The sequence below is a fragment of the Thermobia domestica genome, chromosome 11 (genome assembly GCF_964235325.1).
Source record: "Thermobia domestica chromosome 11, izTheDome1.hap1.1, whole genome shotgun sequence".
NCBI classification, from domain to species: domain Eukaryota; kingdom Metazoa; phylum Arthropoda; class Insecta; order Zygentoma; family Lepismatidae; genus Thermobia; species Thermobia domestica.
In genome coordinates this window covers 225,994,711-226,066,799 of record NC_137464.1, presented here as the reverse complement: position 1 = coordinate 226,066,799, position 72,089 = coordinate 225,994,711, and the positions used below count along the sequence as shown (strand labels likewise).

The 72,089-nt window shown below is 36.2% G+C and overlaps 2 non-coding genes across 2 annotated transcripts; both read right to left on the bottom strand.

The window, feature by feature from the left end:
• Positions 1–38,540: 38,540 nt before the first annotated feature.
• Positions 38,541–38,622, bottom strand: TRNAS-AGA (transfer RNA serine (anticodon AGA)). The gene has a single exon. It is a non-coding gene; the product is annotated as a tRNA-Ser (tRNA).
• A 6,391-nt stretch (positions 38,623–45,013) lies between these two features.
• On the bottom strand, positions 45,014–45,095 carry TRNAS-AGA (transfer RNA serine (anticodon AGA)). The gene has a single exon. It is a non-coding gene; the product is annotated as a tRNA-Ser (tRNA).
• Between the last annotated feature and the right edge of the window lie 26,994 nt (positions 45,096–72,089).

Sequence of the window (72,089 nt, the reverse complement as noted above, 5' to 3'; positions counted from 1 at the left end):
GAGCTATCAATAAACAGGCGCCAATCATCTGGATTGTATTCTGGAAGACCCATGTGTTCTAGGAGACCTCTAACATCGTGACAGAATACGAGATTTGTGTCTTCAGTGAAAAATGGTAAAAACTCCTTTTCCCTTGTTCGGTAGAATGTGATTTTAGTTCCTTGTTCTAGTACGTTTTTCTCCTTCAATCTGGAAGCAAGTAATTCAGACGATTCTTTTGAAAGATTAAGGTCCCTAACTAGATCATTTAGCTCATCTTGATTAAACTGTTGAGGAATTGTTGACATTCCCTCATAATCACTGTCACTTCCATCATCCATGTCACAAGAATGTTCACTACGTTCGTTTTCAGTCTCACAAAGCTCTGGCAAGTGGTGAAACGTTGGGATTGGTATTTCATCGGAATGAACAACTGGACGTCTTGCTGAAGGCAGATCAGGATATGTCCACTTGTTCCGGTTATTTCTATTCATACCCGTAACATTTACCAGGCAGAAATAACAGTCATCAACATGGTTTGTGGGTTCCCTCCAAACCATTGGAACACCAAACTTAAGACTTTTTCTTTTTCCAGTTGTCCACTGTCGCAAGTGTTCAGTACACATTTTACACACAATATGTGGAGCCCACGTTTTATCTTGGTCCCCTAGGCGTACACCAAAATATGCATGATATGCTTTTTTTACAAAGTCACTGATATGTTTTCTATTGTCTTTAAATGTGTACTCACCACATATGTAGCAAAACACATCAGGATGGTTAACACAACTTCTTCGACTTGAACTCATTTTATGTTCAGGACACTAACACGGATGTTAAATATAAAGCCTTAGTATACGCGATACAAGTTATGATTTCAGAACAAAACTCACATGTTCCAACATGTCACTCCACCTGCAAGACAACAACTACGATCCACTAGCCAAGTAGAATACCAATGCAATCTAGTGGACGTTCCTGGAACTACTATATGACTAGTTTCCGTTTAGTACCGACAGATAGCAGCACTAATGAGAAAAGAGCGCCGTTCTTCCAAATAGAAATCTCTATAGAGCACAGTAGGATTTATTTGAGTTGCAGAGTTTATAAGATCATATTCAAACTTGTTATTACGAGAATATTTGTATTTCTTTTGCTTATTTTGTATACTATTGCAAGAAGCATGCAGAAATAGTGGTTACATCATTTATAATTTACATATTTATTTTGGATTGTAATATTTCTTCCACATACATTGTAACGTAAATAACACTACTGGTACAGTAGCCTGTATCTACCAAAGTAGAGCTGATAGAAAAAAACTGCTTACATTATTGGATTCAGCGCCCCACACATAGTTAAAATCAGCTCTAAAATTTTAGGCACCAAGAAATAATTATTGATCGATTGAAAGATATACACTGAATGTCTACGTAAACAGAGAAGATTAATAAATGTACGAAACGAATTAATTTGACGTTTTTAAAACAATTTGAGGTGTTTTCTAAGTTAAATACCATAAAATAGTGATAATCATATTCTTTTGTGCGGCAAATTAACATATATGTGTTCAAGAAATATCAATCAATATAATATGAATTGCTAAGAGCCTAACCCCGCCTACTTTCGTATCCCAGATGATTCCCAATGCTAAATTATTAAGTTATATTTTGTATGGAATAACTATTGTATTAAATAATATGGAGTTTCTTGAATATAGAAGGCTAATATTACAGCTTATGTTCAAACTACGAGATGGATGTCATGTACCAATACGTCGCTGTTTTAAAGAAATGAATGAGAAATATTATTAATAATTGAAGTCTATACGTCGAATGCTTTGTAATAAATAATCAAGGTACTTGGTGTAGGAAGTAAAATGGTTATGAGATAACGGATGTATCCTATAATCCGGATCGTTTAAAAGCAGACAGCTGTAATATGGCTCTTGTATCCTGGTAATTGAAATAAGCATTAAACTTTTGGAACTGAGATTTGGAATCTGTATTATTATTGTTTGATTGTTAAATGCTGTGAATCTACTTCCACGCATGATATCCGAACCTGCTTGACTGATGCTACTTGTAATGGAAGTCCGAAATGAAACTTATATAAAAGTTAAGGTTTTCTTAGGGCAACGAATGGTTGTTCCTATAGGAAGTACTAGTGAGTGTTTTTTTTTTTTTTTTTTTTTTTTTAAGAAAATCAATTTTTACAGCTACATATCTCGTTCTCCGTTAGGGAAACACGTGATTGCGAATTTCAGATACTCCATTAGAACCTAATATAAGTTTAGTTTTAAAACCACAAACAGCCACTTTGGGTATGATGCCTATTCAACAAGAAAAGTCTATTTTCCTAAGAATTCATTTTCTTGTTTTAGTTTTCCAAACTATGCTATGCGTCGGAAGTCTTATAGAACGGCTTTGTCGGGGTTATAGGCTGCTAAACCATAAAAAAAATAACTTTAAAGGTCCATAACTCAAAACTATGAGACCTACCGTAGTCCGATCAAGACTTCACTTAGGAACTAATATGTGAACTATCCAAAAATACATGTTCTAAAATCCTAAACTACTCATGCAACAATTTTTATAGAGGAGGTTTGGCTACGGGGATATAAGTTCAAGTGCTTACCACATAAGTTCAAGTACTTAGACTTACAGGGATATAAGTCTAAGAAAATTGTAGCGGAAATACCACAGGATTCTGAAACAGATATTTGAATAGGGCACATACTAGTTCCTAAGTGAAGTTTTAACCCGACTGCGGTAGATCCTATAGTTTTGGAGCTATGGATCTTTAAACTTCATTTTTTTTTAAATGTTTTCTGCAGCCTATAACTCCAAAAGGAAGCATTTGTGCACCCAGGTTGGTCTATAGTTTTCGCCTTATCTTGCTGTCAGGAATCACCTCCCAAATATATATATACAGTATAATCGAAAACGGAAGTGGTTGAACTTACTAGTACTTCTGGCTTCAATAGTGATTTTCGTACAGTAAAATCTAAGATATATCGAGAAGCAGAGTTTTGCAGTCAATTTAGCATCCCAATAATAGGTTCTATCTCCTCTCTTAACCCTCTATTCAAACCGGAAGTGGTTGAAGTTAACGATTTCCGATTTCAACGTTTAGCACCATAGAACAAACAAGAGCAAGGCATAGCGAGTAATGGCTTTTTGATATGGATTCAGAGTCCAAAGAACAAGTAGTTATAGATGTACTAGTTCAAGTTTGAGTATTGAATTTCCGTAATTTCGAAGACTCCGGTAGTTTCACACTGTGAAACGAAACCAACTTGTTTATTCTTATATCCAGGAGGTAAAAATGAGGGGGAACGCCGTGCCTCCACCTCGAAAAAATATGTACGGCCTCCCCTCAGTTCCTAAAAAACAATATAATGGACAAAGGTAGGCACCCACTTCTACTCCTGATTATATCTATCAATATCCTTGAAATAGGAAGCATGTGTATAGTGTTCTTATCTTGCTCCTCCTTAAATTTTATATGTACGCAGATGGATAGGCACAAAAATAGATTGTGAATTTACCTCCGAAAACATGTTGCTAGCTGAAGATGCATAAATTGTAGATAATTTTGTTCCACGAAATCGATAAAAGAGACAAAATTTTCCCAGACAAAAAAATGGACAAAACTGTTTTTGTTTGCAAATGCGTCTCTAATTTATGTATTAAATAGGCTACTCACATTTAGGGCTATTTAAATGCGATATTTCTTTGTTTTATTTGACTCACTATACAATAATTAGGTGTACTTATTTTCAGTTTAATTTCTTTGTCTTCAACAGAAAGACAATACGAGATATAGTTTGAGGTGGAATCTAAACCATATACATAATTCCACTGGGAATCGAAGCCAGTTCTTTTGTATCGAAAACGTGAACGTTTACGATTTGCTTACTTTGATGATTTTAACGAACCTTTCTGCCCCAAGGTTATATAAGACGTGAACATGCAGTTTTGCATGGTATCCGAACTACAAACGCCAATTGGGAATTGAACTCGCATAACCTTTTTCAAGATTAATGTCCTGTGACAACCACGTGTCTCTTACGTCATTACTGGAGTCAGCACTAAAACTATATATATATATATATATATATATAAAATAAACGAAGTCAGTCATTAGTTTAGGGTCACCGGGAAATGTTCTGTTGGTTAAAGGAAAACGGTGATAGATGTACAGAGATTGGTTCATTTGTATTGAGCCGAATTTGAATGTGCTACTTATCTAGAAAATGCCATGTTTCCACCACTGGTTGTGTTCGATCTGCATCCATTTCAGGAACCTTTGTTAGAGCTAGACCATGAGTATTACATTCCACTCCTCTTTATAGGCTTTCCACAGGAAGATGATGGTACGGACTTGACGATGGGCAGAATAGTCCATTGAACTGGCATCTGAACTCTTGAGGCAGGGCTGTCAGAGAAGGAAATTGCCCAAATTTCAGTTTTCTGTTTCATACGGCGATATAATTATTGTCTTTGTGCAGTTCAACCTGGTTGACGTCTTGTCCGTATAGGCCCTAATGCTGGGCTTTCATGCCGGTACATTTCAGTCAGGGCATGAGTCTGGTAGTATGTAGCATTGATTTTGACGTTTTGCTCTATCTTTCGGAGACATAATTTTCTTCTGTACTATAAATCGGCCACAATCATGAACCCTTTTGGGAAACTCTTTCGGCACTGAAAGTTGAACGCCTCCGGCACTTGGCGTCAACAAGTCTATATGTAATGGCACGAACTTTATCACAGTCTGTGAGATAAATCTACACCTCATCAAGGATAACGACAAAGTTCCACCGATCATTCGTGAGATAAAGTTCATAAAGCCTTCTGCAGTTCCTTTTTCGCTCAGCAACATGACACGGTTTCAGGGTGCGCACACTGCCCTTACGAATGACTGTGAGACGTAAATCCCTCTGAATGTTGCACTTGTCACCTGTAATGTGTGGCATTTGCTGATCATCCCACGCTGCGTGAGGGGATTTTCAGAATTTGCCATAACCGAACCACACGCAACAGCGGCAAGGTCCTCTTCACGGAAGACTAGTTTCTAGCTGCTCCCAGCGGTATGCTGTGCCCAGGAGTCTATGACGTATATTTTTGCATAATGCGATTCATAGTGGTACGACCCATGATGCACGACATTACAATGAACCTTCGAGAATCTATTCAGTTTCGGCGGCATCAGACTGTGCCCGACGATATTGCTCTACTGTGTGGTTAACTACATACTGTTGCTTGCCTCATGGCAATTGGTTGCCCATGCGCAGTCACAGTTGCGCATTGACTTCGGCTCAATATAAATGAATCAACCTCTATAGACGAATGATGAGAAAGAATTGATGAAATGAAGATACTAAGAGAAAACAGAAGAACCATGCAAGAGCCTATAGGCAATTATGTGTGTGTGTTTTGCGTTTTTATGCAATACCAAGAGTGTCAAGGATGGGCCCTACTACTATTACGAATCACGACCAGAGCTTGAATCTTGCAAGACAAATTTGATCTTACATACTGAAAAAAGAAAAACGAATTTCAGATTTAAGGAGAAAACGAGGATAATATGCTTTCTGTTGAGAATATTGTGACAAGACGGTGGTGTCAATCGTAATTCTGGGTGAAACACTCTTACTTCCTGTGGCGACGTACGTCAGTAAGTGAGAGCACCAATTACTTCTGTGAAAACAGTAAGTACCGCTCTTACGTACTGACGTACCTCGCCACAAGAAGTAAGGGTGTTTCATCCAGTATTACAATTGACACCACCGTCTTCTCACAATATTCCCATCAGAAAGCATATTATCCTCGTTTTCTCATTAAATCTGAACTTCGTTTTCTTTTTCCAGTGCACTTCATTTGTTCTCCCTCTCTTATAAAAACATTCTAGTTTTATCTTTTTTCCGGAAAATATAGGTGGAAGGTTTTACAACTACTTATTATCTTTTAAGGTGCAGAATAATAACCATTCAATGTCATATAGACGTCGTTTCTTGTAGTATTGGACTTTCCCTCAAAGCTTGGATCCCTGTCCCCCCAACAAAAAATTCTGAGTGCACGCCTGGACTGACTAATGTATACTTTACGGAAACTGAACATAAAAGAACAATTTCTCTTTGTGTTTAAAAGGCGTTTGAGTCATAATTATTCAGAAATACTCAGGTAAATACTTGTACTACTACTACTAATAATAATAATAATAACATGGAATATACAATTGGTAGTGTAAAAAGCAGAGAATCACAAAAAGAGAAGAATTTAGGAAGTGAAATATACTTTTAATCAAATAACAGGCAAGGCAAGAAAGGCTTTATTTTATGTGGCTTGCGGCAAGCTTTCTTTTTCTTTCTTGTAATATATTGTTAGAAAAGCATATATATATAAACTTAGGATGAAGGATGAAGCTCAACTGGACATGTTTCACGCCAATTGTTGAAACCAGTAGACTTCTTCACAGCTTGCACATGCTGTCTATTTTGTTCACGGTCCATGTCCTCTCAAAAGAAGAACCTGTCATCAACAGAATAAGTCTTTTAGCTTCTACTCAGTCACAATATTCTACCATAAAATTTTGTTATATTTCTTTTGTTTGCTTTTTTTTCATGTTTCCTCTTTTTCCTTTTTCGTCTTGGATTGCTATATTTAAAAATCTAAAAATGATATTAGAATATTTCATCAGGACAATATATATTTTTAAGTACTTCAGAAATATGAACTAGGAATGTCTAGAGATTTATCAACTGGATGCCCATATAATGTTTATTGCCTGTCTTCCTGTTTGACTCATTCCTATTTCGCAGAACACCTTTAGGGCATCTTATATACCTTTTACCACTGGTTTCTAAGTCTCCATAAGATAACACATACATTTTACATCATTCATATCTAACGAAGTACGGTACTCAACAACTAAAAATTCCCCATACAAATATAGAAAAGCAATAGAAATTGGATGATTGTTTCAATAACGGATAACCAACTAATCAGAACCGTGTTTTTAGCTCCTATGGCTAGGATCGAGCGCTTAACCCTTTCCGGATCCTTGGTACATTTTGTACCATACGCATTTTTCATGGTACATTGCGTTATTTCTCTTCTATTTGAGCTTTTTCGTCCGTTTTTTTTCAAGTCCAGAGACATTGTAGAACACATTACATATGGTTTCAGACCGTCCTGCGTCCAGACATAGGAGGTGATGACGTCATAATCTTAAAATGTATTTTTTTCCCTTTTAAAGCCTATGTTCATTATTTTTTGGCGGGCTTATTTTTGAACGTAGAAGATTGAAATTTTGCACAAACATTCAGTCCACCGAGTAGTATTTACCAGAAGTTTTTTTCCGAATTCTGCGTAAAAACAGGGGGGTCCAGAGGGGCAAAAGTTGAAAAAAGGGATTTTTAGACCCAAAAATCCCTTTCTTCGGGATTTTCCCCCTTTACATACATGATAGAGACACGTGAGTCATACCGTCTGAAAGGCAGTTCTGTTCTGAAGAGAATAATGGGCGAAACATGACCCTAGGGTAATTAGGGATGTCTCAGGAAATTTTTTCCCTGAGATCATGGTGTTTTGCGGTAGTTTTGGGCATGGTGGGAATTGCTGCTAAAATTTCTCCCGCCCTTACTATTCAAGATAGAAACTTGAAATTTGGTACACACATTTAGTTTACCAAGTACTATTCATGAGATTTTTTTGGAGGTCTCTACGTTCACACAGGGGGGGGGCAGGGGGGCCCAAAGAGGGACAAAAAATTTCCCCATCAAAATTTTCCCTTTGACATCAATTTTCCCTCTCCTGGTATATTGTATGGGCATGGAAGTGATACCATTTGAAAGCCTGCTCTATTCTAAAGAGAATGAGGTATGAACCATGATCCTAGGATAAATAGTGACGATGCAGTAGCTGCTTGACTGAAAGTCTAAAAAATAGCCCAAAATGCCAGGATCGGGAGAGGGTTAAAATATATGCGGCCAGGACAGACACGTAATCCTTCTTTGTACTCACGTGCTAATATGGTAAATGTTCATGTTTTCGTATCTTGTAGAAGAAGAGGAGTTAAATAAAGCCCAGTAATATGCCACTGGTAGAACCTGAATATTTTTAAAAAAAATAACGCTATTATCACTGTTATTTATTAAATTCGCATATTTGCATAAAATTATTAGTACTTGGATGTCTGCGCAAAAATGGTATTTTTAATAATATTGTTCTAGCTTTAAAAAACAAAACAGAGCTATGTAAGGGAAAAAGACGTATCTGTTAAGGTTCCACAGACCAAAATGGCTGTACATGCAATATTTAATATTAACATTTAATAAGTCGAAGTATTTTTAAAAATATTGTGAAAGTTTGTGGTTTTTATTTTTATTTCTTACAAAATCCAGACTTCGAATTATTTCAGAACTTATGGCAACCTTGCTTCTTTTATCGTAACAAAAAAAAAAAAAAAAAAAAGAGTAGAAATTTACATTTAAAAAAAAGCATAGCGTATAATTTATTATAACAAGGCGCTTCTGAATGACATGCAGTTAACGAGATTCAAACGTAAAATCTTATATAGCCTATAATATATGAGTTTACCCTTTCATTCTTCAATAACAATAAACACACAACACGGGAGTCAACTGACTAGAAAAATGCACGTTGCAACAATTTTATTTTTTGCTGTTTGTAATATAATGGAAAGCATGCCTTGGATTTCTTTCCATCTACCTGCATCTTGTAATATCATTCCACAGAAACGTGACTAAAAGAACATAGTTATTATACTCGAAGTAGAAATGAGTGTCTCTGGTTCATTTTTTTTTATTCTTATTATCATTATGAATGGCATGTTTCGACAAGTTCCATAATCTTGAATATGCAGTGAAACTCGTATCACAACAAATGAACTCCGGACGCAATCTGGATAGATCTGTGCAGAAATGCGAACTATTAAAGCAATCATTCAAAAAAGACTACGTTGTGAATTAAAATTTCTCTAAAATCGTTTAGAATATGGGAAAAGAGAAATGCAGTTTTATTGCTGAAATAACCAAGTAACTAACCCTATGGCTTATTGAACTCAGAGGTTCAATGCCGCGTTCACAAAAGCTCTCTATTAACTTCTGTCTTTAACCAACTGAATCCAGTTTCTACTTTGTGTTCCTATTTCTGCGAGGTCCATCTTAATATTCTCTTCCCATCTGCGCCTAGGTCTTCCTAATGGTCGTTTTACGATTGGATTTCCAGTTAAAACTTTGAAAGCGTTCCTACTTTCTTCCCCTCTGAGTACATGACCTGCCTACCTGAGCCTCCAAGACTTGATGATCCTAATAATGTTCGGTAAACCGTATAAATTATGCAGTTCCACCATTCCCCATTCTCGTTTCTCTTGCATCTGAATATCCGTCTCAGGGTCTTGTTCTCAAATATTTTCAGTCTACGTTCTGCCCTCAGAGTAAGCGACCATGTTTTGCAACCATACAACACAACAGGCATGATTATCGTTTTGTTTATCGGTGAAATACTGATCAGAATTATTTCAATATAGATTTCCAAAAATCGAAGTTATTATAGATACATTTTAACGTTTGTTTAAACTGGAATTGCAAGAAAATTATATTTTTACGAACGAATGTGAACACTCCGCATTTCAACAAGTTTTTAAAATTTTTATTTTTTCTTGATGTTTGGATATTTTGCGATCCGGATGACTGGAGTTTGGATAATTGGAGTTTTACTGTATAAGCTATGTTTTTACAAAAGAAGTTAAAAGATGGGAAACAAATCATACATTTTATTTTTCGTTTTCATTTTCAGGTTCGGCCCGCGAACTGACATTTGGGCTGAAAAATAACTACAACGAATATCAGAATATCAACAAGTGAGAATCACAGAAGAAGAAAATTATGTTTTTCAATTTATAATCGAAATTTAGTCGAGCGAGTTTGTGAAACTTATGGTGTACAAAGTATAAACGATGCTTCTTAGACAAAACTTTTTTCTTTATGTACCTTGTGTTCAAAACCACTGTTTTATATTGCAATTGCAGCATGGAAAAAAACGAATAAATTTGAAATTATTAATTGAAGTACTGAAGACATGATCCCATATTGATTAAGAAAGGTCAGCCCAAAACACAAACACGTGAGTATTCGAGCTCGAATAGTGGACCTCATTAACCCACTATAAAATTCTGTAGTAATGGGCTAAAGCTGATATTTCTGCTGCTTTCGGCTCACCGGGTTTGTCTGAGTCTAGGAAACGGATCTAGGTTCATGTGATTCGTAGGAAATTGACCCAGCTGATCCAGTTGACCCGTGATTTGTGTTATCACTCTTGCGTACTTGAAGAGGAATTCCATGGTGCATATCATATATGCGAAAGATAAAGATATTATAATGGCGCAGATTATAATGCATAAACAAAATATTTTAATAGTGCTGTTATATACTCCAAAGTGATTTATTTCACGATGTGTCTTAGATATGGAAGGATGAAGTATTTCGTGATGCAGCTTAAACATACGAAAATAGAACTGCCTATGTAGGAATACGGTATTCTTATGGTGTGGTTTATACACTCGAGAATAAAATGTTTTTCATCGTGTGATTTAAACAGAGAAAATGTGGTATTGTTGTCTTTCCGTTTTAATACGCTAGAATAGGGATGGGAAACCTTAGACCTTTAGAGTCATAAAGTGCGGCCTTCTGGGCCTGTTGTGAAAAATAATAATTACAAAAGTAATATGAAATATACGAGAAATATAATTCTAAATAAATAAATGAATGAATAATAAATTTTCTTACCTTATGTTTTTAATATGTTATAATGTTATAGATTTTCATGTAAATTGTTAATGTACCTGGGTAACTAATAACTGTAAAATGAGTACAAATATTAGGTCTATTCCAAACTTTCATATGCGTCCTTTTCGAGAAATAGGCATTGACAATATAGAGGTTCCCCATCTCTGCTATAGAATATGGTATTCTATGGTGTGGGTTGTCCACAAGAGGATATGGTATATTCACAGTGCGGTTATATGTTTGGAAACAGTGTATTCGTATGGTGTGTCTCATATACTCAATAATAAGTTACTCTATAGTCTGACTATACACACGAAAGAAAGGAAAGCATAGGTATTTACGTATTTTATGCCCCTGACCCCAATAAAATTTTGTGGTCTCCTTTATTTGTCCGTATTCGTTTCATTTAACTTTTGGGGTTAGCGTCCCTTTCAGCAACGATAATATATGAGATGTGAATCTACAGCTTAACATAGGATCAAACCACCTGAGCTGATGTTGGGAATCGAACTCGGTTCTCCCACACCAAAGACGCGTACGCTACCTGCTTAGCCACGAAAAGAACATTCAGTATGTAAGGTAAAGTGAAAATAAAACAATGTCTTTAGGATATAAAATAAAAGTAAAAATCACTAGAACCGCTAAATATTAGCTTATAGAATATTCAACACAGTAGGATCTATTTACTTTTTCTGCACTTCATCCCGGGTTCAATTCAAGGTAGGAGAACATTCAAAATTTGAATACATTACAATGGTTAGATCCCGTCTCGTCAACTCTCGGTCGTGTCTGTGGATTTTCTCGGGTTACTTCTGTTTTCTCCTATATTATCTTTCCAATGCTGTTCATGCAGAAGGGACATACTTTGAAAACTATTAAGTCGATGTGTCAATTTTAAATTTTCATTGCAATTTTTCATTCATCAATATACGCATTTATTTCTTTCTCATTTATATATGTATTTAAATGCTAGGTTTATGTTTGTGGTGATAAAAAGTTTATTTGTTTGTGGCAAATCCTTTCGACAATGAGATCTCGAAAACCACAAGTGCTAGAAACGTGCCGTTTTCGCTGGTCAATTCCAAATTTTATGTAGATTTGGCATTCTCATTCATTTTTTAAAAATAAAATATCTTTATTTTTCTATTCCATGTTTTAGACATCGTTTTGACCCTATATTAGTTTAATATTACCACTAGGACGTTATGATAGACACCCTTATGAACGGCAACCAGTAAAGGAGCTACGTGTAGCGGGTTGATGAATATTTCAGGCGCTTTGCTTTGATCTGAATGACAAAATCTATTGTAAGCTAGCAACTTGGAAGGCTTGTGGACCCACAATAAGGAATACTCGGATATGGATTTATAAGAAAAAATATTTGCATTTGGCATTATCTATCACTTGTCCAAGTTTGCCACAAACTCACCCCAACATTCTATATATTAAAATACTACATTTATATGTTTGTCTATGGCAGTTTACTCCCTTTGATAGTCTTCCTGTCCTTGACTTGTGTTCGTAAAGGAACTTGCACAGATGTAGTGAGAATTGAGAAGGATATTCACCCTCATATCAGAACTGTATAAGTAGCTCAGGTTCAGAAGTAAGGCGGAACAGATTATGGAATATTCCTGTTTATTTATTATTATTATTATTATTATTATTATTATTATTATTATTATTATTATTATTATTATTATTATTATTATTATTATTATTATTTGTAAAAGTATGGAAATAATATTTGAATGTTAGAAGCATAGCTACCGTCTGTGATTTTCTGATACTTTTTCGTAAACGTAAGATTTTTAAAATTCGAACTTGTTAGGTATGTTGACAAAGACGGGAGAAGTACGGAATTTTTTCCCGTTCATAACAGGGTTGGATAATTCACTGTTACGCCCTTGGGTATTCTCCCCACCTCAAAAAAGTAATGTAATGTATATACTTTTGAATATATATTTCTACTTACTGAATTTAAAGGAACTGTTGCCCAAATGCATGAAGAAAACTTTATCAAATTGTAAGCAGTGGCAGATCTAGCTTGGGGCCGGAGGCCTAGGTAATCTCCCCAGTTTTTTTGAGTGACAAAAATAATTGAAGCTATTATTTATCTTTTTTTGAAAGTTTAATCTAAGCGTTGCCTCTTATTCTTTATTCTAAAATTTTTGAAACATTGAATATAGCTTCAGTTGCAAGTTTTTCTGTTATGCACTGTGTAGAACAATATTTGAGGTCCACAATGTTAATGTCCAACCTAGCCATCGGGAGAGAAAGTTAAGTTGGAAACTTCTGCAGGACCCATGGAAAATTGTAAACTCAATATATATAGCTATCTATTATAGTTTGAATTATGGGTGCCCCCTCAGTTTTTACCTTCTATCCCCCACTGACTAAAAGTTACAATAACAAACAAAATTGTCGTTGATAATGAATCTAGCACTCAGCTTCAGCTGCACGAAGTCTTATTGTTGAGTACACGTTTATACGATTGAATCACTCGAAAATCCAGAAGATATTGTAATGTGTAATGGAGAAAAGCCCGTATGAAATATTTCTGGCACAACAAATTAATTTATTCTGTTACATGTACAGACGAGGAGAGGAATTAAGACTTCCAAGAAACCCGGTTTTTCAAAACTATGAAGTTGTAGAATAATACTTTTAGTGTAATTCATTTTAACTTCTTTCAGATATCGTGCAAAGCCAGGTAGCCTTGATATCCAGAGTCAATTGGCACTGAGAGGCCATGTTCATTATGGTTAAGTATTTCTATGTATTCAGAAGTAGACTTACATGGATGAAGGCCAGAGGAACCTCCTACGATTTTTCAAATCAAATATTAAATAACCCGATTTTCCAATGCATATCTCTACATACAAGATCTTTTTTTTAAAAAAAATGAATTTAAGGACGGTTCAAGTCTGTTTCAATGCAGAGAAAATAACAGCTACGCATCCGTCATCGGTAAGAATGACTGGCATGTTTTTACCTTCTTAACAAAACGCGTCCTTCGTAACTGGCAGAAATCTTTCAAGAGGCGATTATTGTTGTGGTCAATACACAACAGGCCGCATCAGATTATTCTCATTTAAGCTGTTTTCATTGTTGGAAATTTATAATGGCGGGGAAACATCACATCAATACGTGAAAATGGTTGATGATCTAAAGACCTGTTCCGTAATGATGTTGAATAGCTCCAGTTGTATCGCCCCGAGGTGCCTGGGTCTTCTACAGATGCTATTGAGGCATTATTACTTCTTCGCTCCAACCAGTCAGACATAAATACCCATTCTACTCTGACGTCCAATATCTATTATTTATTTGCTTTCATTTTGTCCGGTTGCGAAAATATGTTTTATCATTCGATAACAAAATGTTAAGAAGTCTCGTCTCTCGACTTGATGCTCCTTCCTCTTCTTTTGTTGAAGAAAGCAGAACATTCGAAGAAAAATGCAATTTAAAATACTGTTAAGAGTCTTCATCCCGGCGAAATTAAAATACCGCTAATTTTACAGTAATTATGTGATATCTTTAAATAGATAAAAGATAATTGAAATGTGGAACAAGAGCGCCCTAGACAATATTATTTTACATGAGAAACCGTTATCACGACTCACTTATCTGCTTTCGATTTCGAGCCATTTTGAAAATCGGCATTTATTTTCGCGTTTCTAAACAGCTGAAAACGGAAAGCCACTAGGTGACTTGTGATAACGGTACCTCACGCAAAATAATATTGTCTAGGGCGCTCTTGTTCCGTATTTCAATTATCTTTTATCTATTTGAAGATATCACATAATTACTGTAAAATTAGCGGTATTTTAATTTCGCCCGGATGAAGACTCTTAAAAATGAAAAAAGCTGGGTTTTACGGGTAAGCTGGCTATTGTTAGTATACACAACCTATAATATAGGCAAATAATAACACTGACTAAATTAATTCAGCTTCAATTTCCGCCCATTTCATTTCTGGTAGCTTGTTAAATAAAGTTAGAATTGCCAGATTTGGTGACTGAAAATCCGGAATATTCTCTTTTCCACCACGCTCCTCTCAAAGGAAGAATAAGATAAGCATATAGAACAGCTTTTGTTTCTCATTTGGAAGGTTATTGGTTGAAAGTTTTGATAGTAAAGCCAAAATGAATCGTTCAGTGTAACGTCCCACGATTATGCCCTTTAGATTTAAGAAAGATGGATGATTAAGGCAAGTGAATGATGATGGAAGAATTGGTGGAATAACAATGTAGGAGGAAGTGAAAGTACCCTAAGAAAACCCACGGATACGATGTTCAAAGCTTTGGTTAGTCAACCTGACTGAAAGGCCTTTTCAATCGGTTAGCCTCAATCGAATAGGGGAGGTGGGGGCATAATGGTCACCTTAAGGTGGATCACTAGGTGTTCTCAGTGCTATGATAAACGCTGCTTGAATAGTGCAGCGTTGTCAGATAGTGTCGAGTGTTTAATGATGCCAGATAATAAAGGAACTAATGATGGAATTCTGCTTGGTTACATACTGGAGAAATTAGTTTTCGACCTTATCGCAATTCACAGTTAAGTTCCGCTTCTCGAACTGCAACGCTAAAATCCAGGAATTTTCTTATTGTGACTACCACAGTAAATGTACAAATTTGTCAACAACGCATTATGGCGTTCTGCGCAAGTTTCGTCTCAAAATCTATTTCCTTAAATGTAAATTAATATTTAAATAAAATATGAAACATAATACGAAAAACGGTCAAACAATATATCTATTTCGTGATAAGATTGTTACCTTAAAATACTTTACACATACAAATAAATATTTCATAAAACGGAGCACTTCTAGTAAGATCCATCAGCAAGTGCCATCTTGTGTGCTCATTGTAAAACGAATCAAATATTTTCTTTTATTTGTTACATTTTTCGATATCAGGAGACACAACCAAATGAATCAGTGTCTTGTGCTGTAGCTGAAAGAATACTCTATCTTATAGTACAATATTTATAATATGTAACGTTCCATTGCGCGGTAGTTAAGAGAATGAGTTAAAAATGTACTGACTTCCGAGTGGTGATCCATCTTAAAGTTGAAATTGAAATAGCAACGTTGCTATGAATGGGAAGTCGATGATTTTGCAGTACAATATTCTTTATTCTTTCTTCTACATATGTAAATAGGTAGAAGGCGTGAAAGTTTTACCAAACAAGTTCTATGTGCAAATAAATGGACCTATTGTAAATGACCGTTTTACCCCCATCCCCCTGGGTAAAATGGTCCCATCCTTGGAACATATACATATGAACCAAAATTATGTTCTCTATCGATAAGAAAATGCTAGTTTCCTTATTCATTGAAAATGTTAATGAAACAATTAGCCTAGTTGTACAACTATAAAACAATGAGCGGAAAACTATAAAAGCTAAAATAATACTAAAATAAAACTAATTTAAAAATTAAATACGAAGTGGAATAGAGGGGCTATCAAAAAAATTTCGAGACTAGGTCTCTAACATGTCAACAGATGACAAAACAAGGACGCACACTCAATCACAGGGAGCACTGACTTCATACTATTCACAGGGTAATATATTACCCTGCTCAATTCGACAAGGGATACTTTGGTCCCCTGTACAATTTTAAGAGTCCATTTTGCCCCAATCCCGATATAACTTTCAAAAGCCCTTTGTCTGCTATTCACCACCTTCCACAACGAAATCATGCATGATTGTTTGATGGACAAACCTTTCTGACTATCTATTTGTGTACCATGTTTTATTCAAGTAATTACTTTTTTCAGCAACAGGTAGAATATTCACTATATACCTTATATCGACGTACCATAAAAATGGTTTTCTCCGCTTATTTCACACGCTATTGAAGGTAGCGACGTCTCCCTTTCTAAACACTTCGTGCCACACTAACTACGGCTTATGCAGTAGCACCAATTCTTTGTCACCAGAGGAACACCGCTATATAGCGGGGTGACCATCTTGCCAAGTGAGGGTCATTATGCCCCCGCTTCCCCTAATATTTAAATGAATTACTAGTCGAAATTTCTAATATAGATTATCTATTATTCACACTTTCCTGTCAACTGATGGATTTTGCGTGGATTTAGTTGGTAGTAGAGTTACCAATATTTGGAAATGAAAATAAAGGTCACCCTCCTGGAGTACTCAACTCAACAAGATAGTGATATCATCGCTTGTCAAAATTGTGAACATCTTGAAAGTTGTTACTTCACGTACAGTTGAGCAATTCGGAGTTCGAATTTAATAAATGTAGTTACTTTTGAAGCGTTTATCAAACTTACTTATCCCTAATTTTGGTTGAGTCGGCACATGTAATTTTTGTAGTCTACCATCAATAATACATCGTATTTTAAAAGAGAATAGCAAATATAATTGTCAATATAACTATGGCATGCACAAAATATACGATACTTCAAAACTGTCTTACCAGCTTCCTTGGGGCTGGTAATGTCTCATAATGCCTTCATACTTCTTACTGGATCTGGATGTATTATTTAATTAGAAGATGTAGCTAAGGATGGAGCAGCGCCAGCTTGCCCTCTTGAAAATGCATTTTTGTTGACCTTTAGCAGTTTTTGGTAAGTTCAGTAAATTTTCCTGCCTTCAGCTTTTCAGCACACGACAGGTCAATATCAAAACGAATTATAAAGCTCTGCTCCTTTCGTCACTCCAAAGTAATCTAAATAGAACAGAGAATAGGACTAGTAAGAGGAAATATTACCGGTTACTTAACGTCCGGTTTTGACGTTACCAGACACCGGACAAGTCGGTCAAAAAAAAAAACTGTTCGGTAAAATACCGAGGACTAGCTCAGGAGAGCAATGCTCCCGGAAGTAGGAACGAAAAACACAGTTCTGATTGGTTGGCGTTATCCATTTCTTGCCACATTACATTTAAATAGCAGAAATCAAATAATTGTTGTTGTCAGTCTTCGTGGCTGAGTGGGCTAGCGCTATGTGCTACTAACAGTAGTCACTTTTGGCGTGAGTTCAAACCTGGCCCGAGGAAAGTTTTTTTTTTACACTTTTTAAATTAAAATAATATGAAAATAACTCAAAAAAGTGATTTACTTACTTTTGTGCAGATAAGTAGTAGTAGTAGTAGTAGGAACAGGTTAGAAGTCCGGCAGGGCTCGTTTTGTTCCCTCGTACTCCATGATATAGGGCTTGTTTTGTTCCCCTTGTACTCCTTTGTGACCAACTTAAAAAAACTGGCTAGGATAGCGCGTAAAACAGCTGGCTAGAGTAGCGCGCGAAAAAATGTACTTCCGAGAGAATTACTCTCTCGAGCGGGTCGTAAATACCGGACGGTTGACTACCCTAGTTGGCAGTAAGAATAAAGGAATGTTTATGATATAATAGAAAATTATCCATATTACCAATTATAAATACTAGTTGTTACCCCAAAGCTTCGAACTCTGTACAATATAGATTAAAATTGTACTTAATTAAAACAGGGACAGCATTTGGGGACGACAGGAGAGGCAATTGCCCCAGCCCCTGAGTTTGAGAAATACATCTATTTTTATTAATCGTTTAGTAATATAGTAATAAAAAACGTTAAACTCATATAGATGATGAATTTTGTGTTGAATTAAAAGCTCTCTCTCATATATATATATATATATATATATATATATATATATATATATATATATATATATATATATATATATATATATATATATATATATATATATATATATATATATATATATATATATACATTTATTTGTCCTTATAGTAAGTAGCAAAGTACCCTTCAAGTTCAGTATCATCTTTATATATTTTCAAATAATAAAATTGAAACAGTATAGTTTAACTTGCAATTAAATCGCTATTATCAAGAGCGCCCATCAGGGGGAGGGGCAAGGTGGGGCGTTCGCCCCCACCTAAGAGGAAATTGTACTTGGGAATATCGAAAACCCAATAGAATTTTTACATTAGTTACAGCAAAATTTGAAACTATATTTGAAACGTCGCTTATACTTCCCCCCCTTGGAAACCACAACATGGGCGCCCTTCTGTATTACTGTAAAAATACACAAATGTTAATGCTCAAATCTGAATATCGTTACGGTTTTTGTTTCTATTTTTTTTGAAATAAATAACTTCAAACAATTAAACCGTCACAATAGCTTTAAATTTGCACACTAACGCCATCTATTGGCATGAGGTAGGCATGTACTGTAGGTAGTGTCACCTATTAGCTTTATTGCACACTAATAGAAATTAGAGTTACGCACAAACTGGCATGTTTTTGGATTATAAATAGGATGTTTCTTAAAGAACATAAGAGACAGTTATCTATATTTTTAACCACGGTCCCTCTCTTTCATTTTCTGTGAGGACAGATATTTGAGAGTGATCATTTGCAAAATTTCAAAGGCCGAGGCTGGGCTGGCTCGCTTGGCCTAATGGGCAAATGCTCGGTGCATCTCCCCGCCCCACTTTACGGAACACCCTGTTAAAATTATTTGATAGCGAAAATAATATTAAAAATTTCCCTGAATTTACAGCTATATTGTCGAGGCGCTGCGGTTGTCTTCTAAAATCGAATATCAACCTAAAACAGAATTTTTGTTGCAAATATCTTTATTTCCCTCGCTGCAGTTAAAATAATATATAGTTATAGATATAATGTGAGATGCCTATAAATGTCATAATATCCCCAACTCTGACCAACTGGTATGGCAATCCCTCCATATCTGTATCACCATTCTTTTGATATGCGTTGGTATATCATGGATATCTTCTACTGACTTACGTTAAAAAATAATAACATATAAGATTGATTTGATTTTTTTGAAGTTTAGAGTTCCTTTCAAAAGTGAGGCTATATGAGACGTGAGACGTGGACCTACAGGTTAACGTGGGATTCGAACCACCTGAGCTCCCACCGGGAATCGGACCCGTATCCTCTACTGCAAAGGCACGTATGCTACCCGCTTAGCAAAGAGGGAGGTGTATAAATGTGAAAGAAAGTTTAAATGAAGGTATGTACAGAATAGACTCACAAGCTCAATGGTTCTAACTAGCCAGCTTACAAACACAAAGGCGGGATTAACATTTACTACACTGAGATAGTTCTTTGATATAATTTTCAATGTAGTGAACATATTGCAGTAGTCTATATGAGACGATACTACAGAGAAGCTAATTTAATCAACATATTTTGTGCACATTATAATGTTATCATAATGTGGAAAGATATTAGAGCTTGTGTGTGATTAAAAGGAGTATGTATGTTATACTTAGGGAAACAATAGCTAAAACGTGTTAGTTAACAGCGCATACGCGCACCCAGAATTTTTTTGTTGGGAGGAATCCAAGCTTTAGAGGGGGGGAGAAGACAGGAGCGTCATTTCAGACTTCGCTTGAGGGGGGCAAAAGCACCACACACATAAGACTTTCCGGTTTTGTACTAGTATATTAGTGGACAATCGATTAAAGTATATATATTTCTCAAACTCTTGGGAGGGGTACAATTGCCCCCTCCTGCCCTCAGTAAATGACGCCCCTGGGAGAAGGGTGTTCAATACTAGAAGCCACTACGTCTATGTAGTATTGAACGGGTATTATTCTGCCGAAAAGACGGTAAGTAATTGTGAAATACGTACTTCTACTTATATTTTCAGAAAAAAGAAATTGTAAGTAAATTTTATATATATATACTAGCAGCGTTCACCCCGCTTCGCTGCGGTCACCCCGGAACGCAATAAACTTTGTTACTTAGATAATTTTTACTTTTTCTCTTTCAAGTGATATGATAAAAACCATAGAAGATTGTAGTAAATGTTAACATTATATCGCCTGTCATTTATGTTAACCCGCCGAGTGACACGGTCATGTGGGTTGCATATAAATACGTTTAGATTTAGCTATGATGAGCTAACAAAGGATTTCTATGTTATGGACACTTGAATGGTCAATTATCTCAAGACACTGGTAATTGAAAATTAAAGTGATATGATAAAAACCATCTAGGGTCCAAATCTTAATAACCCCCCAAAAATGAAAGAAATTGGTTCAGCCGTATTAGCGTGATGAGCTAACAAAGGATTTGTACGTTCTCTTTTATATATATATATATATATATATATATATATATATATATATATATATATATATATATATATATATATATATATATATATATATATATATATATATAAGAGAAAGAGTACAGATGAAGTGTAAGATCAAATTTTCATGTTACATCAAGTATAGGTTTATTAAGTTAGAAAGTTTTGGAGGGAGGAGGTCCAGACCTGGTGGAACCCCCCCCGTGGGTGTGTCCCTGCCAATAGCATAGACTATTATTTTCTTCAGCTCGACGTGATCTAAAGACTGATACATATTTTTGGACAATTTTTAAGTTAAACATAAATTACAATTGAAGAGTTAATTATAAATTTTAAAGCTATATCTCATTAATCGTACCTTATTAGAGCCTTTCTATTTCAACTGTGCCCTCGGAAAATATGTGAAACATATTTCGACCCCACCCCTACCGCCCTCTTACAGAGGAAACCTTCCCTTTGCTTTGGGGAAAGAAGTGAATGATCTTGGCCAATTTGTCATTCAATCATTTCGTCTTGGCGACTAAAGATCGTAGGCTACTTAGAATAGCTAACAAGACAGTGAACAGCGAAGCCCGTGAAATAAATTCAATGTGGCAACCTTGTTCGCGTCCAGCTACTGAAAGATCTCGGCCACAGCAACTTGTTCCTTCTCTTTCAACGGGAAAACACACGTCGACAGCAGCGCCAGCAATGGAATACTTCTAATAGAAAGGCTCGTGTCATTCTGAAGAGCTTGCAGTGTCAGTAAATAGCCTAATTCTCATATGCCATCAATTTTTTAGGTTTACCAAGAAATTCGTTTGTCTCCACTTTTTCGAAAACTACGCATGAGTTTTTTTTTTTTTTTTACTCACACATATCATTTTCTTCAACTCATTAAATTCTATTGACTGATATACTGTATGTCTCATCTTTTGTAAATGTTTTTTTCGTAAAAGGCTAATATTATTGCAGAGTATATTTAGATACAACTAAAAATTATAATTTGTGTTTATAAGCAGGGGTGGACTGGCCATAATCAAGTACCGGCCCGATGGCCGCTGCGCCCTCCTCACATCAGCGTCTTTGCGTCCTCCTCGGGAAGGCGCACAGTTTCCTCTCTGAACACATTAAAAAAAAAGACAAAGCTACATAATTATTTTATAAATTCGCTAGCCTTGGCCAGCTAGGGCTCCACCCCAGACCCCGGTATTTGCTCGGCCTGCGGCCTCGCTCTTTCTGTTTTTGGCTTTGGGAATGTCATTATAATGATCTTAGGGACCCTGAAATTTATAGATTTGACTCTAATATCGGTCATTTTGGATGATTTTTATATATCAACCCTCTCATCTCCACTGCTCCGCCCCCAGATCCCGTCTTTACTCGGCCTACGGCCTTGCCCTTTCTGTTTTAGGCTTTGGTGGTACCATTAATGATCTCAGCGACTTCGAAATATATTGATTTGACTCTAATCTTGGTCATTTTGGATCATTTCTACATGTCTCTCCCTCCCACTCCCGCCGTTAGAGGCGCTAGTGGCGTTACATAAAAACAAGACTCCGTTCAAGACTTACAGATGAACATCTGGAATCATGATGAACTCAGAATGATACATTCTGACCAAAATAGACAACAATCTTATTATTGACAAAATGTGTGAGAAAAGCAAGGAGATGCGATGGCTCCTTCACGCATAAAGCAGTGACTTTACTTTCATTTCCAAGTTTTGTTTTTGAATTTCTTTTTTCGCTAGACAGGTATATAATTCTAAATTTACTTTTGTTAATTTGTAGTAAATGTTTCATGTATACTTTTAATTAACGGTTTTAAAAATACATGAAAAATAAGTTAATGTTATGATGAACATAGCTTTAAAAGGACAGAAGTATGAAAAATAGCATAAGCCCCAAACTTAACTAAAATCTTCAGTTATAATTAGGCTGTTAACAAATGTAGCCGAAGAATTTAAACAACTGATGTGATTATTGTAGTCTCAGTTAAAGTGTGCAGATTTATATAGGCCTAATATACGAGGCGTGTTTTTTAATTAAGGCCGTTTGAACATAAGCACACAACGAAAGGTTATTTCAAAAAAGTAAATGTATTTTCAGAAAGTACATACTTTACTCTATTTTTCGACATAGTTGCCAAGTTTGTTCAAACACTTATCATACCTCTCAACTAATTTCAAAATATCCTCTTCATAAACACTTGCCGCCTGCTCCGGTAACAAAGAGTTCACTGCCGTTTTCACATCGTCGTCATCATTGTAACGGTTGCCACTAAGGTGTTGTTTGAGGTGGAGAAACAGATGGCAATCGCTCGGCGCAAGATCAGGACTGTAGGGTGGGTGATCTAAAAACTTCACAGCCAAAACTGTCCAACAAATCGCGGGTCTGGCCTGCTGTGTGAGGTCTTGCATTGTCATGGAGAAGAACAATGCCCTTTGTCAGCATGCCGCGTCGTTTGATTTGAATCGCTCTGCGTAGCTTTCACAGGGTTTAGCAGTATGCTTCTGCATTGATAGTGGTTCCTCGTTGCATGAAGTCGACCAACAAAACACCATGGCTATCACAAAACACCGACGCCATGATTTTGCGCTGGGACAGAGTCTGTTTGGCCTTCACCTTTACAGGCGAGTGTGTGTGTGTCTCCATTCCATGCTCTGTTGCTTCGATTCGGGCGTGATATGCGAAACCCATGTTTCGTCTCCAGTTACGATCTGACTCAAGAAGCCGTCACCTTCTTCGTGATAACGAGTCAAGAACTTCATCGCACACTCAAATCTTTGGTTTTTGTGGTCCTCTGTTAGAAGTTTCGGGATCCAACGGGAGCACAGTTTCCTAAACTTTAGGTGTTCAGAAACAATTTTGTAAAGCACTGATCTCGGTACGTCAGGAAATTCGTTTGAGAGACCTGTTATTGTGAAGCACCTGTTCTCACGAACCCTCGCTTCAACTGAAGCCACCAAATCGTCTGTAATAGAAAAAGGGTGACCGGAGCGGTTCTCAACATGGACGTTGTCACGGCCATTTTTGAATTCTCGTACCCACTTACGCACTTTGCTTGCACTCATAACAGTATCACCGTACACTTCGCAAATCTGTCGATGAATTTCTGCAGCAGACAGGTTTTTTCTGACAAAAACCGTATCATTGAGCGAACCTCACACGCGGCGAGCGACTTGATAGCCTTAAACATTGTGAAAGCACAGAACACAACCGTACAGGTCAGCTACAGAGCTGAAAGTGAGCACAGTTGTTCTCGAGCCATGCCGGTACACGACGCACAAGCTAGTTGTGGTATGCGAGCGAACTACTAGTGCCTACAACAAAACGGAACTTACTTAAAACACATGCCTCGTATTTAATACTCAAAGTTTCTTTGTTTGTTTATGAAAATATTGAATTTGTATAATTCTATCGTGATTAACTGCAATAGCTACTTAATCTGTTACTGTTTTTTGTGTACTCTTTTTCTGGGGGAAGCCCCCCGGTACTTTCTTTTATTAGGAGGGGGAATTCCATACAAGCGAAAGCCTCGAATGGACGGCGCCTTTCCAGAGTATGTGACCGCGCCTTTTTAACATAGCCAGTCCACCCCTGTTTATAAGCTGATTATTTTATAAGCATTGAACTTGTACAAGTGACTTCCCTTAGACAGAATATGTTTGGAAACAGTCCCATTGTATTCCATGTCTTTTTAAATTATCTCTCCACACGTCTCATATAGCCTCGGTGCTGAATGGGACAAAAGACACCAATCGATAGATCTCGTTGAGCACAACAAAATGATATGCGTCAGTGTAAAAGCTCATGAATAGTTTGCGAGAAAATTCATACAAATTAATTATTTTGTAAACCTAAAAATTGCTGCTGAATGAAAACCACGCTACCTACTATGGAGAAACTGATATTGAAGTATACCTTAATTAAAATCTTCATAATGACACAAAAAAGATCACTATACGTAGTACAGTTAATGAGATACAATTTACAATTATGATTAAATCTTAAATTTTAATTTCAGTTTAACTAAAATGTCATCCAAAGATTATATATTTAATTTAACAAAACGTCATGCTTAAGGGTTATATTTAGCTCTTATTCTGTCGGTATAATTTCCTTAATAATTATTCATTCATGTACTACGAGGGTCATCCAGAAAATAAAGACCATTTAGTTATACAAAATGAAAAATATAATATTTATTGAAAAAAAATTGTTACATACCTGGAGCTTCCCTCACTTCTTTAGCCTACATAATCATAGCCTTCATTTAAACATTTGTCGTATCTGTTCATGGGATTCAGAATTCTCATATTATATACTCTTCTTCTGCCAATTTATTAAGCCAGGTTTATCACTGCATTCAAACAAAAGAATTGCAGGATCAATTCGGATGGGAAATTTTTTTGATCATCCACCCTATAGTCTGGACCTTGCTCCTAACTATTTCCACTTTTTCCCTAAGTTGAAAGAGTTCCTGGGTAGTGAACGTTTTGGAAGTGATGAAGATTTGTAGAATGCAGTGAGCATCTGGCTTACTGAACTGACAGTGGAAGAGTATAACATGGGAATTCTGAAGCTCGTGAACAGATATGACAAATATTGTAACGAAGGTGGTGATTATGTAGAGAAATGAGGAAAGCTTCAAGTATGTAACATATTTTTTTTTCAATAAATATTGTGTTTTTCATTTTGTATAACTAAACAGTCTTTGTTTTCTGGATACCCCTCGTATACACGTATAATAAAACTATGAACCGTTTAGAAGCGTATGTACTGCTCGATTTCTCGTAACAGCGATGCACACATTACCTTCTAATATTATACTTTTTTCTAGACGAAATTATTACTTATTTATGTATTGTTATACGTACTAAAATACACTGTTCAAATACCAGATTGTATCTACTGCTCGTTACTAGTAAACTGTACATACATAATACATGGATAAACTTATAAGTTTTTAGAATCTACAATTTGTTCAGAAAATGAATCGGGAGCCAAGCATTTATGTCTATTATTATAAGCTCCGAAAGTACGTTTATGAAAGTTAGTTTCAAAGCGAATAAGTAGTTATCTATTGCACGTAGCACAAGGAATGTTTTCTATCTGTACACTCCAACGAAATAATCACGTTTAAGAGCCACGAATAATCATGACAAAAATAAATGAAATAAAATTTCTAGTATTATGTCCCATATTTATTCGCTTTTTATAAAAGAAAATAAATTATTAACCTCTTTTTGCATGATTTTTTCTTTTAGCGAAAAAAAATCAGTATTGGAAATCCTTATATGGGAACTTGAAAAATGAATTAAAACTTGAATTTTAGATTTTTCACTTAATTCCGACGAGAAATAAATAAGTGCCATATATGACACACTTACAACTCACAAAGAACATGCCAGATGACAACAAAATCTCTTATTCATACACGTCAATATCTCACACAGCAGACAAAACAGTCATTTAAAAAATCACAAAAAAAGCTAAAGCGGAAAAAGGGTATGTGCCATATATGGCATGGCATGCGGTAAGGGGTTAATAGAACTGAATGATTATGAAGTAATTGGTGGAATGAAAATGTGGAAGGGTCAGAAAAAGTTTGAGAAAACCAACGAGCGCAATGTGTCCTATCTCAAATTCGCATAGCAGGGATCTAACCAAGGACTCCTCAAGTCAAAGGTGATCACTCTACCACTGATTCACCCTGTCCCAAGAATAATCATATCGTACGATATTTGCGTTATTATTATTATTATTATTATTATTATTATTATTATTATTATTATTATTATTATTATTATTATTATTATTATTATTATTATTATTATTAGTTTCTACAAGGTAATTCTGATTATCAAAAGACTTTTTGAAGCAAATAAATACAATGAATTAAAAATTTTGTTTTGCAGGTAATGTTTAGGTTTTCTTCTTTTATTGCAAAGTGTTGCTTTCTTTCCTTTTTACACCTTATAGCAATATTCTTTCTCGGATGTTACGCAACCAGCGTGACAGCGTTTTCATCGTTTCTCTGATAAATTATGCTATGCAGCTACAGCACGATTTTGAAGCTTCTTTTTTTTATTTTTTTGGCATAACTTATAGAGGAAAAGTGATGAACATCATAGAAGCTTGAAGTTAACTTTTATACCGATAACTTTTATTCATTCATTCTACAATCCACGTGGTCCTGAGTTCGATACTTGGTGCAGGTGCGTGCTTCGGATACAAACCCAACGGTTTGGATATTCCTTTAAGCAGTAGGTCAGCATTGAAAGGCGTTAAATCCATCAATTATAGAAGTAAGGTTTTGTACTTACAGTATTTGTTCATGAAATGACAGGTGAAATGTTTTTTACTTCATAATAGAAGTATAGTTGCTATCGGATGTAACAGGCGTACCCGTTAGTCTAATATCTAGCACATGCGTTGGTCCCTGGTTCAATTCCCGTTGAGAGAGCACAAATGAATTAATTTCTCAATTATTCATTTTCATTAATCATCCATCCTTTTTAGCCTAACGGGCATAACTATGGGACGTTAAGCAAAATTTTATTTCACTCGATTTTCGAATATACAGTAACGTGGAAATGAGAGAACAGTTGTCCTTTTTGAACACCTTAAAACTTTACAAGGTAAAACGCTGGCTTTTTTCTTTATTTTGCAGTCCTTCTTGCTAGTCTAGTGCAGCACTTTTTATTATTTTTATTTTGGCACACTCATTATGTAATTTAAAATTCTTCGACACACTTATACGCGTAACTAGAATGTGCGAGGGGTGGACAGGGCCACTAGAACACCACTCTTTCCCTAGAATACTGTCTTCTAACAGTGGTTAATAAACCGTACTAAGAGTGTTCAAATTGTACGTAAACTTTAGATGTGTCCAATGAGTATACAGCCACAGGAACGATTTTTAAACAGTTTAGGACACTTTATACATTTACAAGTCTTTTCTGCCCATACAAGTTCATTGGACACATGAGAAGTAGAGGTTTATTTTGAACACTCTCACTGGCCGCGATGGCTCAGTAGTAGAGCGTTTACCTTTGGTCGCTGGGTCGATCCCAGCTTGCGCCAAGTGGGCTTTGTGGTGGACGAACACCATGTGCGTGGGTTTTCTCGGGGTTCTCCCGTTTCCTCCCACTTTCTTCATTCCATTATTTCATTCATATCTCATCATTACCATCTTCTCTAGCCTACACGGGATAATCGTCAGAAGTAAAACTAAAATATTTCATTTCATTTTCATTTTTTTGAACACACTCATCGCAGTTCCCATTAACCACAGATAGGATATGTTCCAGACTGTTTTGTTCACTACGAGAACACTTCAGGACACTTTTGAACACATGAAAAAATGACCAAAAGTCGTTCCTTTAAAAAATGTTTAGCTAACTAACTAACTAACTTGTCCTCCCATTTGCGCCTAGGTTCTTCTAAAGATATAGTTTTTCGATTGGATTTCGAGTTTAAAAAAAGTGAAACCGTTCCTACTTTCTTCCATTCTGGCTTCATGACCTGCTCACCCTCCTAGATTTGATCCTAACAATGTTCGGTAAAACGGTATATATTATGTAGTTCCTTGTTATGAAATTTCCACCAATCTCCATTCCCGTTCCTTTTGCGTCCGTATGTTCGTCTCAGAATCTTGTTCTCAAATATTTTCAGGAGAAATTTCTAAACATTCATTTATTATCATGATTATTATTACTTGTCCAGTGCTAAGAATGCGCACGAGACAAGATTTGTGGCTGTCTCGTCTCGAAAATTTGCTGTAAAAGTGATGTCTCGACTCGAAAAATGTATATTTCTCTATTGGAAGAGCCGTGTCTCGACTCGAATTTTGTCAGGAAAATCGTGTCTCGACTCGTCTCGTGCGCATCCCTATACAGTGCGCTGATGGACTACATGCTAAGTTCTTTCTTACATCACAAGTAAGGGGCTGTGGTTCTCTGTAGCAAAGTGTCCTAGTTACACCAATGGACACATTTATAAAAACTTAAATTTATTTGTTTGTTTATTGGATAGCTAGTGTCAAAGTACTCTCATTGAAATGTTAATTATGATACTAGCAAAGATAGTAAGACCAATGAGATATAGTAGTATCTAAAATTTTATATAACTCTTAAATATCGTGGCCCCGCGTAGCATAGTCTTATCTTTAGTCCGAGCGTTCCCGGGTTCTATTCCCGTTAGGGACACTTGGTCGAAAAAATGTAAAAGTTTTTTTTCGGGTCAGCTATATTGAATGAGGTTTTCCTGGGTTTTCCTCATTTACACCAGGCAAATGTCAGGATGGCACCTAATAAACAGGTCTCAGGCTGCTTCCTTCCTTCCCTTTCATCGGATAGTGTGATCGCCGAGGGCCGTCATCCCTTATAAATAACGGGCTAACAGGGCCATAAATGGCGAAAACCCAGATATCTAATTCCTAATTTTTTTATCCTAATCCCTAAATTTAAACATCAGTTTGACTAAAATATTGTCGAAATGTAAGACAAATATCAGTCCACTGATTAACCAAGCTTAACAAAGTAACAAGTTTGAGGTTAAATTTCTTGTAGACCTTTACAATACACGTAGGTAAATCGTCATGCGTAGTTTTCGAGAAAATAATAAAAACAAAATTTTCTGGACCTAAAACGTCTGCTTCAATTTTTAAAAAATAGATAACAGTGATAGTAAGAATTATTTTCTGCTCTTAAGTGTTTTATTATTACTATTTTCCACTTGTTAGCGTTTTTATTATCATCTACTTTTTAAAAGCTTTTGTTGAAGTATGTTAATATTGTTTTCTTCCTTTTTCAAAAGATTTTATTGCTTTATTCATAGTTCATATAGGCCTATAAGCCACCTTTTCTAAGTACTATAGATTTTGAGTCATTACATTCTTATACGCTTGGTATATTAACATAACGTTTTAAACTCCTATCGATGTTTTATATCTTCAGGTGCAGACCTACATCCAAGTCACAAGTAACTCTGAATCATAAATAATTGTTTTGTATAGTAATTTTAATGCAAAAATTGATGAATATGATAATACGATAAACAATGATGGAAGATAGTGGAATAATTTCTGTGCCCCCTTATGTTATTTTAGACTTCTTTTTCTGCATATTTTTGGAAGCTTATTCAATGAATTCGGATTTTTTGTCAGCGTTGTGAGTGAAGTATAAGGATTCGATTTTGACTCACATTAATATTTGTGAATACTTCTCTTTCTAAATCACATGTTGAAACAAACTATCAAATTTGACAGTTCCCTTGGTCCAATTATTTTAAACCATCTTTTATATCTGATTTTAGCACAGGGACGTACACAGGAATGTATTTCGGGAGGGGTCCAAAGCTTTTCGGGGGAGGTCCAAACACAATTTCAGGCTAAATTATATTAAAAATTGTAAAATTGTCCCTAAAATTAGACTAAATTTACAAAAAGTCCGGATTTCGGGGGGTCCGGACCCCAAGGACCCACCCCCTGCGTACGTCCCTGTTTTAGCATATAGTTGTGCAGTCAAATCAGTAGCAATTGTTCGAATTTTATTCGTAATTAATTATAGACCAATTTGTTAGATCGTGAGATGAATGCTGATCTCCGAAAAACATTATAATGAAATGGTCCTATTAAATAATGTTTAATAGGTATTATAAGAGTACAGTAAAAACCACTTTTAAAGTTGTTACTTGTTGTGAACAATTCTCGCCTCCTTTGTAACTATTTCTTAGATAGTGTACTATTGAAAATAGGAGCTTAGTGTTCAAATTTAAAATATTTTAGTTCATACTTAAAACATAAGACTGAGTAATTAATATATGACTGCTTCATTATAAATGATAAACATGAGATGAAATTTTAAAAGTCACACATACTAATTTGCACACATACTCCCGCAGCCTGCACATATTCTACATCTCTTACAGGTAATGGGATATCGAATAACGATCAAACAAACTAAAGGTATTTTAACAAAATTTGATCAATATGTTTTAGTTCATAATATTGTACACATTTGATGAAATTCATCTGATTTTGATCAAGCTTGGCAATCCTGTAAGACTTTGACTAGTTTAGTAAGCACAATGAAATATTTTAGTATACAGGACTTTGGTTTCCGAGTTGTGAGTAGTATTGTAAAATTTCAGGAAATTTTCAATCCGTTGGTTAAAAAAAAAAAAAAAACTTTTTAAAGGGTTTCTTTACGGAAAATTACGAAAAATTGGGAAAATAACAAAAAATATTTGTATTAGGTTAATTTTACTAGTAATGGAACCGCTTTTTCCTTAAATTCATGAAAGTGTAAGTTGAGAAACTTCAATAATGCGAATATTAAAAAAAAAATGAAAATTAAACTGTTGTAATTATTCTTGAAAATTAATAGTCTGCACTCATTTCCTTTATATGTTTTTTAGTCGTTTATTTGTGATTGTGCATTAATTACAGGCCTTTAACAGCTGCATACACATCTATCATCATGAAGCGTCTCTGTTACAACAAATAGGGCTCTTGAATGGAAATGAGTTCTTAATATGCTCTTCGATCTGGTGAAATTTTGTTAATTTTAAACAAATTACTTCTTAAAAGAAAGAGTAGTAGGCAAATTTCACTAATACTCATGTACTAAAACATATAATTACTATTATTAAATATTCTAATATAGACTTGTATATAAATTTTACGCACAAAATTTTGTATGTAAACAAACACCTGTTTTCTACTGTGACAAATTATATAAAAATGAAAAGTGACAATATTTGTAACTTAACAACTTTTGAACCACCAGATCGATCTCGATAAAATTTTCAACATAGATGGGGTTCGGGCCTAGGATAGTTTTTATTATTTCAAATTGAATGTGCAACTTGGAGGAAGGAAGGGGGATATACCATTGAAAATAACCGATATTAGTTTCAAATTCATAGTTTTTGAGGTTGCTGAGATGAATAGTAACACTTCCGATGCCGCTTAAATCCAAATTCAGCACTGCAACTTAGGCGAAGGAGAGACGTGATCGAAAAATGACCGATATTAATGTTGAATCCATAGTTTTCGGGTTCGGTGACATGAACAGTAACACTTCCAATGCCGGTTAAATAAAAAAAATGTCAGGCCCGCAACTTAGGGGAGGGGGAAGGGAAGATATAAAAATGATTGAAAATGTCCGATATTAGAGTCAAATCCATAATTTTCGGGGTCGCTGAGATGAATAGTGACATTTTCGATGTTGTTTATATCCAAATTCTTCCCCGCAAGTTGGAGTAAAAGGATATATAAATGATCGAAAATGACCGACATTAGTGTCGAATCCATAGTTTTCGGGGTCGCTGAGATGAACAGTAACACATCCGATGCCGTTTAAAACCAAATTCAGCGCCGCAACTTGGGGAGGGAGAAGGGATAGAAACATAAAAGTGATCGAAAATGACCGATATTAGTGTCGAATCCATAGTGTTCAGGGACGCTGAGATGAGCAGTGACAAATCCGATGCCATTTAAATCCAAATTCAGCCCCATCAGTACTCCTAAAGCAAGAGGAGTAAAAGTAATTGAAAATGACTGATACTAGTGTGGAATTCAAAGTTTTTGAGGTCCCAGTTGACTGGTGACAGTTTTGGTACCGTTTATGTCCAAAATGAAACGCATTTTCCCCGTGCGAACAACGGGTATTTTGCTAGTATTTAATAATAACGAACGGAAGTTTCACATGTTAAATTCTTTAATATATTTCTCGCTGCTCAAATTTACGCACTTGTGCGGTGTATGTGTGTGTACGTGTAAATAAGATCATATCTCTTTTTGTTTCTCGAAAAACATATAAATAATATAGAGATATTTTTACCAGAAATCAGAAAACTAAAAAGTAAAATTAAAACCTGAATAGTTTTTTAAATTATATTTTCCGGTTTTTGCCCATATTTCCGAAAGATTTTTTTAATGTGTTCAAAATTTCCAGAAATTTTACGTAGCACAACAAAGATATTTACCTCCTTAAAATATATATTTGATTTTAACATATCGGTACTAACTAAAATGATTCTGGCCCCGTTATTTTAAAACTTCCCTGCCATAAAGCTGGAACTTCATAAGATTGCTTAAGATAATTTAAATGTATCTTAAATAATTTTATTTTAGTATATTTTGCAGCCATAATTCCATTCTATCACGATGCTAACTTTAAAGGAGTGGTGCACAATGTTTGTTGACACAAATTTTCCCTATTCTAATCCAAGAAACATAAGCACTCAATGACCTTAACTGTAAACTAGTAAATATATTGCTTTTTTTTTCATTTTAAAAGCAAAACGTAGTAAAATATTGGAAAATTTCATTTTTTCCCAAAATTTCCGTTTTTTTTTCAAGCTCGGGAAAAAACTATAAAAAAAACTGGTTTTTTAACCCAAAATTTCCGTTTGTTTCCAGACCTTCACAACACTAGTTGTGAGCATTCAAAATTGGGATTTGGACTTAGCAAAATTTTCATACACACACACAATCTAATTATTACTATTTGGAAACAGAATGCACGGAACAACCCTATTATTAAACGTTAATTTTAGCCATAGCAATTTAAATGAGGAGTTTATTCTTTTTTTTTTTTTAAATATCAATCTTTGGTTTTCTAAATTGACCGTTAACGGTTCTAAATTTATGGGATGAAGACTGTCGGATTACGTGATAAAGTTCGTACAAACTGAAACAATTTTGGGAGGAATCACAATGTAAACAATGTAAAGTTCATGGTGTCTATTGTTTTTTCCCTTTTTAAGGAATATGTCCATCTCATTAATTCACTTCTACTGTAAAATTAGCAATTGTGGAACATTTCATCTCAAAGATTGAAAAATTGTTGAAGGTAAATTTCTCTAGAAACTGCAGACGGAAATATTCCCTTTTCAGAATATGCCCTCAAATGACGAGACGATTTATGAACTATAAAATGTACTTATAACAAAGATATGAAATATTTATTTGAATACCATACGCAAATAAATTAACAGTGACTTTGTTTTCGCACTTAATTAGATGTTTTGTGGTGTTGTTATATGAATAACTGTAAATTTGTTGTATACATCTTGTCTTTTCTGTTCGTAATTTACATTTTATCTACCCACACCTGTATTAAGTTCAGATTTTGCTATTAATCTACTGTTTTTGCTTACCTGCATAACAATAAGAGTGACACTGTTGAGTTCTTACACGCTTTTGCGAAGAATTCTAATCTCATAAACTGTGATATTCACTGGTCTGATGACTATGGTTTGTTAACACCTGATAGGTTAGGGATGACTGCCTCAGAGAAGTATTTCTTTTTTAAAAAAGAAAAGTCTCTTAGTGTTGTGGCAACTGATGATTGTAAATGTGGTTGGCACAAAGTTGAACAAACTTTGCTAGAAAAAAATAATAGTTCAACTCTTTAAATATATCCCCCTTTTTTTAAAAAATCAGGGTAGACGAACAGAGGTGACAAAGGGAGAGGGGAATTCTACAAAAGAGTATAAACGATTGCAGAGATTCTGGGAGGGGTGCAACGTGCAAATGGATTTGACGAATTACAAACTTGTGAGGGCGGAGCTCACAGAATGGCAATATAGAAATTGAAAGATGAATAAAGAAAAAAATAAAAAAATAAAATACTATAAAGAATCAGTACCGTAGCATACATTCGTTGTTATTCTTGAAACGGTAACAAAAGACATGAAGAAGAAGAAGAAGAAGATGAAGAAAAGGATAAATGTCTTAGAATAAGAAGGAACAGAGTAGTCGAATAACAACGAACTATACCGAACTTAAACGACTGAAAAGCTTTACAAAAATGTTCTCTTATTTCTTTTTCTTCTTCTTCTTCCCTCGCATTTAGTTCTTTCTTATTTCTTCCCCGTGGTTTCTTTTTGACACTATTCTCTTTTATTTGTCTTTATTTCCTTTCTACTACATGCACAAATCAACAATATATACAACATGTTTCTTTAGACTGCTGTGTCATCTTTATCCGCTGTAAAAATTTTTGAGGAAACTTCCTTCTGTTTTGTATCCTTGTGCTTTTTTTTTCGCTAATAGAGGCGCTGCAGTATATCACTTACTTTCGTTTCTAAATAAGAAAATATGATTTGCTTCTAGCACTGAAGGAAAAAGTAAATAACTCAGTTTTTGGCATCATATGAGAGTGGTTATGCATGCATGTTGCACCGTACCATTGCAAAGGTTACGACTGTATCCACGTATTAGCTGTTTACTTCCGTTGATACATACTTTGCTATCAACATATCAGTTCGCAATGTAAGAATTACTCAAGAATAATTCATTGCCCCCAAAATATGCCCAGTTGGAGTTGAGTTGATTTTGAGTTTAACGTCCGGGAATCGAACCCGGGTCTCCGAAATATGCCCTTGTCTTTGCAGAAGTCGAAACTGGTTACCTTTTACACACACCAATTTGTAGTCTATATAGATATTTCTAATTGTAGAACAGTAGCGTACGCAGAATTTCATCAACGTGGGGAAGGAATTCAAACTTCTATGGTCATATCGTTTCAGAATTTTTCTATATGTATGTTTAACATAATAAATTTATTTATTCGTAATATCTTGTTCGAAAGGGTTTTGTAATCCGGAAACTCCCTTTGCGTATCCCACAGTGCAGGGCCGTACTGCCACACAGGGGCCCACCAGGAAGGAACTTTTCTTTAGGGTACCCACTCACATGTACGTATTGCCCCACTTTCCAAAAATAAAAGGGAGTCCGGGAGTGTCATTCGGATTAAGTATGCTAAAAAGTCTTAAAATGCTGATTTAAAACTTTTTTAGGGAGTAATTTCCCCCCTGACACTGACTGATCTAAGGTAATTCCCAATCCCCCATTCTTCTCTTGTAACTGTACAAACATCTCCACAAACTCTGTTACTTTACATCTCCCACTAACATAATAATGGCGCACCTGTGCCATGAATTCCTCATAGGCGCCCCTGGTACATACATATGCAAATATATATATAAAGCATCAGAAGTAATTTATAACTTATACAAATGCGACACTTCTCCATTGTCCTGTATTAACAGTGACCAAGGAACCCCAAAATTTTTAAAATTACTTAAAACATTTTCACCATAAAAGTTTAAAAATCATTACATGAGTCATTTCTATATAATTTATGGACAATTTAGAACATGTTGAGAAAGGGTGCATCATAAAAGTTTTTGGTGGGTCTCTTGTATTTTCCCGCTCCAGGATTCCAATAGTCTTAATCCGGTCCTGTATATTTTCTATACAGAAAACAATGGTGCTGTAAAATGTAAAGCAGTTTCAAGTTATGGCAACATCTGAGATTTCAATTTACCCGAATAGTTCAGTATTAGAAAAATTATAAAGCAAAGTGGAAAATTAGGAACCTTTCAAGGGTTGAATTACGAAAAATGTGAAATGCTATTTTTGCAACATCATGGGCTGGCAACGCTGGTCTGGGATTAGCTGTCTGTATTGTCGGTACTTGACGTGTTTTATCCTTTGTTCCGTTACTCCCGTATGCGAGGAGTGCGTAGAGCGTGCATTTTTGTACATACACCATTACTAACGATACGAGGCGAAGGTCAACTAAAAAAAATCACCATCCAGCGCCTACCGGGAAATTTCCCGGTTTTCCCCTGTCCAGTATGGCCCCACCACAGTGTATAAGGTAGCCTTCATACTAAGATCCTGTGAGCCGCTCGCGTGTGCTGCAACTGCTAGCTTTACATTGCCTTAAATGTACGCCTTCACACATACGGTTCGGTGAAGTGAGTCGCGGCTCTGAGCTGCTATGAAGATCACCCCGCCACTAGCTGGCTCGAGCGGGCTGCTGACGGGGAAGAAAATAACACGTAGTCTTATGAGAGCCCTTCACATGTGAGCGTGAATTCAGTTGGAATGGAGAAAAATGTACAAATATTTAATGTTGAAAATTTTCTCATTTTGGTATTACTCTGATCAAAATGCATACTTTATACTATTATATAGTTCGTCAAACGAAGATATAGACATCCTGAAGTATCTGAAAAAAAATCTTTCATATTCTTTCAGTTTAAGAAAAAACTGTAAAATGAACATTCTTCCAATCTTGATCGATTTATAGGATGAATCCACATTATTCTAAATCTTCTTTCCCCTTTTTTTCTTGCAATTTATCACCAAGATTAAAGCTGCAGTTCTTCTGACTCTAGCATGGCTGCCATTTTGGTGTGACGATCTTTTGAGCAGCTCAGACGTATTCAATGCCTTCACACTACAGGTTTGCATGAGCGGCTCACGCGAGCGATTCACAAAATCATAGTGTGAAGGCAGCCTAAGTTTGTAGGAGTATATGTACCATCATATTGCAGGACAAACAACGATACATACAATTTGCTATTCAACAGAGCTTTTTTTTCACATATGTAGTAGCTACAAATAAATAAACCATCTAAATCCAGGACAATTGTTATAGGCAACTAAGGAAATGCTTTCTAGCGCCATAATAATTCATATTTCTCTCTCTTTTCGGAAACTACACCTGAGAATTTATTCTTCAAGCATGTAATTTTGTTCAGCTCAGTGTCTTATTAACTCATATAGGGTGTTTGGTGATGACGTCTGAGGTTTCAGCAACATTATAGTTGTTAGTATCAAAAGTGTCAGTTCAGGGGGGCAAGATTCTCCACCGATATACAGGATGTTTCAAAACAACACTGACAACGATCAGGAGGTGATTCCTGACACCAAGATAAGACAAAAAGTATAGACCAACTTGGATGCACAAATGCTTCCTTTCGGAGTTATAGGCTGACGAAAACATGAAAAAATGAACTTTAAAGGTTCAAAACTCAAAAACTATGAGACCTACCGTAGTCGGGTCAAGACTTCACTTAAGAACTAGTATGTGCCCTATCCAAATATCCAAGTTTCAGAATGCTGCGGTACTTCTGCAACAACTTTTATAGAGGTAGTTTGTGAGTACTTTAAATTATATGCCCACGTGATAATGGCATTAAGCGATCAGCTAATTGTTTCACATCCCATTTCAACTCTTTTTGATACACATCGGGGAAAGTATTTTCGAATCTCCTAACTTACGTGGAACACACAATTTCACTCCTTGCCTCTGCTGTGACAGTGTCTTGCAGAGAATTAGTTTGTTGTTTAAAGTATCTACGTGTGCACTACGAGCCGAGAAAAATGCCTGGGACGGCTGGTCTTGATAGTAGCAGTTCAACAACAAATGACACTCGTAGATGCCAAACCGTAGACTTTAGCGAAAATTGTTTCCTATAAAAGTTGTTTCTTATTCAATAATACTTCCAAAGAAATTGATATTGATACCACTTTCTATTTGAAATTTTGAAGTTGACACCCAGTGGAAATATTCCCGCTACGCCACTAAATATGAAAGTATCACCATTTCATTCTCCACATATGATTTGGTCATTTAATTTTTTGTTTGAAGTATCTACGTGCACTACGAGCCGAGAAAAATGCCTGGGACGGGTGGTCTGATACACCCTGTATATGATTGCATGAACTACCGGAAAATAATCAAGAACCAAAATACAGTAGTAATTGAATATAAGGGAATATAAATAGAAGTCTCAGTCAAAGATTCTTTTGTTAACCGAACTTTAGAGGGAAAAAAAACAACAAAACGAACGCAGTCGGTAGGACTCGAACCTACGTTCCCAGAGGGAATCTGATTTCTAGTCAGACGCCTTAACCACTCGGCCACGACTGCACGTTTATGGTTGTCTCTCTCAGTAATTTTCTAGTGAATGATTATACGATAGAAAGAAAAGAGTAAGTTTTGTTTCCCCTTTACAACACCCAGTTTAAAGGAAATGAATTTCATTTCGTATTGTGAAATCATAATAGACTTCATGGGAGTCCAAATTTGAAACAGAAAATAATACGAGGGCTGTGCAGAAAGTAGACGTTTTGAAATAAAAAAAATAACAGAATAAACTACAAGTAACAAAAAAGTAGCGAGCCATGTCTTCATCACTGGGAAGAGGTGATAGTCATTCGGTGCCAAATCCGGGCTGTATAGGGGGTGATCGAATACCTCCCATCCAATACCGTCCAAGAGCTCTCGGGTACGCTTGGTCGTTTTTAAACTCAATACACCATTGCCTCTCTCGTTCTTCACTTACTATTCTTTGTCCGTTCACTTTACACAGTTGATGATGGATTTCAATTAGCTTGTGGTTTTATGCCAATAAAAACCTAATCACGGAGCGCACAAAAGGGGAAATTTTCTATTGCAGCGCACATTGTAGCACGTCACAGAAAACACAGTAGGAGAGTCACATAATCATACTACCACAGCTGGATGTGTACTAAATGTGGCAACGTTATGACACCAAGATGGCGACTCTAGCCCCGCCCACTGCCGCCGTAGGCCAAACGTCTTGTACTTTCTGGACAGCCCTCAAAACCCTCTGTACTTCCGATGTCAATAGAGGCGTACAGGAGCAAATAGAATATATTTTTGAAATGGCGATTCCATATCAAAAAAACATTTCCTCTTGTCTTGTAACTGTTTTTTACTCTGTGAGTAATCAATACTAAAACTGAAAGTTGTAGACCTACTCTTCCGGTTCCAATAACGGAATAAAAACAACTTCCCTCGCTAGTCTAATGTTGGTAGCAATAGTCGAGTAGTCTCGGGCGTTCGGCATTGGATTATAAGTTGGAATCCACTCAGGTTCCAATCCACCTGAAAAGCATGCTTTATATGGTTTTGTTTTTAACTGTCGTTGCTATCTCTGTGTATGTGTCCCTTTCATGTTCCGATCACATAAAATTTCCGAGAGATGACCAGTGTTCCGGTCAGAGATGGCGTAAGTCAATGAAAACCACCACCCATTGTGACCCACGACTCCATGAGCCACTCTGACCCACCACCCACCATGACCCATTCTGACCCACCATGACCCACTCTGACCCACCATGACCCACAACCCACCATGAACCACTCTCACCCACTCTGACCCACCAAAACACATCGTCATCAACTACAACACATGATCCACGGCCTCTTCTTGCTGTAACCGTTCTTCTCTAACTGTTACAGCAAGAATGAGTTAGAGAAGGAAGAAGAACGCAGGAAGAGGAAGAGAGTGAGAAAGAAGAATGAGGAGGATGAGAGTGGAAAGTGGCATGATACAGAAAGTATGGGAGAAGAAACGGAGAAACTGAAGAATTTATTGAAGAGAGGAGGGGTCAGAACTTATAGAAAGAGTTGAGAAAATTTATTAAGATCAATAAAGAAGAAGAGTAGAAAAGGAACTAAAAAGATTAATGAAGAGGAAGAAGGAGTTATCTACAGGGTATGGTGTGAGGACTGCGATATGTCATATATAGGAGAGACAGGAAAGAGAATGAAAGAAAGGATAAAACAACATGAAGATGATGTTAGGAGGAAGAAAGATACCAATGCCATATACAAACAGGTTAAGGAGACGAATCACGGAATTAACTGGGAAAAGACGGAAGTATTGGAGATGGAGAAAATAATGATAATAAGAAAGTGGAAAGAAGGAGATTGGATAAAGAAGGTAGGAAGAGATAAACTGATGAATTGGACAGGAGGCTTACATATTAATGAATTCTGGCAAGGAAGTTTGGATAACATAGACAAGAAGAAAAAAAAGGCCCTTATAAGAACCAAAAATGGCGGAACGTGATTAGTTGGAAAGTGAACAAGAAGACTTCCGGGATTGGCTGAAGGGCTCAGCAAATAGAAGAAAAAAGAGGGGGAAAAGTACAACAATGACTATATACGTATATATGTCTGTTAAAAGAATTTAAACTTTTTCATAACTATGACTATATATATACAGTAGAGCGTCGATTATCCGAAGTAATTGGGGGACATGGGTGTTCGGAAAACTGATTTGTTCGGATAATCGAACTGTACATGTTTATTTGCCATGCGCGGAGCGGCACGCCTCAACTCTAAGCTGGCGCAGCTGTTGCTGTGAACAGCTTTGATACTGCCGCTACTTCTACAGCCAGTGCCAAACCGACAGAAGTGTGCTGATTGTTGAAACACAGCGACTGGCGGCTTGGCCTGTCAGCAGCGCGTTATGAAGGCCCCATTAGAAGCAATGTTCCGCCAGCGGTGGCTCAGTGCGGCGACTACTGTGGGAAACTTGGTTTGGGAGTGAGGGGGATGATGGACGGTAGGGTGGGAGAGTAACAGGTGCGAGCGAGTACACAGTTCGGTTAAGCGGTCGTTCGGTTGACCGACGTTCGGATAATCGACGCTCTACTGTCTACTGTATGACTGTATTTCTGTATTTATGTCTTTATGACTGTATATATGTCTGTATTTTCATTTATTTTCGATAATGTGTGAAGAAGGATATGTTAGATATCCGAAACCGTTACAAATTATAATTTAAAATAAAGTGTGTTTTAAGCTTTGGTCAGTGTTTCTTTTGTTAAAATAATCAATCCAAAGCCATGGATAGTCTCACTATTTAGATATACTCATCTCAGGTAAGTAAAAAGAAACAAATGAAAAAGGAAGGAGAACGGAGGCCTTGAAAGTAAAACGTAGACAAATTCACGAGTTTTCAGAAGATGCTCGCAGAGAGCAGAATGGGTCGGTAGGTCAGAGTGAGTCGATGAGTCAGACGGGGTCATGGTGGGTGATGGGTCGCAGTGGATCATGGTGGGTGGTGAGTCGCAGTGGGTCGCAGTGGATCATATGTTGTTGACCCACGACCCACTGACCCACTCGGAAAACTTGACCCACTGACCCACTCCATCTCTGGTTCTGGTTAGGATGAACTTTTAAAACAAATAGGGACTATTGGCTAGCGAGCGTGCCTTTGGTGCACGTGGTCCCATGTTATATTCTCGGTAGAAGAGTAGAAAAATTTAAATATGAAGAACTTGTAGCGCAGTGGTATAGAAACAAACTGCCAAACGACAGACCCGGGTTTGAGCTCCATCGTGTCAATTTTTTCGCCTAGCGCTTAAACCTCTATTATAGCATGTAGTGTCTACACTCGTTGCTGGTGCACGATTTTCAAACTATCAACGTCCGTGCTGACGATGTGACAATCCTCTTTATTAAAGATGAACAGTTTGCGTATATTGAAAAGTGTCTCCAGAACCTTTACACAGGTAAGTGCTGAAAGGATCAATGTGAAAATCTCTTAGTTATTGGCTTATACCAGTTTCATGGTAACGTCACCCTTTAATATTATCCATTATTATCCATTGAGTGTCCAGGAAAAAAAATCTTGGTATTACATTTACAGTTTGACCTACCACGGAGCCAGTCTTCATTTGAGACCCTCTTTTTCAGACCGTACGTCAACTTAACAAAGAACATAAATATCGGTGTTTCAATTTGATACAACGAGCTTGCTTTGTTAATACTTACATCCTTTCTAAATTGTAATATGCAACTCAAATATTTCTTTTGCTTGAATGCTGTGCGAAGAAAATTGCAATCAGATAATCTCTTTAATCGTTTCTCTTTCTTTTTTCTTTTTCTTTTCTTTCTTTCTTTCTTTCTTTCTTTCTTTCTTTCTTTCTTTCTTTCTTTTTTTTTGTGGGATGGATTTCATTTTCGACTCCACATAATATTACTTATCGCTCATGTTTTGAAGGTGGCTTACAACTCATTAATGAGCGACAAAAATGCAATACCCTGTAGTGCTTAGAGGTGTTTTATTTATGATCTATATGTTATCAATGTTCGATTTTATCATATTCATCGATTAGCTTTTGCTAATTTGTCTACTGTGATCAACTTGGCTACTCTCATCTGGACCTTCTGTACTTGTTGTAATCGGTCATAAACCACTTCAACATTTTGACCGATGTATTCTTTCTTTCCCGGATTACGTGTGGTATCTGCCTACGAAACTTGATGCTGTTATTTATCAGACAAACTATTTATTATGCCCTGTTCTGCCTTCTGCATCAAAGTGTGCAGTGGAGGAATATCATTTATATTTAAAATATGCTCACACTCAAACTCCTAAAATGAATAATTTTATTGGTTCATTTGCGTCTGCTAATTTTCTAGTGGTATCGTAATTATATATATATATTTGGTCTAGGAATTAATTCGTGCGGTTGGTACGCACACATTGAAGCTGTAGTACAAACACAAAATACATAAATACCTTAAGAAAAATATTGTCCATCGCTAGCCACCACTTTCGCCCATCTGTCAGGCAATGTACGGATTCCGTGGCGAAAGAAGTCCTCATCCTTGGAAGCGATCCAGTCAGAGACCCATGTTTCGATATCTTCTGAAGAAGTAAACCGCTGTCCAATCAAATCGTTGTTCATGCAATCGAACAAGTAGTAGTCCGAAGGAGCAACGTCTGGTGAATACGGCGGGTGGGGTAAAACTTCCCATCCGACATTTTCTAAATAGGTTTTGACCGGTTTTGCGACATGTGGGCGAGCGTTATCATGTTGAACAATAAGTTTATCATGTCTGTTCTCCCATTCTGGTCGTGTTCTGGCCAGAGCTTGCTTCAAACGCATTAATTGTCGTCGATAACGTTCTCCATTCATAGTTTCACCCGGTTGCAGCAGCTCATAGTACACCACACCTTTCATATCCCACCATATGCACAGCATAACCTTTGCACAGTGAATATCTCGTTTTGGTTGTGATGGACCTGGTTCACCTGGTTTCACCCAGGCCTTTTTTCGTTTAGGGTTCTCGTAATGGATCCACTTCTCATCACCCGTAATAATTCGATGCAGAAACCCCTTTCTGCTCTGTCGTTCAAGCAGCAATTCGCAAATGGTTTTTCGTCTTTCAACGTCTCTGTCTTTCAATTCATGTGGAACCCAATGTGACATCTTTTGAATCATTCCCATGGCTTTCAAGCGTTTGGAGACTGTTGTTTGATCAACACCTAATGCTGCTGCAAGTTGTTCCTGCGTTTGACACGAATCCTGCTCGAGCAATGCTGTCAATTCTTCGTCTTGAAATTTTTTGGCTGTCCAGCTCGCTCTTGGTCTGCCAAGCCGAAATCACCACTTCTGACACGTTCGCTCAGCTAGAGCATGGTCACCATACACTTCCACCAAAATACGATGACTTTCAGTCGCACTTTTCTGCATGTTAAAGTAATGCAGCAGGACACCCCGCAAAAACACTTTATCAGGCACAAATTGCGCCATGTTCACTTAACTACAAACTGGTGTTGTTGACGCTTTAATCCACTGCCCTATACTACGAACGATACGCGATGACAGGGGTTTGCAACACATGTGTGGATACACGGAACTGTGGGACGCTCCGTTTGTTGCGCCATCTCTTGTCCACCCGCACGAATTAATTCCTAGACCATATATATATATATATATATATATATATATATATATATATATATATATATATATATATATATATATATGGTCTAGGTCTGCGGATATATATACATACATATCCGCAGTTCTACCGACTGCGGATATGTATGTATTTCTTTTCAAATTCATTTAAGAAAACAAGCTTTGGCTAATACTTTTATTTATATTCTCCTCTAGTCAATTACTAATATATTTTGCTTCTTGATTGGGGAATATGTTAGAGGTCTGCACGGGCCAGAATTTTCAGCCCGGGCCCGTCCCGTTAATTTATAATGTGAGGCCCAAGCCGAGTCCGAAATATGTTTTAGCATTTAGGTCCCAGCCCGGCTCGAGTTCGTGTGATATCCTGATCAAATGAGCCTGAAATAAGCCCGAATTACAGAAACTTCATAATTAGCCCAAAATTATAGTTTTTATTTAAAACAATTAGAGATTTAATTTTGCAGTTGTGCTTTGTACTGTGTATTTACAAGGTTAGGCACGAGAAATATGGTTGTATATTTAAAAATTTACGGCCCGGGCCCGAAGTGACATATGCTTTGTAGGCCCGAGTCCGGCCTGCGGATCGGGTAGGGCTTAAGCCGGAGGGCTCGGCCCGAGGCTGTGCAGACCTCTGGAACATATGTGTAATTGCATAAACTTTCGAAAAAGAAAAAAAAAAAAAAAGAAACCGAAAATACAGTGGGAATTGATTAGACCGAGAATACAAATATAAATATCACTCAAGGCTTATTTTGTTCAATCAGCTTTAGAAAAGAAAAAAAAATGATCGCAGTCGGTAGGACTCGAACCTACGCTCCCAGAGGGAATCTGATTTCTAGTCAGACGCCTTAACCACTCGGCCACGACTGCATGTTTACGGTGCTTTCTCGCAGTAATTTTCAAGATGATGAAAAAAAAAAAAAAGAGCAAATTCGTTTCCTTAACAACACTGAGTTTAAAACAAGTGAATTTCATTTCGAGGTGTGAAACCATGATAGGCTTCTATTATAGATTATGGATGTCCAATATTGAAACAAAAAATAATAACTCTTTATACTTCCGATGTCAATAGAGGCGTACAGGAGCAAATAGAAGATATTTTTGAAATGCCGAATCCATATCAAAGATTATCTCCCTGTCTTCTAGCGTTTTTTTACTCTATGAATATCCACTATTGAAACTGTGAGTTGTAGACCTAAACTTTTGGTTTTAATAAAAGGATAGGAGCGGAAATAAAAATGTTCTTGGGACATTGACTCCATATATAACTTTCTTTCATGTCTTACAGTTCTTTTTCTCTGATAACTCTCTACAAACAAACAAACGAACGGTTGGTTTTATAAAGTTGTTCTACTAGAGTCCTCATAATTATGTATATCATAGTTTGGAAATATATTACGGGTGTCTCAGATAAGTCATCAATAGTAAGTGCCCTTCATGAAATGACGAAAGTACAGAATTTACAAGCAAGCAACCAAGCTGCGTTACATATGTCTTCAACTGAGTATGACCTTAGGAAAGCTTCTAAAAGGGTCTACAAAGTAGTGAAGAATTGGAACCATTGAATAAGACCTTCAGACGACACTGGCGTGAATTTCCTTACTTCTGATACTGACAAGTGCATTTATAACACGATCTCAGCAAAGACAGAACTATGTCCGATGTAATGTTAAGATTAGTGTTGAAGTTTGAATTTACACATCGAGGTTCGATCTCAGCTAAGCTACGATTTTAAAAAATATATATATGTTTGTATCAGAGTTATGCCCTTGCTACAAAATGTAAATGCTCAGATTAATCAGCATTTGTGTTATCATAATACATGAATGAAATTGTTCCATCGATAAACTATTAATTGTCACTTTCCTTCACATTCTTCCTTTCTGAAATTTTCACGTTTCTGTCTCTTCCTTTAGTTGCCTTGTCCCAAATCACACATTTTGCTATTTAAAATTTTAAGGTGAATCTCCAGTGTTGGCCCTTGTGGGACAAACAGAGCACTTCATTGGATGAACCGTCTATTTTTCTGTCTTCATTTGTTTTGTATCATTTTCTCTAACCGTTAGTAATTTATAAGACTTGATGTTTTATTTCAAGCACACGGTATCTATTAGGAACATTTTAATTTTGTTCATCTTTTGTTTTATTTTTAATTTATTCGCTTCAAGACGAATCATGCTTTGCCAGATATGCAATGTTTGTGGTAAAATAGTATTTTGTTTAATAAGAAATACATACTTTATGTATTACATGAACTTCAAGCTTTTTCTTCTCTCCAGCTCGCGCCATGTGGACTTTGTGGTGGACAAACACCGTGCTCGTGGGTTTTCTCGGGGTTCTCCCGTTTCCTTCCACTTTCTTCATTCCACCATTTCATTCATTTCTCATAATCACCGTCTCCTTTAGCCTAACCGGCATAATCGTGGGACGTAAAACTAAAGATTTCATTTTCATTTCATTTTTCTTCTCTGTTTTACAAGACGCATATAGCCTACAAGGTTTCTCAAGACTTGATATGGTGCTCAGCAATAGAACACTTTCGCATGGTGTCGTAAATATTCAGCGCTATCGTGTAGACCATCTCTATGTAATTTTCATAGTCATACCCGATAGGGGAACGTAGGGCATAACGGGGTAGGGGGCATAACGGGGTAGGGGGCATAACGGGGTATCGGTATTTTTCGAACTGTAATTTACTGTAATCTAGCGACAAGTACCTAAACAAGATTCTCAAGGACGAAGGGCTGTCGTGCTTGAGTAGCGTTCTTATCAATCGAAAAGGAACAGTGCTGTGTGTCAGTTCTTTGTTTTCGTGCTGTGGCATATAACCATTGGGATTTTTCTTTTGTCAAGATAAGGCAAGTTATTTATTACACACTTTTAAATTATTGATATGGTGAAAGAATATTTCTTCTGTGTTTGTTGTGTGTTTTTGAGGTTTACGGATTGTAGGTTATAACAGAGATATTCGTTGATTTAACACTACAGCTCATCTCGGGCAAAACGGGGTGGGGCAAAACGGTATTGTAACCTCCCCATTTTGCCCCATTGCCCCATTATGCCCCGTAAGAGTATCGATTGTGTAGTTTACTATCCAGCTTGAAACATTTCTTGTTAATACTGGGATTGCATAAGGTCTTGTTTGCTGTCATTTTAGGATGGTTCGCACATATAAAAGGAAATCAATGATGGAAAGTTGGGAGGAAGAAAAGATGAAGGCGGCCATCGAGAGTGTAATACGTGGTGAAATGGGATATTATAAAGTTTCTCTTCAGTTCAACGTTTCCTAGACTACGCTGGAGCGGCTTTGTAACAAGGAACGAGAAAACCTTGGATCTTTCCAGAAACAAATAGGATATTTCAAGCCTGTGTTTACCTATGAACAGGAGTGCGAGTTAGCAGATTATTTAGTGAAAATGGAGAGGCGACTTTTTGGTCTAACTGGTAATGAACTGAGAGAATTAGAGTTTCAATTGGCAGAAAGAAACAAAATTCAACAATTCCCTTCCAACAAAGAAGAAAAAGGCTGGAATTGAGTGGTTAAGAGGATTTATTAAGCGTCACCCTGAAATAACACTTCGTAAACCAAAATCTACATCAGGAGCTCGCACGATGGGGTTCAACAAGTAGCTGTTTCCAACTTTTTTGATTTTTTGGCTGGAGTCATTGATGAACATCATCTCTCTGCAGAAAATATTTATAGTGTAGATGAAACCGGAATAACCGTGAATCCTAAAGGACATATAAGAGTTGTCGCAGAGAAAGGGAAACGTTAAGTTGGAGCTGTAACTTCAACAGAGAGAGGAGAAACGGTTACTGCAGTAATTTGTTGTTCAGCTGCTGGAACTTACAAGCCACCTATGATGATTTACCCTAGAGCAAAGATGCAGAAGGAATTTGAGATGGGCCTTTCACCTGGATCATGGGCAGAAGTTAGTGCTACTGGATGGATTACAAAAGAACTCTTTCTCAAATGGTTCAAGAAATTCCTAATGTTTTCAGGAGTGTCTACAAGTAAACCTATTCTTCGTCTTCTGGATGGTCATAGCACACACCTAAAAACTTGGACTTAATTGACATGGAAAGAGAAAATGGAGTAGTTTTGCTTTGTCTGCCTCAACATTACTCTCACCGACTTCAACCCCTTGACGTCGGTTTATGAGGCCACTCAGCAAGTTCTATGAAAATGAGGCTAGAAAATGGATTAGAACCAATTACCCAAAAGTTGTTATGCTCCAAGTCATCTCTCATCTCTTTGGTCCTGCATTTTTGCGAGCAGCATCAATGCTGAACACAATTAACGCCTTCAAGAAAACTGGGGTTTGGCCTTTGGACATGAACGTGTTTACAGATGAAGACTTTCTACCTGCAGATGCAACAGGCCTAAACGTCACTGAGCCAGTAGGAAATGAAAACCCTACACTAGCTACACCTAGCAAATCCCTCTTCAAACCACACGCACAAAGCGTACAGTCGAATACATCTGAATCTTCGATTGACACAGAAATTCCCGGATGCTCTTACAAAGGACAAACTCCATCAACATCAAATTTTCCTTCTGCTTCGCCTCAAAACATAATAGCTATTCCAAAAATTAAGCAAGGGACAAAACTTACAAACCGTAAAAGGGGTAAAACAGCCATATTAACTGCATCTCCGTACAAACAGGAACTTCAATTAGCTCAAGCAAATTCCAAACAATCAAAGGTGTATAGAAAAAAACGTACTAGAGCGCAACCAACCTCAAACAAAGCCCTACCAAAGAATGGTCGAAAAAGGAAACTAGTTAAAGAGTCATCAAGCTCGTCCGATGAAGAAGACGATGACGCAGCTTGTCTTCATTGTGGCAACCATTGGTCCAAATCTAATGAGGGCTTGATTTCATGCACGAGGTGTCATCAGTGGTCCCATAATTCATGTGTTGGGGTTGTTAGTGATGACGATGCAATTGAATACTATTGTAAATTCTGTTAAAAAAAAAACATGATTCTACCGACGTTTCACATCTACTTCAGACTTAATAGTTGTACTGTATACTTGTCTATTTTTTATTTCCTCGTGTAAATTTATATATAAGGTTCGAATACGCAGTTTTGTTTGAGTTTTTCATGCTCAACTTCAAAATCTGTTTATGTTGATTTGATCTCAGGAAATATTAAGATTTAACTGATAATAATTCGATGTAATCTGCATAAACTTTGTAGTACAATTCCTAATGATCACATTTTTTCTTTTTCTTAATAATGCCTAATTCAGAATGTACCTTATACTTTTTGAAGTAATTATCAGCATTTTTTTTTTTAAAAAAAAGAGTACTCATCTTTTGTTATATTTGATTATTGAGTCTAATAAATATTTCATAAAATTCAAGTTGTGTTGTATAATAGTATGATAAGTCTATATTAGAGCTGGATATTATAGATGTAATACTGTACGGGGCAGTATGGGGTAGGGTCATAATGGGGTTGACTGAAATCCAATGTTCCATTATGCCCCACGTAGGGGGCATAATGAGGATAAGAGCTATTTTTGGAATAAGCTAAGCAAAAAGGTCCAAAACAATATTTTTGAAAGGATTTGCTGGTTGAAATATTACAAGAAATGTTCAACGTGTCTACCACAAAAAAATTACTGCAATTGAGATATTGGCTACCAATTTAGAAAAGCAAATATCTTAGCTTCCCCATTCTGCGCCACGTTCCCCTATATGAAAATAACGATATTCTACTTTGCTCGACAGTTTCCTCTCGCCCGCGCGTCCCCTATATAAGCACGTGATTTAAATTTTAATACCTATGGCAAAGTTACTTCCTCCACCTCAACTCTAGACATCGTATTTTTCAGCTGAACAAGACACATCTAAAGTTCTTTCTAGTGAATGCACTACAGGGTGTCCAATATACAATGCAACCCGGAGTTTGGGAATAGTAGAACTTTTGAACCTGAAGCGATACACAAATGATGGTTAGGCCTATACCAAAATAAAGCTTTGTTCATGCATATATATTTTTAAACTAGGAAGCAGCGACTGAAGTAGACTAGGAACCACACAGTGTTGCCACATGTAGCCGAAGGTGTAAATCATTTTTTTTTTTTTTTTTTTTTGCAAAACAAGTAAATTGACTCATAACTCATGCGTATGGATGTTCTGTCGTTAATTTTCAGTTTGTTTAGTTGGAGTAGCTTGAAAACTATGGGGCAGAAAAAAAGCATTTTTCATTTCCACCGATAACTAATCGGATGAGTCCTCTGTAAGAGGGAACTAGGGAAATTGTAGTTTTCGTAAATTAACACTCTGAATTGGCAACATTGCTGATGTTTCATTTCATCAAAAGGTGTGTTGAGGATCTGTATACATTATGCAATCCCTGAAAACAATAAAAAAAGAAATTTAGAAATTATCGTGATGAAACTTTTACTCATATGCACCCGGCAACACTGCTACTCATTTCTATGAAATGAAATGAAATCTTTAAGTTTAACGTCCCACGATTATGCCAGTTAGGCTAAAGGAGACGGTGATAATGAGAGATGAGTGAAATGGTGGAATGAAGAAAGTGGGAGGAAACGGGAGAATCCCGAGAAAACCCACGAACACGGTGTTTGTCCACCACAAAGTCCACACGGCGCGAGCTGGGATCGAACCAGGGACCCCAAGCACCTCATTTTTATAAGGCTACTTAAAGCAAAAAGTATACAAGAACAATTCTCAAACTATACAAGACCTGGAGACGAACATTCGCAGTGCCATTGAGAATATTAACGCTTCTACTCTTCATAAAGTTGCTGCCAATATGGTGAAACGTCAGTGTTTGAATGGTAGTAACAGTGTTGCCGGGTGCATGTAAGTAAAATTTTTATCATGATAATTTCAGTTTCTTTTTTATTGTTTTCAGGAATTGCATAATGTAGACAGATCCTTAACACATCTTTTGATGCAATGAAACATCAGCAATGTTGCCAATTCAGAGTGTTAATTTATGAAAACTACGATTCCCTAGTTCCTCCTTACAGAGGCCTCATCCGATTAGTTATCGGTGGAAATGAAAATTTCTTTTTTCTGCTCCATAGTTTCCAAGCTACTCCAACTAAATAAACTGAAAATTAATGACAGAACATGCGTACGTATGAGTTATGAGTCAATTTACATGTTTTGCCAAAAAAAAAAAAAAAACATTTACACCTTCGGCTACATCTGGCAGCACTGTGTGGTTCCTAGCAGACTTCAATCGTTGCTTCCTAGTTTAAAAATATATGCATGAACAAAGCTTCATTTTGGTATAACCATTATTTGTGTATTGTTTCAGGTTCAAAAGTTCTACTATCCCAAACTCCGGGTTGCATTGTATATTGGACACCCTGCAGAACTCCTTGTGCTTCATATGATATGTTCTCAAGGTTTACTTATTGAATTATTGCCTTTTGATTTATACATTTATTTCTTTTTGAAAAGTGTAGAATAGTGCTGCGAATTGAATTTGTGTTCGGTTCAAAATATATAGATCTAAACCTAGTTAATACCTAGGTACTTCTCTTTTTGTTAAATACCAGATGTTTCAAATGCTTCCAGTGCAATCAATAAGAAAGAAATTTGCCCTACCAAGTCATACAGGACAGGGAATATATTTCTAACTCTCTTCACCTGATTTAACTGCATCGAAAGACCCGCTGCATTCATGCAAGGTCTTAGGAGACGACTTTCACAAGCAAACCCAGTATTTGCTTGAAAGCAACCTTGATTTCGATACTAAGCTTACTGCTCTCTGATAGAGAAATAAAAGGAGTTCTGGAATTTATTTTTCATAACGATAGGAATACAAGCCCATTAATGGATACGGTATACGGTTCACAACTATCTTATTTCTTGTCATAATAAATTTACATATGATGATATTTATTTTCCACTTGAGCAGCACTCATTTCCCCAAGTGCTTGGACTCAATCCCACAAAATTTAAAATCCCTCCGAAAATATATATATATATATATATATATATATATATATATATATATATATATATATATATATATATATATATATATATAAAAGCGACTATTCACCTAGTAGCCCAGGGACGTACGCAAGGAGTGGGTCCCGAGGGTCCGGACACCCCCGAAATTTCGACTTTTGCGTAAATTTAGCCTAATTTTAGGGACAATTTTAGGAATTTTAATATAAATACCCTTATATTGAGTTTGGATCCCTCCCGAAATAAATTTCTGCGTACGCTACTGTAGTAGCCTCTATCTCCTTCTTTTAAAATAAAATAATGATTTTCTTTTTAGTTTAACGTCTCACGACCATGTATCAAAGTTAAAGGAAACGGAGATAATGGCAATGAATTAAATAGCGCTATGAATAAAGTTGGAGGAAAATGGGGAAACCCCGAGAAACCAATCCATATGGTATTTGTAGACCACAAAGCCTGGTTGGCGCGAGCTGAAATAGAACCAGGGGCCCCACGCACCAGAGATGAACGCTCTATCACGGACAAGGAAACATCTTATATTGAAAGTAGCATTGCTCAATCAAACAATGCGCAATTGATAGAGAAGTAAAGAAAAGTGAGAAACCCAAAGTTTTACGGACCGACACCCAGAAACACAGGAGATACAGTCTAAAGAAGGAACTAGAATCATGTGAAGATAGCAATGCAAAAGATACACTGACACAGAAAGAATTTCAAATTGATTAAAGTAATCACATTTACACAACAGTATAGTAAGCAAACACTGTACCCCCAGATATGATCAATAACATCATATGTAATGCAGTGTTGCCAACTGAGCACAAAATGAAGATTTGTTAAATGGCACGGAACACAAATTATAATATCTAGAAAATCTAATTATTAGTAAAACCATACCTGTGACGTCTTGATGTACAGTGTTGCAAACTTTTGAAGACAGCCCTATATGAATTTCTATATGAAGTTTGTGTGTTGTGTTTGATACTATTCTGATTTTCACTTCGGCAAAACTGCTTCGACACTGTGCTTCGTCCTTTATTTTCGTACTTCAGTGATTATATTATTGTTTGTGGTCTCATATTTCGGTTTTAAGTAGTTCGAATCGTGTACTGTATGCACTCTTCTACATCAAAGATTCATATAGTAATTCATGTAGGCCTATCTTCAAACGTTGGCAACACTGTACATCAAGACGTCACAGGTATGGTTCTACTCATAATTAGATTTTCTAGATGTTATAGTTTGTGTTCCGTGCCATTTAACAAATCTTCATTTTGTGCTCAGTTGGCAACAGTGCATTACATATGATGTTATTGAGCATGTCTGTGGGTACAATGTTTCCTTAAAATACTGTTGTGTAAATGTCATTTTGATTACTTTAATCATTTTAAAGTTCTTTCTGTGTCAGTGTATACTTTGTATTGCTATCTTCACATGATTCTAGAACATTCTTTCGTCTGTATCTCCTGTGTTTTGGGGTGTCGGCCCATAAAACTTTGGATTTCTCGCTTTTCTTCACTCCTCTATTGATTGCACATTGTTTCATTGGTCAACGCTACTATCAATATAAGATGTTCCCTTGTGAGTCACCATGGTCCCCGAAACGAACGCATTCTTTGCTATGACAATTAGTTATTAGACTTCCAAACTACCATATTTATATGCCGAAAGTCTGATAGAATGGTTATGTCCGTCCGTCTGTCTGTTGACAGTCTCAGAGCAAGAATGGTAAGAAATATCAAGATGTGTGTGTGTTTTTTAATGATTCAGCGTCCCAAGAACAGATTCCATTTTCTCCATTAATCTTCTGTTCAAATTGAAACTGGTAGAAATCAACCATCACCATAAAAGAAAACGGCAATACATAGCGACAAGCAGTATTCTGTAATATATTTGGCTTATTAAGAAAATATACAATCTATATCTGCAACTCTCTACTAAAATCGGAAGTAGTAAAATTTACTAGCATTTCCAGTTTCAATATTGTTATCCATAAAACAAAACGGCAGTAGATATCAAGAAGCGATTTTTCTGAATAGATTCAGCGCTCAGAGAATATATTTAGTATCCTCTGTAAATCCTCTATTCAAACCGAAAGTAGTAGAAATCAAGTATTCATTGTTTGATCATTGATTGCCATACAATAAACGCTAATATAAAGCAACATTTTTTAGGGAATACATTCAGTGTCTTAAGAAGATTCTATTTCTCCTGTATCACTCTATTAAGGCCAGAAGTGGTAGAAATCACTTCCAATCCCTGATTGCCACCGGATTCTGCCTACGATAATCTCCAACCAATCGACTTTCACCCTATTCAGTATCCTGGTTCGTTAACCGATCTTATCGTCCAGTTGGATTTTCAGTCGGAGGATATACGGTGGTCCCTACGAGACTCGCGTGTGTTATTTGACAGATCAGTTGCTCATCGATGTGCACCAGCACTTTGAAATTCATGAATCTTTTGAAATGTTATCTCAGGACGGGCATTTTTGGCGAGATTAATTCAAGACTTAATTGAACTGCCCCAGCAAGATGATGATCGACCACAAGAGGATCCACATGATCAACAAAGTGGTAGTGATCAAGAGGTAGTAGCTCACGAGTCTCAAATTGCTTTTTTTCCAAAACAGCGTGTGTGGGCATGCTTGCTCTTCATTTTCTTAATCTGGAAATTTGTGTTGTCCTTTCTCTGAGACACATAACCCTTCTAGTGATGTTTCTTGTGCCTATCGTTGTACGCAATTAGCATGTGCTCGTGAAGTTTTGACTCTTAACTCAAGCCGATATGACTGAAGAAGCGCCAAAGTGTGAAGTGCAAAATTGTTTCCCATATTTTGTATGCTCAAAGGACAAGATGACTTCAGACTGATTTATGATTGTTCTGAGTGGACAGATTTTCATAAGTCTTCCTCTCATGTCAGTTTGCTCAAGGTTACGGACATTTCTTACCATTATTTTCTTGACGCTCTCATGGTCAAGTTAGACCTGGAACAAGGCTTCTATCACGTATAGCTGGAAGGAAACGGAAGTGAAATGTGGGAGGAAAGTGGGAGGAAACGGAAGTGCCCCGAGAAGACGACGGATACGATGTTATCCACCTCAATCTTACTTAACTGGAGATCGAACCAAGGACCCCACTGCTCTACCACTGAGCCACTGTGTCCCCTATATAATTATACAGGCAGCGTCCAAATCAATTCCTATTTGGCAAACTTTTGAATCTCATTATACGTTTTTTAATCGCCACAACGCCTTCTACAATTGCAGTAATATGAGATGTTTAGATGGAAGATGGCCGAGGGTCGAACCAGAGACCCTACGCACCAGAGGTAAACGCTCTACCACTCAGCAACCGTGCTCCCCATCTAGCCAAGTTCTATTAATACTGAAGGAGTGAAGAGTGATAAGTGATTTTGGAAATATAACCAGGCTTTCTTTGTGAAAATTTTATTTAGAGGAAAAAATAATAAAAAAAAAATGTGAGGGGGATGCAATTGGACACTATTCTCTAAAGAGTGTGTTCTGCAGAAATGTCACGTATAACTGCAACTTCAGTTATATTAGCTCCGTGACAAGGGAATGTTGGCCAACTTCGAGAGGGTTTGACCTCTCGGAAGTATTCTTGAAAACAACACTAATTTTTGCATACAGTAAGATAGACATATAGAAGACCCCGGGGTACGACAATTGTGAAGTGTTGACACACTATTAGTTTAAAACTGTTTTAAAAGCGTTTCTTTTAAATTTGAAACGCCATTTGTTTAGAAGTATACATAAAATAGTATGAAGATAACGAAGTGTTCACATAAGCGGTTAGCGTACGCACCTTTGGCGTGGGAGCTCATGTGGTTCGGATTCTACGTTAATCAGTAGGTCCACGTCTCATATAGTCTCGCTGCTGAAAGGGACATTAAACTCAAAATCAACTCAACTCAACGAAGTGTTCACACCTAGAAAAAGTGTTCTACACATATACAATTGCCAAGATGGAATAAAATATTTTATTTTTGTGAATGAAGCATTACATAATTTCCTTTAGAGGAAGTTAAAAAGTAGGTGTTTCCAAAATTATTTGGGCTTTCGAGCGCTGAATGCCAAGGAGCAATTCATTATTATATTTTGTTCTCTACGTGAAATAACTGTCATATACATTTCTCTCTTTCTCTCTCTCTCTCTCTCTCTCTCTCTCTCTCTCTCTCTCTCTCTCCACGATCAAGATAACCAAAACTCTTGTGTATGTCTACATTGCTTCGTTCGTCTGAAGGCAAAACGACACACAGTAAACACAGCAAGAGCCTTCAACACTGGTTGAGAAAGGGTTCGGAATATTTCCCCCCTTTTTTTTATGACTTGAAAGACAAAATTCTTTCTTGTTTAATTGTACACTCCGCAGCAAAAAACCTGCAACATGAGCATGTAAGTTTATTGTGAAACTACGCCTAACAGCGCTGGGAATCAACATAACGTCTAAGTGGCACGAAGCACGCCAGGAGAAACCTCGGCGTCCTCTCCTGCATACTTATTTTGGAGGAAAAGACTTCGTTATTTCACAACAAAATTACATGCTCATGTTGCAGGTTTTTTGCTGCGGACTGTACCATATTCTCTGACAGTACAAGATCTCGTATAATACACTAATGAAGTTGTAATATACCATTACAGTTGAAAGTAATGGCAATTTTTTTTACGCACCCTGTACCTAGTAATTTTTTTTTTAATTCAATTTCGGTTTAGTTACACAATTTACTTACTCTCTTTACTTCGAATTAAATATAATAAACCCAAAGGTTTTGTTAGTAACCATATTCCCACTGTATAATATATTTATTTATATTTTGATTAAGTGTAAATCCTATTTACGGATATATAACTTGAATAGTTACAAGGTTTACCATTCTGACGTCATACCGGAACATAGTTCCGTTATTGGATATAAATTTCCTTAATTTCAGACCAATGTAGATTTTGGCCAGGTACCTAATCTTTCCCTCACCCCCTCTCACTAGTCCATAGTCACTTTCAGATCCGGTTATATCTGGATTTGCCAAATTTCTATTTGCTTTGTAATTTCCGCGGCTAAAGTTTCGTTCTGATTGGAGGAATTCTCTTACCTCTGGCTTTTTCGGCGCAATGTTATCAGAACAATCGAAGAAACCCTACAAGGAGCAGCTTGTGAATTTTGTGCTACATATTTTTCGGGAAGAATTCCAATTTCCAAGGACAACTAAGGTAACATATAATGTAATCCAATAGTTAAAGATTTACAACAGAATAGGAGCCCGAAAAATCCGCAAATTTTGGTAAAGAAGCTGCAATTCAGTGAAATAAATTCCAGTTCTGTTTGCTCGGAAGCCATGTTTGCTGCCTATCGAGAATAGACAACAGTGAAAGAGTGACTTTACTTTTTTTTATTTCAAACTCAAGTAGGGATTAGGGAAATTACGACCTGTTTGGTGCATGTTGTTCGTGTATTAATTAAATGTGACTTTCTATTATTTATTCAGTAATCGCATGTACGTAGGTTTGATGGTTGTAAAGTGAATAATAATAATGGCAGCTTAAGTTAGCTTAAAAGGGCTCCTATCCCCTTTTCCAAATTGAACCAGTTCTAGCGGGGGAATGGGTTAGTTATTGTTCGTTTTAGGGCCTTTTCCCCTTTCAGGGGAAGGGTCCCTCCATAAACCTCGTTAAGGTGCCCCCCGGGCATCAATTTTTGGCAATCATCATGTAAACAATTGGTCAGGTCAATTAGACCTAGTGTTACCTTTTTCATTTTTGACCCCCTTTAAGTTTAATAGAGCCGACTGTATATACCGACGAGGGAGTAATGTATTTTAAATCTAATATGTTAGGTTACTTTCTTCAATATGCATGTAATTCAATGGTGCATGTTTGGTTTAGTTAGTTGTCTTTATGTATAGTACTAACAGTGGTGTATGTAGTTAGTAGTTTTGTGTGAGTGTGTGAATTTTCGATTTGGACAGTGTATAAATATGCTTTAATTTAGTACCATTTTTCTAACATAAATAAACCAGAGTAAATATTAAATTTCTGATTAATGAGTACAAGTATACATTTCAGTACACGGTAAATTATGCCTCCACTACAGCGCCATAGCGTCAGTTTTCGGTAGTCAATTGTTTGTTGACAGTACGACATCGCATGACTTAGTGATTTAGATTGTTTGATTTTGGACAGTTATTCTCAAATTACTTCCCGTGGACATGGTTTTCGGTTCGGATGAGTATACCTTCATATAAGATAGCATGAGATCTTACTGTACTGAAAATTTCAGTTTGCTAGGTCCAATAGAAAATGAATAATCCGCTGAAATAAAGAACACCTATTTTCTTAATAGAAGTAAAACCCATATGCTGTTACTGTTTGTTTAAAAATGTAGTATTAAATTCTTTTTCTTTCCCGTGGCTGTAGAAAATTCCATTGTTGCTTCAGTTTTATCAACAAATCAGAAATAGATTAATCGTTGACAATTTAACTTTCCGTAAATACATGTATGATTTTTTTTTTAAACCTGCAAAGTAAATACAATTTGGGTGCTTCGAAATAAAGAGTACGTGGTTCGATGAATGTGATCGTGTGGTGGTTTGAGCGTGATAGATTGTGATAATTATATATATATATATATATTTATTACTGCGTAATGTAAATATGTGTATGGCCTGCGTGAAAATGTACGAAATAGGGTGTTTATAAAATATTATTTCGTGCGAAAATTAGTATATAATGAATGAATGTAATGAAATGTTAATAATATGATATATAATGTGAACGAGATGATGACCCCTATAGTTAAATGAATAGGCCTAGTGAATTTTATATAGTGAAAATACGAATGTGTTTACGAAGAAAAAAAAATATCTCTCGCGTTTAGACTTCTACACCGGTGCATTCATCCAACCGAGTTTGCTACTTGGATAGTAAATTATAGTTGGGAATTGTGTGTCACTTTGCATTTATGTACCTCATAATAACAGCCCCAGATCTTAAGCCTTTCAATAGATAGAGTAGTATCATATGGGAATTACTTCTAAAGGTTGACAGAAATGATAATTAAGAAAACCAACTGCTATTTCCTGTGATCATCGAAAAGTACAGGTTTCGGTCAGTTGTACCTTTAACATTCATAGCCTCTCCGAGATTTTTTTTTTTTGTTTTGTTGCTTACCTTATTTATTTATTGTGCAGTGTTCATATAACTCAGTTCGGACTATCCGATTAAATTAACTGCTACTAAATATAGCGTACCCGGATGTCGACCCCTAGTCCCCTTAAGTATTTTCGTTTCTTTTCTTAGTTTAATTAGATGAGGGAAATTAACGACATCCCAGACTGTGGCGTGTCTGCGCGGGGTAGCCATCGGTGATGTTTTGGTTATTGAAATCACCGATCCAAAATTCAGTTTATTTAATTTTTTTTAATTTTGGCAAATCACTAATTAGGGATATCTTAGCTATTACTCTAATTTCATTACTATTCTGGAATCTTCTAGTTTCCAAGTGGTCGGATGATTTTTTTTTTCTTTTGAAAATCTAAATTAACGCCGTCTCTAACCTTCCGGAGGATTTTCGGGACCCTGCTGGTTTGGGCCGGATACGGGGATCGGATTTCAATCTTACAACCAAACTCTTGTGGGATTGGGATCTGATGGACACAGAACTTGCATCCTTGGCAGCAGGGCGCTTCTTGAGTCTACGTATTTGAGTAGACCACCCCTTTTGGCATGTTAAGAATATTTTGGCTATGGATTTTGTTGAGAGCGAAATTCGACTTTTATCTTTGTAGCGTTAGTTATTTCCCACTTAAGTCTTTGGCGCCCCTATTCTTCGTCTTCCTTCTTCTCTATCTCTCTCTCTGTCTTCATTACTTAGAGATTTTTTTTTTCAAATTTTTCAACCTCCCCCCCCCGGTTTCTGAAACTCATGAAAACGTACAATATTCATTTCACTTATTTCGATCGTATGTACTAACTGAGACATCGAAGGATGCAATTCGTGGAGGTATTGCAGCACAACTCAGGACCATTTTCGCGATATTCAATCCACCACGGGAGAAATTGACGGGAAGGTACACTATGCTTTCAGATTCCTAGAAACCTTCGTTATTCATTGATCATACAACTTATATCAATTGATTACTGATTTCTGGTTTTTATTTCTATTGATTGGTCATATAGTGTGTATGTATTAATAGTTTGGGCCCACTAGTTTTGAATAACATTGATTTTTTTTATATACATATATATATGTACTTACATAGTTTTAAGAGTTACGTGCCTGCTCTATTTGTTGCATTTTCCACCTCTTATATCAACTCATTAAATAACACCAGCTATTTTTTTTGTGTATATACGCGGATCTTTAGTAAATTGAAAATGATTATTGATTATCGGGTTTATTCATATGAAATACAATGTTGCAACCTTATGAAGGAAAAAAGGTGAATTTTGATAGTCAGGGTTTTTGTTTTGTCTTTGAGCCAAATAAATATAAATATTTATAAAATATGAATACTTGTCGAATATGAACGGTTATGTAGAATTTAAACGTCGACGAAATATTAAAGTGAAATTTATTGTATGGATTAATATGAATACATATATATATATGCGAGTATGTATGTAATGGGCTCGATATTTACCCTGGTCTTGTTAGGTTGCCATAGATTTTTGACACTCGGTATTAATTAACTATTTGTGATATATAGTATTCCCGCGTAAATTGTCATAAATTACTTTTGTTGAGTTGTTATTAATTTTTGTAACTATTAAAGTGGAATATAATGTTAACTACTGCATGTGAATAAAACAAGTAGCGGGTCGTAAGATAAATAAGAATAACCCTAATCCTTACCCAAATTTACTTTGCGAGTGAAATTAGCAATCTACGAAACAGTGCGCCCCTCCAACGACTTTTTCCATCAGTAAAACATGGAACAAATCCCTCCCCTACGATCGGACACCAAACTATTCAGTATCTAGAATTTTTGACTACAAGATCTATACTAGGAAAAAATTAGTGATCTTAAATTCAACAAACTGAAATCTGTTTAATAAGTTAATGTGAATCCCGGAATATGGAAATATGTTCCCAATATCTGTGACTGGATTTGATAAGTTTTCCTTAATATTGACAAACTTTGAAATTTTAGATAAAGTGCGTCGAGTGACGAAATGAGAAATATAGATATACATGTATGTGATATGAAGCAATTAGTTGTCTATAGTTAAGACAAAAACAATTGAATACTCTCACGGACACAAACCACAGTGCGTAAAGAGAGTTGAGAAAAAAAAAAAAAAGGAGCTATTATCGACGTGAGAACAAAGACTCATAAAACAGTCGATACGTCTCCTATTGAGACAAAGACTCAATAAAATATTACTAAAGTTTTTTTTTAATGATTAACCAATTATTTTTTTTCTTTTCCTGCAATGATATGTATTCATTGCACTGAGTTTTAAATATATATTGACCCTTGAATTTTTTTTTCTTGTCTCGTCTTTGGTTTAATTCTCTTTCATGTAATCCAACTTTTAATATATATATATAAAAAGAGAAATGTGTTATTTGATCTTGTTGAAAGTAGCGAATTTCTGTGCATGTTTATGAAACATTCTTTTCATGTATTAAATTTTTTCTCTGTTATGTCAAACTACATCTTCTTCTATTGAAATGTAATAAATGTCTATAGCATTGTAGTTAGGTTAGTTTAATTCAACCAAATACAACCCGAAGTATACATTGTCCTGTATGAATGTGTGTGTGAGTGAAATGTAGGTTTAGTATTAAGTGCACCAATTATCTTGTCATACATATGTGACTTATTATAATTATTGGTAGTTATCAATTGAACTCATTGAATGTTAATACTAACTTAAGTTGGCTCTATGAAGGAAGAAAAAAGGACTGAAGTAGCCTGAACGAATGATCATCATGAGAGAACTGTGAAAGTCAAAATCTTCGACACATATGTGATACTCTGATTTTTTTTTTCTGTGGTCGTTTCTAACATGCCATCAACTTCGTCGTTCATTTTTCAAATGTTGAATATTAGTCTAAACCTTCTGGAAATATTGAATAAACGGTAAAATTAAACTTTCTCATCTATCTCCGAGCTAGATTGGGATAATTCGGTAGTTGGGGTCAAATGGATCTAGATCGGGGATGTATGGGTTAACATGTGTCTATCTTTGATCACCCTAATACCAGACATTCACCCAATAGCTAAAGGAAATGATCACAATTAGATAATTATTCACTTTCCTTTACCATATTCCTCAAAATATTTAGTAACAGCTTCCCCTTTATCACCTTCTTACTTTACATCTTTCCTCTTCTATCTTCTTTTTCTTTTCTTCATCTTCTTCTCCTTCTAATTTATTTTTAATAAAACTGAAAGGGGGGTCGTGACTGGGAATTCTATATGTAATAAACACGGTCATGTATTTATTTATTTGATTTTATTTTCTTTAGAAGTCCGATAAAAGGTTTTCTCTTTTCGATCGAACCTAGTATGTTCGAAATTAAGAAATTAAGAAATGGAAATTATATTCCAATATAATTAGGCATAAGCTGATAGCTTCATGAACATCCCCACCAGGGGTGAAGGGTTCCCACTCACGACTTATTCTGTGCATCACTTTTGTTGCAGATTTTTTTTTTCAATCAGTTTTAGATTGACGAGCGGTGACAGGATTCGTTGTTATGGCAACAGTGGTTGCTGTGGCAACAGCCCCTTTTTCCAGTTTTAAAGTGGCGACACGTGACAAGACTGTTGCCATGGTAACGCATGTTTACTGTGGTAACGGATCTGAAAATGCTTATTGAATAATACCAGTTATCATGCCAATCAGTTTGAATTGGTGAACCGCGACAAGAATGGTTGTCATGGCAACGCTTGTTCCCATGGCAACGGATCTCCGTTTAAATGGCGACCGATAGATTTGAAATTTTTTAAGAATGTTAAAGAGTGAGGTTGAAGGCATGTTGAATTGATTACAACATTGAAATTAATACGAGAAATTTTATAATGAAATAAGTAGAGTCGTTGGCTACTTTGTCATTTTTGTTTCCTTTTCTAAGGGGGAGAAAGAGAAGGAGTGTCCAAATTTTTCTAAAATTAGAATTAAACGCTAGAAGGGTTTCAAGGAAGGAAAGAGAATGGGAGTCCTTTAAGTCATGAATAATACTTGTCTGGATAGCAAATAAGTATTTTATAGTATATGTGTATTTTTGCTATATATATCTTGTCTTTTGTAAAGTGTAAAGTGTCTCAAAGCTATGGCAACAAAAAAGGTTGTGGTGTCACAGGGCGAGTGTGAAATCACGTGCACTCAATGCACATTAAATGAAAAAGAGAAAAGATCTCGCGCCCCCCGAAGATTAATTAGATGCACCGGTTGTGGACAAAAATGGATCCACTTTGCTTGTTCCAATTTAGATGATACTGCGGAAAATGCAGAAAAAGTTCAAACCGGCGAAATAGAAAAATATTGTGAGGACTGTGAAAAGGACCGAGGCCAAATATCTCCAGCGGAGATATCTGACCTCGACGATGAGGAAAAGAGTGGAAATCAAAGTGATTCTCGGGATCAGACGGCAAACCCGAAGGAAGGAATGTCATCTGGAGGGTCTGACACGTCTGCATTAATTCGCCAGATGATGGAGATGATGAACGAAAGATTCACTAACATGGAACAAAATAATACAGAAATGAGGCGTGAGAATGCAGAAATGAGACGTGAAATAAATGAGAAGTTTGATACCTCGAAACGAGAGACCGACGCTCGATTCGAGGTATTAAACAATAAAATTGACCAGATCTGTTTGGACTTTGCTTCTTCGATGAGCAAATTGAAAGATCAAACATCTACTGAACTGGAGCAGGTTAGATACCGGGCCCAACAGTCCACCGAGCAGCTCAGAGACGAAACAAATGAGAAATTCAACGAAATAGATATAAGGTTTGAGAATACAAACAAAAGATTTGGTGACATCGAACAAAAAGTTGAACAGCAGCAGGCTGAAATAAGTAGATTGAATGTTGTAATATCCGACCTATCAATAGAATCTAAACTAGAGTCGGTTGACCAAAGAATTAGTCGAATTCAAACCGAAGTAGACAGTATTAAGGGGAATATTACTAAATTGCAAATCGCCAAGCCTGATATCTCCTATCCTTTTCCTGATGGCGATTCTCCAGGGAAAATTCTCCCAGAAAGAAGTAACGTCCTCCCGGGTAAGAGTCAAGTGTTGCCTGATGCACGGGACACAGCAATGTATTGCCCCCCGCATCAGCCAACCTCAAAATCATGGTTGAGTAATTTTGATGTACCGATGCAGTCGAGTGTTGTGACTACAACAGTCACTAGCGTAAATGCTCACTCTACCTTTGGAATGGTACAATCGTACAGCGTGCTGCCAGGAGGGGAAAGGAGATGTGCCGGACCGTCGGTTACTACCGTGGTGGGTCCTAAGTTTGAACCTTACATGGTCAACACAAATTACAAAACCTCTCTTGGTCATATGGGAGCGTTCAGTTCAGTGACCACTCCGTCGGTGGCAAATCCGGTTACAACCCCAACTGCTCAGGATAACGCGTTGATTCCACTGGATTATTTTCCTGCCCCGTATAGTATGAGCTCTAAAGTTTCCCTCCGGGATATTGAACGTTTTCCCACTTTCGATGGGAACATTACTAACGGGTTACCTCGAGTTTTCCTGCGGAGACTGCAGCAATATTTAGACATGTATAAACTTACTGATGGGGAACGCCTGCAGATAGTTGAAAAATGTTTGATCGCCGCTTCGGGCGCATGGTTTGCTTCGGTTAAATACCAAATCCGGACGTTTAGTGATTTTTTGATTCTTTTTAAAGAAGAATATTGTAATGAGCACATCGAACGGCTCCAAAAGAGAAACTTACAATCACTCCGGTATGATCGCTCCAAGTATGGGTCCCTCTTGGACTATGCTTGGAAAATTATCGAACTATATTATCAGATAGCTGAACATCCCTCTCAGGCTGAACTTGTAGATATTATAGTTAACGCTCTTCCACCCGATGAGTCCCGGGCCATAGCGTCCCACTTGTGCCAAACGGTGCGAGAAGTCACCTCACGTTTAGCTGCCTTGTGCGGCAAGGAAGTTGGTGGTCCACCAAAACGATACTTCGCCCGACAGGCAAAAATTCTAAAACCGACGAAGACAAAGGTAACGGCAAGTTGCCAGACAGATTTCCTGAGTTATACCCAAGCTGGATCTCGTTATCCTAGTGGGTATGGCTCAGAAAACAACAATAATGGCCGGCGACTATTTAGGAATCGGCCCATGTTCAACAATCGCCGGAGTTATCGTCCCTATGACCGTACCAACATGGCATCGAACCCGGATAGGGGCGATAACACCAGGAGGAATTTTAACAGGACGTACGGAAGAAGGGAGAACGGTAATAGACAGGGCAATAATAATAACAATAATAGTAACAATAATGTAAATCGACCCCAGAATTCAGTCCCTTCGCAAGTGCGTGGTAACGGTGAGCCTAGAACAATATTAAATGGGAGTGATAGTCGGGAAACTAGATCCTAATGTCATCTGATATGCTAGTCGACGGGTAAAGCCTTACGAATTGTCTCTGTCGATTTCTCAGTTAGAACTCCTGTCCGCTCTATTGCTATATGAACACTACTGAAAAAAAAAAAAAAAGTATCGGAACTCACAATTTTCGAAATTTAAAGATTTTCGATTGTACAGAAGATAAACGTAATGAATTACTTGCGCAATACCCCAAGTAGATATAATATACTGTCCTAGAGTGACTGGTAACGTTTGAATGGGATGAATGAGTGTGTTAACTTAACAAGCATCATTAGTTAGTATTCCCAATTAGCAAAATTTTGTTATTCTAACAAAATTTTGTTAATGGGCCGGGGAAAACTGTAATATACCATTACAGTTGAAAGTAATGGCAATTTTTTTTACGCACCCTGTACCTAGTAATTTTTTTTTTAATTCAATTTCGGTTTAGTTACACAATTTACTTACTCTCTTTACTTCGAATTAAATATAATAAACCCAAAGGTTTTGTTAGTAACCATATTCCCACTGTATAATATATTTATTTATATTTTGATTAAGTGTAAATCCTATTTACGGATATATAACTTGAATAGTTACAAGGTTTACCATTCTGACGTCATACCGGAACATAGTTCCGTTATTGGATATAAATTTCCTTAATTTCAGACCAATGTAGATTTTGGCCAGGTACCTAATCTTTCCCTCACCCCCTCTCACTAGTCCATAGTCACTTTCAGATCCGGTTATATCTGGATTTGCCAAATTTCTATTTGCTTTGTAATTTCCGCGGCTAAAGTTTCGTTCTGATTGGAGGAATTCTCTTACCTCTGGCTTTTTCGGCGCAATGTTATCAGAACAATCGAAGAAACCCTACAAGGAGCAGCTTGTGAATTTTGTGCTACATATTTTTCGGGAAGAATTCCAATTTCCAAGGACAACTAAGGTAACATATAATGTAATCCAATAGTTAAAGATTTACAACAGAATAGGAGCCCGAAAAATCCGCAAATTTTGGTAAAGAAGCTGCAATTCAGTGAAATAAATTCCAGTTCTGTTTGCTCGGAAGCCATGTTTGCTGCCTATCGAGAATAGACAACAGTGAAAGAGTGACTTTACTTTTTTTTATTTCAAACTCAAGTAGGGATTAGGGAAATTACGACCTGTTTGGTGCATGTTGTTCGTGTATTAATTAAATGTGACTTTCTATTATTTATTCAGTAATCGCATGTACGTAGGTTTGATGGTTGTAAAGTGAATAATAATAATGGCAGCTTAAGTTAGCTTAAAAGGGCTCCTATCCCCTTTTCCAAATTGAACCAGTTCTAGCGGGGGAATGGGTTAGTTATTGTTCGTTTTAGGGCCTTTTCCCCTTTCAGGGGAAGGGTCCCTCCATAAACCTCGTTAAGGTGCCCCCCGGGCATCAATTTTTGGCAATCATCATGTAAACAATTGGTCAGGTCAATTAGACCTAGTGTTACCTTTTTCATTTTTGACCCCCTTTAAGTTTAATAGAGCCGACTGTATATACCGACGAGGGAGTAATGTATTTTAAATCTAATATGTTAGGTTACTTTCTTCAATATGCATGTAATTCAATGGTGCATGTTTGGTTTAGTTAGTTGTCTTTATGTATAGTACTAACAGTGGTGTATGTAGTTAGTAGTTTTGTGTGAGTGTGTGAATTTTCGATTTGGACAGTGTATAAATATGCTTTAATTTAGTACCATTTTTCTAACATAAATAAACCAGAGTAAATATTAAATTTCTGATTAATGAGTACAAGTATACATTTCAGTACACGGTAAATTATGCCTCCACTACAGCGCCATAGCGTCAGTTTTCGGTAGTCAATTGTTTGTTGACAGTACGACATCGCATGACTTAGTGATTTAGATTGTTTGATTTTGGACAGTTATTCTCAAATTACTTCCCGTGGACATGGTTTTCGGTTCGGATGAGTATACCTTCATATAAGATAGCATGAGATCTTACTGTACTGAAAATTTCAGTTTGCTAGGTCCAATAGAAAATGAATAATCCGCTGAAATAAAGAACACCTATTTTCTTAATAGAAGTAAAACCCATATGCTGTTACTGTTTGTTTAAAAATGTAGTATTAAATTCTTTTTCTTTCCCGTGGCTGTAGAAAATTCCATTGTTGCTTCAGTTTTATCAACAAATCAGAAATAGATTAATCGTTGACAATTTAACTTTCCGTAAATACATGTATGATTTTTTTTTTTAAACCTGCAAAGTAAATACAATTTGGGTGCTTCGAAATAAAGAGTACGTGGTTCGATGAATGTGATCGTGTGGTGGTTTGAGCGTGATAGATTGTGATAATTATATATATATATATATATTTATTACTGCGTAATGTAAATATGTGTATGGCCTGCGTGAAAATGTACGAAATAGGGTGTTTATAAAATATTATTTCGTGCGAAAATTAGTATATAATGAATGAATGTAATGAAATGTTAATAATATGATATATAATGTGAACGAGATGATGACCCCTATAGTTAAATGAATAGGCCTAGTGAATTTTATATAGTGAAAATACGAATGTGTTTACGAAGAAAAAAAAATATCTCTCGCGTTTAGACTTCTACACCGGTGCATTCATCCAACCGAGTTTGCTACTTGGATAGTAAATTATAGTTGGGAATTGTGTGTCACTTTGCATTTATGTACCTCATAATAACAGCCCCAGATCTTAAGCCTTTCAATAGATAGAGTAGTATCATATGGGAATTACTTCTAAAGGTTGACAGAAATGATAATTAAGAAAACCAACTGCTATTTCCTGTGATCATCGAAAAGTACAGGTTTCGGTCAGTTGTACCTTTAACATTCATAGCCTCTCCGAGATTTTTTTTTTTTGTTTTGTTGCTTACCTTATTTATTTATTGTGCAGTGTTCATATAACTCAGTTCGGACTATCCGATTAAATTAACTGTTACTAAATATAGCGTACCCGGATGTCGACCCCTAGTCCCCTTAAGTATTTTCGTTTCTTTTCTTAGTTTAATTAGATGAGGGAAATTAACGACATCCCAGACTGTGGCGTGTCTGCGCGGGGTAGCCATCGGTGATGTTTTGGTTATTGAAATCACCGATCCAAAATTCAGTTTATTTAATTTTTTTTAATTTTGGCAAATCACTAATTAGGGATATCTTAGCTATTACTCTAATTTCATTACTATTCTGGAATCTTCTAGTTTCCAAGTGGTCGGATGATTTTTTTTTTCTTTTGAAAATCTAAATTAACGCCGTCTCTAACCTTCCGGAGGATTTTCGGGACCCTGCTGGTTTGGGCCGGATACGGGGATCGGATTTCAATCTTACAACCAAACTCTTGTGGGATTGGGATCTGATGGACACAGAACTTGCATCCTTGGCAGCAGGGCGCTTCTTGAGTCTACGTATTTGAGTAGACCACCCCTTTTGGCATGTTAAGAATATTTTGGCTATGGATTTTGTTGAGAGCGAAATTCGACTTTTATCTTTGTAGCGTTAGTTATTTCCCACTTAAGTCTTTGGCGCCCCTATTCTTCGTCTTCCTTCTTCTCTATCTCTCTCTCTGTCTTCATTACTTAGAGATTTTTTTTTTCAAATTTTTCAACCTCCCCCCCCCCGGTTTCTGAAACTCATGAAAACGTACAATATTCATTTCACTTATTTCGATCGTATGTACTAACTGAGACATCGAAGGATGCAATTCGTGGAGGTATTGCAGCACAACTCAGGACCATTTTCGCGATATTCAATCCACCACGGGAGAAATTGACGGGAAGGTACACTATGCTTTCAGATTCCTAGAAACCTTCGTTATTCATTGATCATACAACTTATATCAATTGATTACTGATTTCTGGTTTTTATTTCTATTGATTGGTCATATAGTGTGTATGTATTAATAGTTTGGGCCCACTAGTTTTGAATAACATTGATTTTTTTTATATACATATATATATGTACTTACATAGTTTTAAGAGTTACGTGCCTGCTCTATTTGTTGCATTTTCCACCTCTTATATCAACTCATTAAATAACACCAGCTATTTTTTTTGTGTATATACGCGGATCTTTAGTAAATTGAAAATGATTATTGATTATCGGGTTTATTCATATGAAATACAATGTTGCAACCTTATGAAGGAAAAAAGGTGAATTTTGATAGTCAGGGTTTTTGTTTTGTCTTTGAGCCAAATAAATATAAATATTTATAAAATATGAATACTTGTCGAATATGAACGGTTATGTAGAATTTAAACGTCGACGAAATATTAAAGTGAAATTTATTGTATGGATTAATATGAATACATATATATATATGCGAGTATGTATGTAATGGGCTCGATATTTACCCTGGTCTTGTTAGGTTGCCATAGATTTTTGACACTCGGTATTAATTAACTATTTGTGATATATAGTATTCCCGCGTAAATTGTCATAAATTACTTTTGTTGAGTTGTTATTAATTTTTGTAACTATTAAAGTGGAATATAATGTTAACTACTGCATGTGAATAAAACAAGTAGCGGGTCGTAAGATAAATAAGAATAACCCTAATCCTTACCCAAATTTACTTTGCGAGTGAAATTAGCAATCTACGAAACAGTGCGCCCCTCCAACGACTTTTTCCATCAGTAAAACATGGAACAAATCCCTCCCCTACGATCGGACACCAAACTATTCAGTATCTAGAATTTTTGACTACAAGATCTATACTAGGAAAAAATTAGTGATCTTAAATTCAACAAACTGAAATCTGTTTAATAAGTTAATGTGAATCCCGGAATATGGAAATATGTTCCCAATATCTGTGACTGGATTTGATAAGTTTTCCTTAATATTGACAAACTTTGAAATTTTAGATAAAGTGCGTCGAGTGACGAAATGAGAAATATAGATATACATGTATGTGATATGAAGCAATTAGTTGTCTATAGTTAAGACAAAAACAATTGAATACTCTCACGGACACAAACCACAGTGCGTAAAGAGAGTTGAGAAAAAAAAAAAAAGGAGCTATTATCGACGTGAGAACAAAGACTCATAAAACAGTCGATACGTCTCCTATTGAGACAAAGACTCAATAAAATATTACTAAAGTTTTTTTTTAATGATTAACCAATTATTTTTTTTCTTTTCCTGCAATGATATGTATTCATTGCACTGAGTTTTAAATATATATTGACCCTTGAATTTTTTTTTCTTGTCTCGTCTTTGGTTTAATTCTCTTTCATGTAATCCAACTTTTAATATATATATATAAAAAGAGAAATGTGTTATTTGATCTTGTTGAAAGTAGCGAATTTCTGTGCATGTTTATGAAACATTCTTTTCATGTATTAAATTTTTTCTCTGTTATGTCAAACTACATCTTCTTCTATTGAAATGTAATAAATGTCTATAGCATTGTAGTTAGGTTAGTTTAATTCAACCAAATACAACCCGAAGTATACATTGTCCTGTATGAATGTGTGTGTGAGTGAAATGTAGGTTTAGTATTAAGTGCACCAATTATCTTGTCATACATATGTGACTTATTATAATTATTGGTAGTTATCAATTGAACTCATTGAATGTTAATACTAACTTAAGTTGGCTCTATGAAGGAAGAAAAAAGGACTGAAGTAGCCTGAACGAATGATCATCATGAGAGAACTGTGAAAGTCAAAATCTTCGACACATATGTGATACTCTGATTTTTTTTTTCTGTGGTCGTTTCTAACATGCCATCAACTTCGTCGTTCATTTTTCAAATGTTGAATATTAGTCTAAACCTTCTGGAAATATTGAATAAACGGTAAAATTAAACTTTCTCATCTATCTCCGAGCTAGATTGGGATAATTCGGTAGTTGGGGTCAAATGGATCTAGATCGGGGATGTATGGGTTAACATGTGTCTATCTTTGATCACCCTAATACCAGACATTCACCCAATAGCTAAAGGAAATGATCACAATTAGATAATTATTCACTTTCCTTTACCATATTCCTCAAAATATTTAGTAACAGCTTCCCCTTTATCACCTTCTTACTTTACATCTTTCCTCTTCTATCTTCTTTTTCTTTTCTTCATCTTCTTCTCCTTCTAATTTATTTTTAATAAAACTGAAAGGGGGGTCGTGACTGGGAATTCTATATGTAATAAACACGGTCATGTATTTATTTATTTGATTTTATTTTCTTTAGAAGTCCGATAAAAGGTTTTCTCTTTTCGATCGAACCTAGTATGTTCGAAATTAAGAAATTAAGAAATGGAAATTATATTCCAATAT